General features: G+C 38.9%; 5 protein-coding genes across 7 annotated transcripts in view; 4 read left to right on the top strand and 1 right to left on the bottom strand.

Annotated features, from left to right (window-relative positions):
* The window catches only part of rpl38 (ribosomal protein L38), a 4,105-nt gene extending 650 nt beyond the window's left edge, over nucleotides 1-3,455 (top strand). Inside the window, exons 3-5 of the mRNA XM_053640560.1 lie at nucleotides 344-404; nucleotides 736-858; nucleotides 3,383-3,455. Coding sequence (XP_053496535.1) covers nucleotides 344-404; nucleotides 736-858; nucleotides 3,383-3,408 — 210 coding nt within the window. The 3' untranslated portion in view covers nucleotides 3,409-3,455. The remainder of the gene's footprint in view (nucleotides 1-343; nucleotides 405-735; nucleotides 859-3,382) is intronic.
* A 4,705-nt stretch (nucleotides 3,456-8,160) lies between these two features.
* Nucleotides 8,161-12,399, top strand: LOC128616598 (uncharacterized). The gene is made up of 3 exons (XM_053639205.1): nucleotides 8,161-8,341; nucleotides 10,984-12,321; nucleotides 12,381-12,399. Exons 2-3 carry the CDS (start codon nucleotides 11,015-11,017, stop codon nucleotides 12,397-12,399), a joined length of 1,326 nt encoding a protein of 441 aa, XP_053495180.1. The 5' UTR covers nucleotides 8,161-8,341; nucleotides 10,984-11,014.
* A 6,670-nt stretch (nucleotides 12,400-19,069) lies between these two features.
* On the top strand, nucleotides 19,070-29,957 carry LOC128616865 (gastrula zinc finger protein XlCGF49.1-like). Its single transcript, XM_053639712.1, has 2 exons — nucleotides 19,070-19,441; nucleotides 28,621-29,957. The coding sequence occupies exon 2, from the start codon at nucleotides 28,621-28,623 to the stop codon at nucleotides 29,221-29,223; it is 603 nt and encodes a 200-aa protein (XP_053495687.1). The 5' UTR covers nucleotides 19,070-19,441; the 3' UTR covers nucleotides 29,224-29,957.
* A 9,675-nt stretch (nucleotides 29,958-39,632) lies between these two features.
* Nucleotides 39,633-55,041, bottom strand: LOC128616852 (zinc finger protein 709-like). Of its 3 annotated transcripts, none has more exons than XR_008387495.1 (4): nucleotides 54,113-55,041; nucleotides 45,865-47,224; nucleotides 40,852-41,376; nucleotides 39,633-39,841 (listed from the first exon to the last, which is right to left on the bottom strand). XR_008387495.1 is itself a non-coding variant. In XM_053639696.1 (4 exons), the coding sequence occupies exons 3-4, from the start codon at nucleotides 47,222-47,224 to the stop codon at nucleotides 41,279-41,281; spliced, it is 1,458 nt and encodes a 485-aa protein (XP_053495671.1). In that variant the 5' UTR covers nucleotides 53,952-54,022; nucleotides 54,113-54,229; the 3' UTR covers nucleotides 40,569-41,278. The 3 variants fall into 3 exon arrangements, 2 of the variants coding, with proteins under 2 accessions (XP_053495671.1, XP_053495670.1); XM_053639696.1 differs by lacking the exon at nucleotides 39,633-39,841 and adding an exon at nucleotides 53,952-54,022 and having other exon boundaries at nucleotides 40,569-41,376; nucleotides 54,113-54,229; XM_053639695.1 differs by lacking the exon at nucleotides 39,633-39,841 and having other exon boundaries at nucleotides 40,569-41,376.
* Nucleotides 55,042-61,004: 5,963 nt separating this feature from the next.
* LOC128616853 (zinc finger protein 271-like) lies at nucleotides 61,005-69,422 on the top strand. The gene is made up of 2 exons (XM_053639697.1): nucleotides 61,005-61,439; nucleotides 67,289-69,422. The coding sequence occupies exon 2, from the start codon at nucleotides 67,289-67,291 to the stop codon at nucleotides 68,729-68,731; it is 1,443 nt and encodes a 480-aa protein (XP_053495672.1). The 5' UTR covers nucleotides 61,005-61,439; the 3' UTR covers nucleotides 68,732-69,422.
* Nucleotides 69,423-72,089: the final 2,667 nt, after the last annotated feature.

Below are 72,089 nucleotides of genomic sequence, written 5' to 3'. Positions count from 1 at the left end.
ATGAGGATGATTATTTTTCTCTAACAGCATGAGCTCAAGTTTAAACCTGCACACATTTTATTAATGATTAAAATTCTTTTAGCTTATAGTTGTAGTGTTTTGTAAGTTTGTGAGTTCTGGATTGGTCAGGAGGAGTTGATTAGTTCTCTATAACAGCAGCTCTGACAGTAGTGCAGCTGCACATCACAGCTGTATTTATAATTAATGTGCTTGTTATGCTGCTGTTTCTATAGTAACAGCTCCTTCACAGGGATGTGTAGAGCACTCATAGAATTAAAAGAATAATAAAGTTGGGGAAGGTAAGAGGAACTCACATGTGTTATTTCTTGTGGTGATGTTTTAGCCTCGCAAAATTGAAGAGATTAAAGATTTCCTGCTGACGGCCAGGAGGAAGGATGCAAAATGTGAGTTGTGTGTTTAATTTGTCTTTATTTTACTCACTAGTTTATAAAGTTAAAGCTGAGTGATGTGATGACTTGCATCACAATACACCTTTAAAATTAAACAGTTGCTGCAGTTTCCTGTTTAGTTTTCAGTCCTTTAATTAAAATATCGTGTGAATTTTTTTCAATGCAGCACATCAGTGTTTCTCTTCAGTGCGAGGTTTATTCTGAAAGTGAAATAATGACGTAGTTTAGAGGAGAATAAACGGGTTATAATGTGAAATTAATTCTGTACATCACAGAACCATGATCACTTCCTGTCTGATGGAAATAAGTGTTTGTGTGTGTGTAGCTGTTAAGATCAAGAAGAACAAGGACAATGTGAAGTTTAAGGTGCGCTGCAGCAGATACCTGTACACACTCGTCATCACCGACAAGGAGAAGGCCGAGAAGCTCAAACAGTCTCTGCCCCCTGGTAAACACACACTCGCTCAGTTTCTCGCACACATTCACAAATAGTTTCTCATTTACCACCTAACATGCAAATTTTCACAAATACCTGCTCGCATATGCAAAGATCTGGTTCTACAGCAGAACTGTGTAGAAGCTTTGTAGTTGAACCACATGAGATCTCACTGCTGTGAGATATTACTCAATAACACACCAAAAGAGGTGTGTCTGTAATGTAAACTCACCTCCTGGAAGCTCCGCCCCTTCCTCTGTCCTACATCAGTAATGTTGGTGCAGGTGTTCTCGTCTCTGCTCGGTTTTCCTGCTGAAGATGTGTTGACGTGACGTCTTCACTTTCAATCACTTTAAATGGAGTCTGGAGTTTAAATCTGTTCTGTAGATTTATTAGGACTGCACCAAACATCCTTATTGTTATGGGTGAAGCTGCGTTTTACTTCAGCATGAATGCTTGTTGTTCATCCGGGTTTGTAGTTATCAGTCCTGGGGGATGAGAGTTACAGCAACAGTATTAATTACATCTTCACTTTCCTGCATTAAAACAAATGAACATGAGGGGAAAACATTCAAAACAGTGTTTAATGTCCACTCGGTTATCTTTAACAGTGAGTAAGAGGTGTTGTAGAGGTTCAGACATGGGACAGTAATATTTTAGTGTGGATATATCACGCTATCTCAGCAGATTGCTGGGTCATAGCCCAGGTCTCAGTGTTTATCAGTGGGATAGGAGTAGAGCTGCAACAACCAATCAATAATTGCTTATCAAAATTGGCAACAAATCTCATTATCAATTAGTTCTGCATACGTCACAGGGCTCACTTACTCACGACACGACTTCCAAAAACACTACCGGGGGACATGGGGAAATATGGCGAAGAATACAGATCAAAGCTGTGTCCCATGTGAAGTACTACTTGTTCCGCCACTTCCTAGTCGATGGAGCATGTGTAACGCTCCTTATGTCACTCACCTCACGAGGAACTGTGCTTCATGCATCCTGTTTCATTCTGTAACACAAGGAGAAAAATATTTCCTCTGGTGACAGTGGGCATTTAGACATGCATACGCACACATCTAAAAGAACAAAAAGAAATAAGATTCACCCGCATTCGTGTCAAAACGACTTCGCAAAGCTGGTCATATACTATCAACTAACATATTGTTACACATCACTGAACTTTCAGTTTAACATTTGTGGGGTAAACTTGTTTTATATTACAAAAATCTCATTTTGCTGGAGCACATTTTTACCTACTCCCTCTCAGCATGAGAGACTTCTCTGCCGGGAGAAGGGGTGTGGTTTCGCAGGTTAAATGTGAACGACCCATTAATTACTTAACGTTGCCACCGGAGGTCCCACAACAATTAACTGAACAAAAACAGTGATTTTTGGTGCAAGTCATAACATGTACAGTAACATCTATAACCCAGTTACAAATGACTGCATGTAATGCGACACTGCTAGCTTTAGCAGATACCCAGTCTATGGAAATGAAATTCTTCAGTTTACTGTTTGTCAGCGTGACCTCCATCACCATCAGATGGATCTGTAATTGACAGCGGGGGGAGTGTGCGACCTTCAAGTATTTCCAAGTATATCTGTATTTGTTCTTGCAGCGTAAATAGTGTAGTGCAAGTAAGATCTGTAATGTCCAATTAAAACGCTACGATCAAAGAAAGTACATGTCTAAAGGCAGTGAGGATTTATTAATTTAGGACTGTAGTTTTTCAGTGCCTTATTGCATCCATAAAAAATGTTTCAATATTGGACAAACAATTGTGCTAATGTAAAGCTTTAGGTCAGGGGTGTCCAATCGTACCCGAAAGGGCCTGTGTGGTTGCAGGTTTTCATTCCAGCCAACCAGAAGCCACACCTGAATCTATTGAAAGCCAAGATCAACTGATTAAACAGGTGGAATCAGGTGTGTAGTTCTGCTTGGCTGGAATGAAAACCTGCTCCCACACAGGCCCGTTCTGGATAAGATTGTCCACCCCTGCTTCAGACCAAGTTTATACATGCAGCACTCGGTTTGTGGATTTAATTATAAATAAATGTAAAAATGGTACTGAGAAATTGTGATTTTAAAAAAATCCAATTAATCAGTAAATAGATAATCAGCAGATTAATTGATTGAGAATAGTTGTTAGTTGCAGCCCTAAATAGGACGTGTATCAGGATCTCCGGGAGAACAGCTTCAGCACCATCACTTCATGTGGCTCTGTAAAGTCATTAACATCGAGTCTGAATGTGGTAGATTCACTCATTTCTGGTGCAAGTTGTCCAAACACTCTGGGCCTGGGTGGTGCTCACTGTGCATTTACACACTTGCTAGAACAAAAGACGAACCAAGTACTGAATTTCTGATTTCTATAGAAGCTTCAGTTCCACCGGTTCACCAACATTTACACTAATCACAAGACTGCAGTACAATCATTACTCACATGGTATACAGTGACCATGATGTAAATCTTTCATCTGTAGCCCTGAACATCATTCTCTCTCTCTCTCTCTCTCTCTCTCTCTCTCTCAGGTCTGGCGGTGAAGGAGTTGAAGTAGACGCTTCACTTGTACAAAAATGTTGTAATAAAAATTTGTAAAATCTACATGTGCTGTTTTTGCCTCTCTTCTCTCTACCACACTGTGTTTTATATAATGCCAAGTTTTGTTGGAATATAAAGTGTATTTTCAAAGTCAATACATTGTGCAGAGCAAAGAACTGCACCCAGTAATTGTACACACATGGGGTCCTGTTCAGGAATGGTGGAACTGAGTGCTTGTATGTGTCCACTTTGGCCACCAGAGGGAGACATGAGCAGTAAATTATGCTCACCTGTTCTTGGCTCATTTAAGGGAAGTTTGCCACTCACTGCTCAATCTTGAGTTCAGGTGGTGAGGATAAGACGAAGTTGGTATAGGTAATTTTGAAAACTAGTGCTTTACTCTAGCTTTTCCTCTGCACCAGATTGGCCTCAGCTTGTCAACCTAGCAACCCTCTTGAGTTTAGGAGTTTCTTCTGTTGAGGAAAATGTTTTACTTTTGAGTTATCTTTTCCTTTAGCCTCTTTGAGTAGAGATGTTCTTTTCAGTTTCCTCTGGTTTATTGTCTTCACTTTAACCAGGTGCTCTGTCCACTTTGACAGTTGTGCTTTGGTAGTGCAGTATGTAGCATGTTAGCTCTTGGGTTTGATGTCTGCTTTAGGCAGGTGGAAACAGGCAGCCAGTAAAATATTTACTGAGTGATTAAAATACAACCAACTGAGTTTCAGATTTTACGTTAGTTTCCTCTTGCATTCTAATCCTTTAAGCCATCTCTGCACCTCTGCCCATTCTCCTGTCTCCCTGTTACAGGTCAATAGTGAAGCCCCTCATCATTCCACCATGTTTAATCAGAGCTGTCTGTGGTCACCTCAGGTCTCAAGAGATCTATGGTACAGTAGACACCAGATTCTCAACAAGCCAGAGGAAGTTATCACCCAAGTCCGGTGGGGTCAAAATGGCTGTCTAAAATAAACTTTTTTTAAAAACATTTCTGACCATCACAGCCAGATAGGTTTGTTTCTGAAAGCTTCAAATAACCCAACAGTGATGACCTTGAGACTTTAATTTGGGCATTTTTACACAAGATAAGTATTGTTTTAAACCAAAAAAATAGACACAGCATTGTATTATGAATGTGGGAGAGTAGTATGTTTACATTTATTCATTTAGCAGACGATTTTATCCGAAGTGACTTACAAATGAGGAAATACTAGCAAAGTGATATATCAAGCGGAGGACAATTAGTAAAGACAAGTAGTGCTACTGTACATGATTTATAATTGAGTTCTATAGAAGTACAGTGTGCAGAGTAGAGGTGTAAGGACCAGAGTAAGTTTGTTGGGGTTTTTTTTAATTATAATTTTTTTTTTTCTTAAATAATGTGAGGGTTGGCATTTTAGGGGTTAGTTAGGTGTTCTTGGAAGAGGTGGGTCTTTAGCTGTTTTTTAGAGGATAGTGACAGATTCTGTGGTCCGGATTGAGGTTGGAAGTTCATTCCACCGCTAAGGAACAGATAGTGTGACGGTTCTGGAAAGGGATCTTGAGCCACACTGAGTAGGTACTACTAAGTGTCGGTCATTGATTGATCACAGTTCACGTGAGGGAACGTAATCCTTCAGGAGAGAGTTGAGGTACGGTGGTGCTGTTCCAGACAAGGTCTTGTAGGTGAGCATCAAGGCCTTGAATTTGATTCAGCGGCTACAGGAAGCCATCGGAGGGAGATGACAAAACACAAGTACAAAACACAAGGGACTGGTTGGTTCACTTCTACAAAACTGGTTAAGTTTCATGTCTTCCAACTAATGCTATGAAATGACATCTGGTGAACACTCCTTGAACATGAATGTACACTATGCAAGTGTGACATAACTTCTTTACAGACCAGTTGGGGGAAAAAAGTTTCAATTACACTATTCCTCATTCTGTTTACTCAGTTTTAATGCCAGTGTTGGTGAAAAGAAACCAGAATATTTTATGGTAAACAGCTGGAATTATAAACTATTTCTAGTAGAAAATGCCTCACAACAAATGAAAATGCTGGTGAAATCAAAACAGTTATTAAAGGACCATTTCACAAGCACAAATAAAGACATTTTAAATGGAACAACAAATTATAAAGAAAGTAGTCAGTATGCTCAGTACACCAGAGATCTATATGGAAATTCTGACCCCAGTAAAGAAGCTTGGTTTACTACATACATTTTGATAACCATGATTTCAGAGTCTGCAGGTAAGTTGTTTAATATCAGAATAATGGCTTTGTACCTGAGTCTCAACCAAAATCCTGAAACAACAACAAAAAAGGCCTCAAGTTTATTTTAAAGAAACTTGCAATGGTGAACGGGGGAACCTGGATAAACAGAGATAAAAGGGGATTTCATGGGGCAAGCAGTGTGGTAGAGGAGGAGGAAATCTGTATAACATGGCTTTTAGTCAGTAGTAAAACAGATGACATGATTAAACATCTCTTCGAGTTGGTATATGGTAAACTCAGACTCAGTGTAGATCCCTCAGTTCTACAAACCTTTAACACAGTATATGCTCATTTTAAAAAGTAAATAAATTCTTTAATTTCCCATGAATTACTGAGAAGGTCACATGCTCCATGAATTCTGGACAGTGAAATGTTGAGCAGTAGTGTACTACAGGCCATTTCAGTATTATTTTAAGTAATACTGAAATGGCCCTGACACAGGGCTGATTTATCTGAAGTCACATGACATAGTTAGGAATGGATATCTAATGCAGTTTTGAAAAAGCAGTCATGTGTTTTACACGTGTGGAACTTAAGAGAATGAAAAATATGAGTATATGGAAATGAACAAGAATGATTTGTTCACTTAAAAGATTCTTTCAAAACGAAACACCGTTAGCGGTCTGAACAAGTGATCACACGAACTTTCATTTCATTCATTCCTGTGTCATGTGACTTCAGGGGAAACTGGTTTATCTTTTTCTTATCTCTCTATGCAGTAATTTTCACTTACAAGATGAGTTAAGAGAAGTCCTTTGTTTTCTTTATAAACTGTTACAGACACGTTAGAATGTTTGTCATGTATTCTTTATTATTTTCCCCCCAGTTTATACAGATTACTGACCTTTAAAAGTATTTATTATATTCAGGAACCTTTCATTTACTCTGTGTGTGTGTGTGTGTGAGTGAGTGAGTGTTTATCATTTATAAATCAGATATAAATTAGAAATTAATTCTTTAATTAAGTGAAAATTATTCTTTTATCTTCAGTTAGGTCTTTATGATCTCAGGATCAGGCATCACAAATCCACCTTGAATGGGACAGCAGTCCATTGCACCATACACCATAACCACACACTCACATTCACACACTAACACTCACACTCACATTCACATACTCATTCACACACTCACATTCACACAATCATTCACACACTCACATTCACACACTCACATACACACACTCATTCACACAATCATTCACACACTCATTCACACACTCACATACACACACTCACATTCACACACTCACATTCACACACTCATTCACACACTCACATTCACATACTCACATTCACACACTCATTCACACAATCATTCACACACTCACATTCACATACTCACATTCACACACTCATTCACACACTCACATTGCTCACACTCACACTGCTCCAGAGCGCTCTGGACCTCAGACTGGGGTGAAGGTTCATCTTCCAGCAGGACAACGACCCTAAGCACACAGTCAAGATAACAAAGGAGTGGCTACAGGACAACTCTGTGAATGTCCTTGAGTGGCCCAGCCAGAGCCCAGACTTGAACCCGATTGAACATCTCTGGAGAGATCTGAAAATGGCTGTGCACCGACGCTCCCCATCCAACCTGATGGAGCTTGAGAGGTCCTGCAAAGAAGAATGTGAGAAACTGCCCAAAAATAGGTGTGCCAAGCTTGTAGCATCATTCTCAAAAAGACTTGAGGCTGTAATTGGTGCCAAAGGTGCTTCAACAAAGTATTGAGCAAAGGGTGTGAATACCTATGTACATGTGCTTTTTTGTTTTTTATTTTTAATAAATTTGCCAAGATTTCAAACACGTTGTCATCATGGGGTATTGTTTGTAGAATTCTGAGGAAAACAATTAGTTTAATCCATTTTGGAATAAGACTGTAACATAACAAAATGTGGGAAAAGTGAAGCGCTGTGAATACTTTCCGGATGCACTGTATTAGTAATACCGCTATTTGGTGCAGTAGGAGATTTGGGACACTGACATGGCAAAAGCTATCAAGTCTAACCTCTGAAACGAAACCTAATTTCAGAATGTAATCTCTGCACGTTCATTAAACACACCCAGGTATGATTAATAGGACACACAGGTGGATCCCTCCTCCTTTTACAGTGCTATATATAGTCAGTGTCACCACTAAAGAGAAGAACTCCTTATTATTAGAATTCAACACATCCACAGGTAATAACTTATAGTTGATTTTTATTATTATTTTCATTTTTTACCATTTATTTTAGCTAAATATCAAAATTATGCTAAGCATTTTTTTAAATGGCATGTATCACAAACAGATTAGTCGTTTATTTTATTAAATGAAGAATATGTTTTTAGGAAGAAGGAAGTGAAATAAACAGAATAAAGTGGGGAAGGTGTAGTGCAGGACTGGAAGGCGTTATTTAATCCACTTTACTGTTTTATGCCTCCTGCTAATTTACATTTTCTAACAGACACTGAATTCGACCTGCTGTTAGTAGGACATGTTCAGAATAAAAATGAGATTTGAAACCCGTTTAATCGTCACCTTTCTCTCAGTTTTGAGATGTTAACAAGGCTAATGTAAGTGGTTCTTCTCCTGATTCATATTCCCAGTCGTGAATAGCATTACGTCCTCGCCCCAGTACACGTGGTGAAGGAGCAGCTGGACTGGACCAACAATATCAAAAGGAGTGTTTTCATCTCCATCTCATCATCAAATGTAAGCTGAATGCTTTACTTTCTTAATTCAGAACAGTTTTTCTTCTATTTTTTGGACAGGTGACTTTTTTTTCCTCAGAGAAAGTATAATCAAGACACACTACACTGAAAAAAATCTGGATTGAAATGTACTTTAAAAAATTTCCAGACATAAAATCTTAGTAAATTTAAGTAAGGTTACACTAATAAATAATAATAGAATAATAATAATATTAGAATAATGATAGTATTTTTTATTATTATTCTCAGAAAAATGTAAGCAAATTTAACTAGCAGTTTTTATATTTTTTATATATAATTATATTTAGTTTCACTCAAACTTGACTTAATCAAACTATAAAATCTCAACACTGTAAAACAGTACACATCATCTGAACATGAGTAACACTACAGTGAGTGAATGAATCCTTCATACAGATTGAACGGACAGAACCCAACATGATTCAGCAACTAGCTTACATGCTAATTCCCTACATCTGACTGAGAAACACCGAGGGGGAGAACCAAGAAAACTTTACTGAAACACTTGATCTTTAAAAACATTCCCTAATACAATAGCTTCAGGCATAAAGCTGACACAAAACAAGAAATACTGAAATCACCCTGTCCATATTTACATGAATTAATTTAATACATAACTTAAAGCATGTAAGTAATTGTTTTTGTGTAAAAATCACAGATTCGTTTTTGTCATATTTCCTGAATTACTAAATAATTATTTTCAATGAATATGATCTACTGTAGAGAGACTATAGATGAGCTAATATGACAATTCTTTAAAAAGACCCACCTGTACCTGGGTGATGCTATTCTTATTAAAAAGGCACCTAAACTTACTTTTTGTGGCGCAGTTCGATTTAATTACAACCCCAATTCCAAAAAGTTGGGACGCTGTGTAAAATGTAAATAAAAACGGAATGCAATGATTTGTAAATCTCATAAATCTGTATTTTATTCACAATAGAACATAGAAAACATCAAATGTTTAAACTGAGGAAATGGACCATTTTAATGAAAAAAATAAGGGAATTTTGACTTTTATGGCCGCAACACATCTCAAAAAAGTTGGGACAGAGCAACAAAAGGCTGGAAAAGTAAGTGTTAGTAAAAAGAAACAGCTGGAGGTTAATTGGGAACAGAGCAGTAAGATGATTGAGGATAAAAAGAGGATCTTAGGGAGTCTTTCAGAAGTAAAGATGGGCAGAGGTTCACCAATCTGCGAAAAACTGCATCTACAATTTGGGGAAAAATTTCAGAATAATGTTCCTCAACGTAACATTTTGAAGACTATGAATATCTCATCATCTACAGAACATAATATCATCAAAAGATTCTGAGAATCTGGAGGAATCTCTGTGTGTAAGGGATGAGGGTGAAAATCAGTACTGCATGGCTGTGATCTTTGGGCCCTCAGGAGCCACTGCACTAAAACAGACATGATTCTGTAATAGAAATCACTGCATGGGCTCAGAAACACCTCCAGAACTCATTGTATATGAACACAGTTCACCGTGCCATCCAAAAACGCTGGTTAAAGCTCCATCATTCAAAGAAGAAGCCATGTGTAAACCTCTTCTGTTCATGTAAGTTAGCTTATATTAACATTCTGTCTCATCAAAAAAATAATGTTCACATTTACCTTACTGTACTTGTGGCAACTTCTGTATGATGAGTATCAATGTCCTCTCACAAGCGCACGATGTATATCCAGTAACAGGTAGCGATGATGCTGCCTAATCTGTACCATGCATGTGTTAATAGTTTACGCATACTCAAAAACATCATGTTACAAAACCAAACTCTGCAATTCGATCTTTTATCATAACATAAAAGTCATAGTGTTAAACTGTCTGTGGGGATTCCCTTCAATTTCCGACCTCACTAATGCTCTTGTAGCTGAATGAACACAAATCCCCAAAGCCACTCCCCAAAATCTAGTGGAAAGCCTTCCCAGAAGAGTGGAGGAGGTTATTATAACAGCAAAGGGGAATACATCTGGAATGGGATGTTCAATAAGCACATATGGGTGTGATGGTCAGGGGTGCACATACTTTTGGCCATATAGTGTAAGGATGCCTTTACTGCTGCTTTCCTGTCAGTCTAGTCCCTGAGTTCAATTCAGAGTGAAATGAATACTTTTGGTTCATGTGTTATTTGATTTGTTTTTATTTCTCATGCGCTACACTGATGCTACACATATAAAACATATATACCATAAACAGCAATACACACAGTATATAAAAAACACTAAAATATATACAAATCTCTCATGCTGGAGGAAAAAGCAGAGGTTTTGTGAATTAAAACGGATTTATGTCATACACAATGCTCCATGCAATCATACAGTAAGTACAAATCACAAGTAGAATTAGTACGCATGTAAAAATATTCTGGTTGGTCTTTTAGTACAATATGTACTAATTTATTATAAGACCTTGCTGACTATTCTGTTTTTTATGACCTGTTGGTGGTGCTGTTGCGCTCAATTCCACAAATAATCTCATGAACCTGAAAATGAAACTTTATACTTTTTAATCTTTTGATAAACAGGTGAATAGCCCCAATAGCACATTTACACCAGTCGACCCTGTTCATAAATAATTACGTATATTGTGAAATGTGACTCATTTCTTTTCTTTTCAGACTAGTCAAAAGTAAAGACCCCCAAGGCCCAATGAGACCCGTGGACCAAAGAGACCAACGCCCAAAGAGACCAACGCCCAGAGAGACCCGTGGACCAAAGAGACCCGTGGACCACAGCACCCAGAACAGCAGAAAGAAAGATTATAAAGGTCATAAATCTGCTAACAGCAGGAAGAAACCCGTTAAACATAAAATAAACCTTCAAACACATCACTTTGAACATTCCTGGCCAGAAAAGCCTGGTAGATTTGTGTCTGAAGACTTCAGGAAAACCCACACTGATGACACTGAGGCTTCAACTTGGGCTTTATTTAACAATCTTAAAGGTAAAGAATCTCAGGAACTTAGGCATCCAGTTAGGTTAAATAATGACACATACATCATATATCATTTAAAATTAAAATGGGGGGGTAAACGCTACAATTGGTTAAAATTTAAATTGTTTACATCTGAGGATGACATTAATTGTGTTTTAGACAACTGCTATGAACTTAAGTGCAGTGAAGACATCCTGAATGTGATTGTACACTACGCAAGTGTTGGTGAAAATCATTCCAAATATTTAATGTTAAATGGCTGGATTTATAAACTGTATCCAAAGAAGCTTTATGTATTTCTAGTAGGAAAACAACTCACTAGAAATGAAAATGCAGATAAAATAAAAAAAGTTATTGAAGGACAGCATAAGAAGCATGAATATAAAGACATTCGAGAAGGAATAAGTAACTGCAAAGAAAATAATCAAGATTTATATGTTCTGTATGCTGAGTATGCTCAGTACTTCAGAGAGACTTTACTGGGCATCTATACACATGGAACTTTTGACCCCAATAAGGAAGCTTGGTTTACTACATACTTTTTAGCAACAGTGATTTCAGAGTCTGCAAGAAATTTTAGATCATTTATCATCACACTCATAGCTTTAGATCTCAGTCAAGATCCTGAAACCCAAAACAAGGGCCTCGAGTTTCTTTTAGAGAAGCTTCCAATGGCGAAAGGGGGAACCTGGATAAACTCTGATAGAAGGGGGTTTCATGGGGCAAGCACTGTGCAAAAGGAAGAAAAAGAAAGAAGAAATACAAAGAAGAAAAAGAAAGAAGAAAGAAAAATAAGCAAACTTAAAAGGCTAGTAGAGAAAGAGGAGGAAATCTTTAAGACATGGCTTTCAGTCAGTAGTAAAACAGAGATTGATACAGAAATGATTAAACGTCTTCTCAAATTGTTATATGGTAAACTCAGACTCAATAAAGATCCCTCAATTCTAGAAACTTTTATTATAAATTTGAGAGATTTTAAAAAAGAAATAAATTCTTTAATTTCTCCTGAATTACTGAGAGGGTCACATGGTGGACCGATTTCTCCACAGAATATGAATTTAAGTTGTTGTTTATCATCAGATATTCCTACCGCAACTAAACCGATATTAATCCCTCTTTACCCCCATGATTTACAACTAAAATCTTTCTGGACAACAATGATGTACGATTATTCATCAGACAACATTCAGAATCTATATCTGTACCTACATGATCATGATTTGGACTGGTGTAGGGATGAAAGCCGCTCACCTCTGACACCATCAGTCCAAACACTTGTCTGTTCAGCTTTTTCTACAGCCAACTCTAAAATATCTATCAATCCAGTTGTTCTGTCCTCACTAAACATGTGGATTCTGTTTCACCAACACTTCAGTACAGACCCTGTAGATTTAAGCATAGGTCTTTGGAAGAAGAGGGGTATACTTCACTGTACAGACCCGTTTATGGCTGACACGTTATTCTTTTTATTCTGTATGGAAATGATTTCAGTAGGTTTTGTAATAAATATTTCTACCCCTCTTCTCTCCTTTATAAAACGTGATTCAGGCTTTTACATAGGTGTACTACCAATCACACTTTTTAAGAAGAAATATACACATTACATTTAATATGCTGTATATTCTAAATACTTACAGCATAAATAATATAAATATTATTTATAAGTATTTAGAAAATATGAATACATTTATATAAAAACAGATTTTAAAAATTAAATTAATACATTTATTTAAATGTACTGATATTTGTTGACAATGATTTTAAATATTTGATTTTATATATGTGGGTTGTTGATATTATTATTATGTTGTTTTATTATTATTATTATTATTATTATTATTATTAGTAGTAGTAGTAGTAGTAGTAGTAGTAGTATAATTATATCACCACATAAATGTTTTTACCACTGTATCTGTAAATGTTTTAGCGTATCCATAAAGGATTTTCTTATAATTATCTGTGTAATGGTCTGTTTTGGAGTAAATTGCTAATAAAATGTAGAAAGCAGACTGACTGCCAGTGTCTCACTATATGTATGTATTTGTATTTGTTGATTTTGTTCCATTTTGGTAGAAACCCAATTCCGAAACAGTTGGGATGTTGTGTGAAATGTAAATAAGAACAGAACACAATGATTTTTAAAGGGGAAAATAAGGTAATTTTGAATTCGATGGCTGCAACATGTCTCAAAAAAGTTGGGTCAGGGCAACAAAAGGCTGGAAAAGTGTTAGTAAAAAGAAACAGCTGAAGGGTAATTGGGAACAGGTCAGTAACATGATTGGGTTGTTTGGCAATGATGATGGGCGGTTACTGGCAAAATTAAGGCTAAGGTTTTACTAGAAAAAAACTAAGCAACAAATCTAATTAACAGAATTTAGTACAGATATGAATATTTTTTTCTCCCTTTTTATTCTCCTCAACATTGATGCTCTACATGCACAATTTTACAACCGCCATAAAACCAAAAGAAGAAGAATCGTTTGGCGCGGGTTTCTTGTCTGTGTTTAATTTAAACCGGTTTTGTTTTCTTGTTCATCATTTCGCGCTATCGTGTTTTTATTTGTAGTATTTTCACTTTTCCTTCTGCCGAAGTTTCATTTGATTGTAGAACGCTGTAGTTCTTTATTCTAAAGACAGCAAGCGGGGTCCATCCCCATCGGATCCGCCTCCAAATAATCCAGTGCTCTTCCTCTAAGGTAGGTTCCACACTCCCCATGGCCAACATTCAGCTTGTAGAGTTCATTAGTGTTCAGTGTGGAGGAGTTCTCGCTCTGCTGGAGAAGATTGCAGTTAGAGGAATCCAGACACTACACAGGGTTAGTTTTTTTGCTCCATGCTGAAGTCCATGGGCCAGAGCCGGAGTGTCTCATCAGGAGAATCGGGGGAATTCCCGGGGGGGGCGCTCAGAAATTGGGCTCATCAAATAATCCTCTTCCATTATTGCGTGACTAAGAACTCCATTTTAACTGTAATAACTGTATTTAAAGCAGCGCATCAGTTCCATCAGAGCGTTCTGAGACAAGTGACGTGAGAAAACGCCCTTTTTACTGCATAAGGAACTGATGCGCTGCTTTAAATACAAATGTAGTGTAATTACTGACTTTAGTTATTCATCAGGTGATAATGTAGCTTTGCTTGTATTTTCTCATTTGTAAGTCGCTTTGGATAAAAGCGTCTGCTAAATGAATAAATGTAAATGTAGTAAAATTGGGCTGCAATCAATGGAATTACGTTACAAATCTAAAATAACAAAGCTGTTACAGCCGTTAAAGCTGGGTGATTGGGAGATCAAGCCGTATTACTGTATTGTAGGAGACGTTTCCAAAAACAATTCCATAAACACATGGGGACAAAATCTAAAAAAATGTAAGCATCTTGAATAAGGCTGCACAATTAATTGAATATCGATCGTGATTACGATTTTTACTGCCCACGATTACATGAACATGATCAACTGCAATATTGACGTTTAAAGTTCGTCCTCCGCTCATAGAAAACTCCACTGCAGATCAAATCAAGCGCTTCCTAAACTTACAGCCAATCACCATAGAGCGACGCGGGGATGACGTCATTTTGTAATGCCAAAACCCGGAAATGAGAGCATTTAAGCACTCAAGCTGCCAGTTTCGCTGCGAACTCCAGTGCTTGTGCGAGGGGAAATCATGACATTAACATGATGCTAAATGGCACTACAAAGATTGTCGGGGACGTTAAACCTCATCACGCCGAACGGGAAAAAACTTTGCAGATAAACTCAGGGCTCTACAGTGAGACCATTTCACTCGCATTTGTGACTGTGAATAAATATTTATTCACACCGGTGCGAGTGACCTGTTCAGAGTTGTATAATACAATAGGAATAAAAACTACAGGAAGTCCAAAATGCATCGACACCGCGCAACAGTTACTTTCACACTGCTTTTCATCTCAGTCAACCGAACAAGTGTGTAAATACTGCAGAGAAGCCATTATGATGAAGATCTGCTGCAACTTCCCGATCTCACAACCGCCATCTTTTATTGATCACACAAAATGACCTGAACCCGCTACCGTGACCTGCTCGTGTAGACACAGCGGCTTCGCGCGGAGTAAATTAATAATAATGCTAACGCTACAAGGTCGGTTTAATTCAGAATTCTTTATTAAATAATTCCTCACCAATCATAATCAATATAATAACTGTTCAGTCTGTAAATATACAGTACACGGCTGCTCCCCTTCACTAACTCTAATTCACTTAATTTAAACTCAGGGTTGCCAGATATCACTAGAAAAGTCAACTTCAGTTTCCATGGTTTGAATTAATCCCCCAAACACACTATTATCAGCAGACATTGACACTGTACTGGGGAACCGATCTAAAAGGGATAAACAAACAAAAATAAAACTACTAAAATGTAAAGACAGAAAATGTGCTTAGTTATAAATAAGTAATTTAAAAATAAAAATAGATATTATAATTACTTCATAAAATATAAATAAAATAAGAAATGAAATAATGTTTAATTATTATGGGTTGCATTTAAAATCTATTTGACATTAAGCTTAGATCATTATTTCCTTAGAAAACTATTAGCCTTTTGCCTAATATGCACCATGTTTGTGTTAGTCTACTTTTAATTAGGATTCTTTATTTAAGATATTTAAACAAGTGCTCCTAAAAGAAATTGTTACCGTAGAGCCCTGAAACTGGTTCTCACAATTCCCCCCCAAAAAAGGTGGATGAAGATTCATCCACAGAGTAAATCCATATTATGAAAAATGTTTTAAATAAAGTTTGGCGAAGTTGTGGGAAGTTTGGTGATGGTGGCGTTGAAGTGGAGCGAACGTGGTGTAGTTCGTTTATAGTGTACGGTTAACTGTGTATTTCTGGCGATTGTGTTTAGGCTTCAAACTTCATAAAAGTTGTGTTAATTTGTGAAAATGATCTTGATGTACAAAACGTGTTAGTGTTGTAAACTTTTGTTTATCACAGAGCTTATTTTTTGCAATACTTCAAAAGCCTATGGGAAAATCCTATTGGGCTTTTGTCGACGGAACCGGTGTGATGATCACTTCCGGGTTCCGGTACAAATGACATGCTGTTGGAGATTATGTAGGGAAGTTATGTAGAAATTTATCAAATATAAAGAGTAATAAAATATAAAAAATTTAACTGCTGAAATTCAGTGTTAAAGTGAACAGGTTTGTACACATAAGTACACTGTACAGGAACAGATAAGGATGGACCTCACTTACCCATGACTCAGCAAAAGAGAGATGTAGGGGTAATGCCTTCATTCTTCGTAAGTTTGGTGTAAGCTACATCTTCATGTGGCGTATATCCCTGGGATCTATTTGGGTTGTTTGTTGACTGCTAAATAAACCTGCTTCGTCTGAATCCAGTCTACATGATTTGTGCTGTGTTATTTCTCCAAATAACAAGTCAGATAGCTTAATTAAGTTCATAGTTTAAATTTGTGAGCTAGCAGGGCCAGTGTAGGTTGAAGAGGCGAAAATATCCTGCAATGCGCCACTCTATTGGGCGATTTGTCTGCGTCTCTCCTCCTGTAAACAGTTAGTGCCTTTTCTGCATTCACCTGAATTGTTTTCATTTGGCTGCATATTTGTCCATAAAATCAATCAATAATCATGATAAATAATCGTGATCTCAATATTGATCAAAATAATCTGGATTATCATTTTGGCTATAATCGTGCAGCCCTAACCTTGAATAAATTTGTGTTTTACAGATGTATTACTGCTCCCAGTGTGGGAAGAATTTTACTCATCGGAGTCATCTCCAACAACACGAGCGCATTCACACAGGACAGAAGCCTTATCACTGCGGACAATGTGGGCGGAGCTATACTCATTCAAGTTCATTAAGGGCACACAAGTGCTCTAACATAAAGCTGTCAGATCTTGATGTGTGAATTTGTCAAATTAAGATACATGTTTTTAATTGACATTTTTAAAGGGACGTCACACATATTTAACCTTATTGATTTAACTGAGGAGTAAAATAAATCATAACTGGCCGTAATAAAAGACGAAAAACATTGTTGGTGTAAATACTAGATTGGATAAATCTACTGGAAAAGGCAGTCTATGTGAATGGCAAAAGATTTTCACAAAAATGTGTCAATACGTGAAATTAGATTAAACAATATAGTTGATGGGTACATGAACAAGCAGAACTTTAATCATGCTTTTCCTTCCTGTAGCACAAATGAAAAGCCCTCTAGATGAGCAGATTTGTCAAATGAAACTTTATCATTCTTATCCACTGCTATGGTGAACTAAAGAGTAGATATTCAAATTACACTGCTCAATATGACTAGCATCACCTACGTGTAGTAGTACAACATAATCCATCAACTGTATTAGCAGGTGTAGCCTAACCTATACACGAGTCCACTACTGGTCATATCACAATTGAGAATATGCCCAAATTCATTGCTTTAGTAGAATTAATTTGTAAATGAAATGATACTCACCTTGAAATGTCCTTTGTGTAGTATTTGTTCAGTGTACAGGTCCTCTAACACAGTCTTAACTGTCTGAATCTGTACAGACATATTAAATGGGTAGGGGAGGGGACTTGACATTAGTGACGAAGTTATCAAGCCAATTTCATTAAGTTACTACAACTTAAATTTTGTTTTAAATCAATTAATGCAGAAATTTCAGTTTAAATTACACACAATATTAAGTTGATGCAATTATCAACATTATGATGTCAACATGTCAAATGATAAACTCATTAGTTGTCACTCGGTTGGATTACTGTAACGCCATTTTAGCCGGAGTTTCTAAATCCACAGTCAACAAACTACAATACGTACAAAACTCTGCCTCCAGGATCCTGACGGGAACCAGGTCATGTGATCATATTACTCATGATCTGGAGTCCTTACACTGGCTCCCGGTCAGGTTCTGTGTCCACTTTAAGATCATGATGTTGATATACAAGGCATTACATGGCTTCACTCCGCATTACTTACACATTACTCTCAGACTGCGCTCCTCACAGTGTAATCTGTTAACTGTTCCACAAACACGCCTAAAATCTATGGGTGACAGGGCTTCTGTCTCTGCTCCTTCACTGTGGAACTCTCTTCCTCCTGAACTCAGGTAAGCTCAGACCTTTGGCATTTTTAAAGCTGAACACAAGACATACTTTTTTAAACTTGCATTTGACTGCTGATGTTTACTTTTATTATTATTATTATTATTATTATTATTATTATTAATATTAACACAACTCATCAAAATAATGTTTACAACTTAAAATCTTTAATTAAATAAATAAATTATAATTTTTATCTTTAATTAAGTTGTGGTGATGGGTCCCCTGAATTACTTTTTAGAGTATACTTCACAAATTAAACATAAATCTCTCAGCTTTCAAATATGAAAAATGGACTCACATGACCTACTAAACAAATGTATAAGTTGACACCAACAAGTGAAAACTCTTTGAGTTTTATATTAAGTTTATCAAGTGTCCTCAAACCGAAATTCTTTTTATGCAAAGAAAAAAAAAGTGCAGATCACTTCTGCAATGTACGCAAAAAAAAACAAAACAATTTGTGTGTGTGTGTGTGTGTTAGATTATTCTTATCTTAATAGTTTATTATTTCATCTGGGTTTTTTTCTTCAAAGTAATGATTGTATTGCAGCAAGAGAAGTCTCTCAAAACGCAAAAAGACAGTTTATTTTTGGGGTGAGAATGAGACTTCTAATACTAAACATCCTCTCAAGCGGCGCTGGAAGATGTTGCTGTGTTCTCTTAATATGACAAAATACATCTAGCTGTTAACTAAATCACTGACGACTGGATCCTTCCCACTCCTGTCCAGTAGGTGGCGGAATGCACAATATAAGTTTGTTCGCCCACCGCCAAAACATTCTAGAAGAAGAAGAAGACGAATCAGAATCGTTTGGCGCGGGTTTCTTGGCTGTGTTTAATTTAAACCGGTTTTGTTTTCTTTTTCATCATTTCGCGCTATCGTGTTTTTATTTGTAGTATTTTCACTTTTCCTTCTGCCGAAGTTTCATTTGATTGTAGAACGCTGTAGTTCTTTATTCTAAAGACAGCAAGCGGGGTCCATCCCCATCGGATCCGCCTCCAAATAATCCAGTGCTCTTCCTCTAAGGTAGGTTCCACACTCCCCATGGCCAACACTCAGCTTGTAGAGTTCATTAGTGTTCAGTGTGGAGGAGTTCTCGCTCTGCTGGAGAAGATTGCAGTTAGAGGAATCCAGACACTACACAGGGTTAGTTTTTTTGCTCCATGCTGAAGTCCATGGGCCAGAGCCGGAGTGTCTCATCAGGAGAATCGGGGGAATTCCCGGGGGGACGCTCAGAAATTGGGCTCATCAAATAATCCTCTTCCATTATTGCGTGACTAAGAACTCCATTTTAACTGTAATAACTGTATTTAAAGCAGCGCATCAGTTCCATCAGAGCGCTCTGAGACAAGTGACGTGAGAAAACGCCCTTTTTACTGCATAAGGAACTGATGCGCTGCTTTAAATACAAATGTGGTGTAATTACTGACTTTAGTTATTCATCAGGTGATAGTCATGTACAGTTTTCACCCGATTCTCACTCACTACACTTCTGTAAGTGTGAGGGGAAGGCGGGGCTTCCTGCTTCTTGTAGCCAATCAGATGAGCTTCTCCTTGACTCTCCATGTACTCTTATCTGATTGGTTCAATAATCACGCCAATGGCCAGAAGACCTCTTTGGCTGCATCCGAAAACTTGTACTGTGACAGTAGCTACTGCTGTACTAATCTCTCTCTCTCTGTGTGTGTGTGTGTGTGTGTGTGTGTGTGTGTGTGTGTATATATGTGTGTGTGTGTGTGTGTGTGTGTGTGTGTGTGTGTGTGTATATATAAATACAATCCCGGATATACTACATCCGCCATGTTGGCATTGTCCTGCGACCTTCGTCATCATAAACACTAAAATCTTAAAGCCACCAGCAGATTAAATCCCCCGCACTGACGGAATAATATACATCAGGAAAGTGAAGTGAAGCGAATTAGTGATGTAATGTGGGCGGGGTTAACAGGTTGAGGTAAACTCGTTACCGTTAGCTTGGCCGGCTAAAGGCATGATGGAGATCACAAAAAAGGTTTCAAATGCTGTGAGAACTGTTTTCTTGTTTAAACCTTCAACATGTTAACAATTTATTCGGGTATTGTTCAACAAGTCCTGTTTAACCGAGGTTTAATACTTAAAACGATCCGAGGAGCTATCTTACGCCATTTTTGTTCTGAGCTTGTCCGCACCAGTCCTGTTGCATTATGGGATGTTTGACTCGTGTAGTGTCCATCAGTTCCATACTGCAACATTTTGCCGGAAGCAGTACACCATCCAGGTATTTCTCACCTGCTGTTTCTCACCTACTGAGAATTCGGACATACTACCCCTCTGGAGTACTGCTTTTCTCCTACAGTGTAGTCGGGTAGTACGCCATTTCAGATGCAGTCTTTATATTCATAGACATTTTTCACGCTTCAGGGTTTCCGAATGTGTGAGACTTAGAGCTCGTTCCGGACTTGACGCTTGTCTCGGATTCACTATTGAGAAGATCCTGGCAGAATGTAGGGCTGCATGATTATGGCCAAAATAACAACATATTTATTTCACTTTCACGTTTAAATAAACAGACCGCTGCTTTCACCTCCATGTTGTACTACATTCCTACTAATGTACAAATCTTTACATCAAATTAGACTGGTCCTTAAAGTGCATCATCTCATACAAGCAAAATATAAATAAAATTGTATCCAAAATATAGGATAAGTAAAAATAAAAATGCCATCAACCAAATGAAAATATGCATCAAATATAACAATATGCAGCCAAATGAAAAGAATTCAGGCGAATGCAGAAAAGGCAATAACTGTTTACAGGAGGAGAGACGCAGACAAATCGCCCAATAGAGTGGCGCATATCATTTTGTACCAGAACCCGGAAGTGATCATCACACTGGTTCCCTCAACAAAAACCCAATAGGCTCATTTTCCAATAGCCTTTTGGATTATTGTAAAAAAAAAAAAAAAAGCTCTGTGATCAACAAAAGTTGCACACCTGAACCAGTTTATCTGCAAAGTTTTTTCGTGTTCGGCGTGATGACGTTTAATGTCCGCGACAGCCTCTGTAGTGCCATTTAGCAACATGTTACTGTTGTGATTTCCCCTCGCACAAAGCACTTGAGCTTGCAGCTCGCTCTGAAACCCCATAGCGAAGCTCGCAGCGCGAGTTCCAGGTTTTGGCATTACAAAATGACGTCATCCCTGCGCCGCTCTATGGTGATTGGCTGTAAGTTTAGGAAGCGCTTGATTTGATCTGCAGTGGAGTTTTCTATGAGCGGAGGACGAACTTTAAACATCAGTATCGCAGTCAATCATGTTCATGTAATCGTGGGCAGTCAAAATCTTAATCATGATCGATTATTCGATTAACTGTGCAGCCCTAGCCAAACGGGGGACCAAACTCATCATTCATCTTTTAAAACAGCAGCTCAGTTCAGCAAAGAAAATGCAGAGAGAACACAAGCCATACCTCGTCTTTGAATTCTTGCTGAGAGAGCCATCAAAAGATCAGATGAAAGAGTTTCACATCTCACTTCACACAGGGTGGCTGTGGCTCAAGTGGTAGAGCGGGTTGTCCACTAATCGTAGGGTTGGCGGTTTGATTCCCGACCCACATGACTCCACATACTGGAGTGTCCTTGGGCAAGACAGTGAACCCCAAGTTGCTCCCGATGGCAAGTTAGTGTCTTACATGGCAGCTCTGTTACCATTAATGTGTGTGTGTGTGTGTGTGTGTGTGTGTGTGTGTGTGTGAATGAGAGACCATGTAATGCACTTTGGATAAATGTGATATATAAGCGCAGACCATTTACATCTGGGACACCACTGTACCTTTAACTTTGTCTGGAACGGTTAACCAGCTGTGGACTGACTGATGTTGAGATCCGTCTTTTCACACTGAGGACAACTGAGGGACTCGTACACAACTATTACATACAGGTGCAAATGTTCACTGATGCTCAAGATGGTAACACTATACATTATGAGCCAGGGGGTGTAAACTTGTGAACAGGATGATCAGTGTAAATTATTAGTATTTTGTCTTCTGGGAGACATGTAACTATTTTATTTAGTGTCTGAAGGGCTGTACTAAATGGGAAGAAAAGGAACTTTAAACAAAATAACAATTCACACCAATCATCCTGTTCAAAAGTTTACATCCACAGAAGAAGCACAAAAAACTCTGCAGGTTGTATTCAAATTTTGAAAAAAGCCTCAGCAAAATCGAGTATTTTTGGTTGCCACAATTTCAAGAAACTCCCTGAAATCCCATACAGACTGATTATATCACACAAGCCTAGCGACCACCATACAAGTCTCCAGGGAAGTGGCGTTACTGGAATTTTAAGAAGCATGCATGTGACATGAGCTATAACTTCACACCTGAATGACAATCAGATTATTTTTTTATTACAATAATGCTGTAATCCATTGTGTTTGGAAACACACAAAGTTCCATGTAGATTTTGCAGAGTCTAAACCAGGAGTTTCCAACCTTTTTTCATTTGAGAGCTATTTTAAAAAAAATGAAATTGGCTGAGAGCTACACATGTCCTACAATACTTACAATCTTTAACAGTTAACAAATTGATATACACCTGAAGGAGTCAGAGAAGAAAACAGAATTGGAGAATAAAGTTCTTTATGGAAAACGGCACACTTTGTTATAGTTGTCTATATATAACTATATGGTTGTTTACGTATATACATTAAAGTCCAAACTAAACTAACTGGAATATAAACAGCAGTAGCATTTCAAATGTTGGCCTGCATTCTGAAGTAAAATGTGTACCACATGAATGAGAGTGCATGGTACATGAGAAAAGTGCATGATGGGCCACAAGTATGACATGAAGTGCATTCACAATTATTTACATTTAATGAGCGGACTGACAGTGCATCGATTCCACAAGGGAGGTATATGCTGGTGTGTATGTATTTAGGTTCACTCTTATGCAATCATTTAAATGTTCATCTGTCAGTCTTGTTCTGAATTTAGATTTGATCACATTCATATCAGAAAATGCTGCTTCACAAAGGTATGTAGATCCAAATAAAGCAGATGCTTTGAGGGCAGCTTGGTGAATGTTCTTGTAGTTTTCTGGGTCTACCAGACTCCAGAAATGTTGTGAATGTTGCTGAGATTTATCTCCATCTCTACAGCATTGACATGGAACAGTTCAGCCATCTGCTTTGAAATGATCAATGTCTATCTCCATGAAAGGGTTGGCAGTAAATGCCACACATGTCTCAAGATTTTCAAAATCACTGAACCTTTCCTCAAATTCCTGCCCAAGCCTGGACAGGAGGTCACAATACTTAAGATAATACTTTATTAATCCCAGATGGAGAAACTGGGTACATCCAGGTACAACTTGAGTACATCCAAAACTTTGGTTGCATTTGCATGGCTTTCTTACATCTTTATCAATGAGGGGAAGTGTTTGTTTGTTTGTTTGCTTTTCAATTGATGAAGGTAAAATGACAGTTTTGCTTTAAATGCCTCCACAGCACTGACCATATCACATATGGTTTTGTCTTTACCTTGTAACTGAAGCTTAAGCTGATTCAGTTTCTGTCACATCAGCCAAGAATACAAGTTCAAGCAGCCATCAGGCAACAGGTTAGTGTCCTCCCCTTGGTTCCGTAAAAGCCTTAATTTCACTCAGCAAGAAAATAAATCGGTGAAGGACCTTACTCCTACTCAACCATCTGACTACTATGTGAAGGAGGAGATTGCCGTACTCTGCAGAAATTTTATCAAGAAACAGTTTGAAACATCTGTGTTTGAGCTTTGCTCGAATCAAGTTAATAATCCGATCAACCGGTGTCATGACATGATCAAAACCCATAACCTTAGTGCAGATCTCCTGCTGATGAATGACGCAGTGATGGTTCAGAAATTTAGGAAAGTCTGGGTCGGCCTTGCAATGTACAATAAATCCAGAGTGGCGCCCTATCACGGCTGGAGTTCCGTTTATTGTAATAGACACCAGCTTTTCAAGGGGCACTTTTTTTTTTCCATGCAGTAGTTCTTCAAAATGTTGTAGATGTCGACTCCTCTGGTCGTGGTTTTCAGAGGAAGTAATGTAAAAAACTCCCCTTTTGGTGGAAAAATCATCAAAAACCATCTGTACGAAAATAGCCAACTGGGCTGTATCACTGAAGTCCACCGATACATCACATTGAAATGAAAACCATTTACACCTTTGCCTGTCCTGTTCTAACCGTCCCATTGCATCTGAAGAAAGCAAGGAAACTCTCCTTGCCACTGAGCTGGACATCAGCGATAGTGGACATCATTTCTGTCTTGCTTTTGTGGTCCCTGAACAGTTTCGGCCACCACAGTCATTGCTTCCTTCACCATGGTGCCATCGGTGAACTGCTTCTTGTGTTTTGTCAAGACACGCGCCACTTTAAATGATGCCTCTGTTACAGCATTTCCTCTCTTTATTGGTTTGGTGAATAAAAATTGTTGTTTTTGTAATGTTGCTTTCAGCTGCTTCACCTTTTCAGTTCGTAGCCCGCTACACACAGGAAAGTCCCATGCAAAGTTACCTCGAACTTGAGTGAAATGGCGCTCAACATTGCATCTTTTACCGACAGCAATGCTAGCACCGCAAATTAGGCACACACATCTTTGGCTTACATTGGTGAAGAAAAATTCACTCTCTTATTACTCATGGAAATAGTATGTTTTCTTCTTTTTGTTTGGTGGAACTAGGGCTGCACGATTATAGCTAAAATGATAATCCTGATTATTTTGATAAATAATCGAGATCTCAATATTGATCACGATTATTTTAGGGACAACATTTTTATTGCACTTTCACGTTTAAATAAACAGACTGCTACTTTCACCTCCATGTTGTGCTACACTCCTGCTAATGTACAAATCTTTGCATTAAATTAGACTGATCCTTAAAGTGCATCATCTCGTACGAGCAAAATATAAATAAAATTGTACCCAAAATATAGGATGAGTAAAAATGCCATCAACCAAATGAAAATATGCATCAAATATAACAATATGCAACCAAATGAAAACAATTCAGGTGAATGCAGGAAAGTCAATAACTGTTTGCAGGAAGAGAGACGCAGACAAGTCACCCAATAGAGCGGTGACACCAGGACGACGTCATTTTGTACCGGAACCTGGAAGTGATCACCACACCGGTTCCCTCGACAAAAACCCAATAGGATTTTCCCGTAGGCTTTTGGATTATTGCAAAAAATAAGCTCTGTGATCAACAAAAATTTACAACACTAACACGTTTTGTCCATCAAGATAATTTTCACAAATCAACATAACGTTTATGAAGTTTGAAGCCTAAATACAATCGCCAGAAATAAAAGCCTAACTGTATGCTATAAATGAACTACACCACGGTCGCTCGACTTCAACGTCACCATCACCAAACTTCCCACAACTTCTCCAAACTTGATTTAAAACATTTTCCATAATACAGATTTCTCTGTGGATGAATCTTCATCCACATTTTTTTTGGGGGGGGAGTTGTGAGAACCAGTTTCAGGGTTCTACAGTAACAATTTCTTTACAAGTACAAAAATTTAGGAGCACGGTCAAAAATTTTGTAGCACTGTTGAAGTTTAGGTATTTATTTATTTTTTCGAGATGGTAATGTTAATGTTTGAGTCCCATTGTGGCCCTGTGTGTGCGGAGTTTGCATGTTCTCCCTGTGTTGTGGGGGTTTCCTCCGGGTACTCCGGTTTCATCCCCCAGTCCAAAGACATGCATGATAGGCTGATTGGCGTGTCTAAAGTGTCCGTAGTGTATGAATGGGTGTGTGAGTGTGTATGTGATTGTGCCCTGCGATGGACTGGCACCCTGTCCAGGGTGTACCCCGCCTTGTGCCCGATGCTCTCTGGGATAGGCTCCAGGTTCCCCGTGACCCTGAAAAGGAGTAAGCGGTAGAAGATGGATGGATGGTAATGTTAATGTGCCACAATATAACACAAGTAGGCATGAGAAAACTTGAGCTGGTCAATTATGACAGAATTTAGGAATATAGTGTGAGCCATAAATTAATTTTTATCAGTTAACTTTATAGGTTGTATGCAAAAAACAACCGTTAACCTGTTCCACCTTGTAAACAAATAATATATTTAAAGCTACACTATTAGATATTTTCCACTGTCATGGTTCTGGGCTGGAGTCAGTTCTCGAACCGCTCAGTGTATATTGTGTGTGTGTGTATATATCTGAATAATCACATATAGGATGTGATTGGGTGAGTTCTTTTACCCGTCATATGCGAAGCGCTTTAGTTTAATGGTGTTCGTTAGGGATGCACGATCAGGATTTTTACGACCGAAACTGATCCAGATACCAATCTTTTTTTGTTTAAACTTTAATCAGGAGGTCATAAACAGTTAAATGTAAGCTCTCTGCTCATGGTCACTGTTAATTGAATTAAAATAATAGCAATGAGGATACTGTTGGTTAATTGATAGATAAACAAGCATAAAATATTTATTTTTAAATATCTTGAACAATAAATAGTCTTAATTAAAAGTAGATTAACACAAAAATGATCCGTATTAGGAAAAAGGCTAATAGCCTTCTAATGAAATAGCGAACTAAGCTTAATGTCAAATTGATATTAAATGCAACCCATAGTAATTAAACATTATTTCATTTCTAATTTTTTTTTATATTTTATGAAGTTATTATAATATCTACTTTTATATATTAAATGATTTATTTATAACTAAGCACATTTTCTGTCTTTACATTTTAGTAGTTTTATTTATTTATTTTTTCCCAGTTATTCCTTTTCGATCGGTTCCCCAGTACAATGTTGGGGGGATTAAATCAGAACATGGAAACTGGAGTTGACATTTCCAGTGATATCTGGCAACCCTGAGTTTAAATTAAGTCAATGCTCTAGTAGAGTTGGTGTAGAAGGAGAGCGGCAGTGTACTGTGTGTTTACAGACTGTATAGTTGCTACTCTTGATTATGATTGGTGAGGAATTTTTTAATATAGAGGTTTGAATTAAACCCACCTTGTAGCATTATCATTATTATTAATTTACTCCGCCCGATGCCGCTGTGTCAACACGAACCGGTCACAGTTTGTGAGACAGGGAATTTGAAGCAGATGATGTACAGAGTTACTCTCATCATCATAATGGCTTCTCTGCAGTATTTACACACTGTTCGGTTGACTGAGGAGATGAAAAGCAGTGTGAAAGTAACTGTTGCGTGGTGTAGATGCATTTTGGACTCCCTGTAGTTTTTATTCCGATTGTATTATACAACTCCGAACAGGTCACTCGCACTGGTAAGAATAAATATTTATTCACAGTTGCACAAAGTACTTTTCAAGCTTAAATGCAATTGAAATGGTCGCACTGTAGAGCCCCGGGTTTATCTGCGAGGTTTTTCCTGTTCGGCCTGATAACGTTTAATGTCCCTGACAACCTCTGTAGTGTCATTTAGCAATGTGTTAGTGTCATAATTTCCGAAGCGAAGCTAGCAGCTCGAGCGCTAAAATGCTACTGCCGTTTCCCGGTTTTGGCATTACAAAGTGACTGCATCCCTGTACCGCTCTATGCTGATTGGCTGTAAGTGTAGGAAGCGCTTGATTTGATCTGCAGCAGAGTTTTCTATGCGCAGAGGACGAACTTTAAATGTCAATATTGCAGTCGATCATTTTCATGTAATCGTGGGCAGTCAAAATTGTATGAATTGGGAAATATTGAATGAAATGGGAAAGAGTTTCTAGATTGTCTTCGCGAGCTACCTACAATCAGGCCACGAGCTACTGGTAGCTTGCGAGCGACGTGTTGGAGACCCCCGGTCTAAACACATTCAGTGCTTCAGCTTGAAAAAACATTGATGTCCAGAGCGAGGTCATCTTTGTATGGCTAGTCACTGAATTTTATAAACATATGAAGATCTACATGAACTATTTCTGTGTGATTAGTGATGAGAAATGATGTGTAAGTTAGGTCTTGTTCATCTCGGCTCTTATAAAATGATCAGTCACAGTGGTTGTGGTATTAGTAAAATTAGGCTGCAATCAATGGAATTACGTTGCAAATCTAAAATTACAAAGCTGTTACAGCCATTAAAGCTGCGTGATGGGGAGGTCAAACTGCATTACAGTATTATAGGAGATGTTTCCAACACAATTCCATAAACACATGGGGACAAAATCTAAAATAACTTCAGCATCTTGAATAATTTTGTGTTTTCCAGATGTACCACTGCTCCCAGTGTGGGAAGAGTTTTACTCGTCAGTGGCATCTCCACCGACACAAGCTCATCCACACAGGTGAGAAGCCGTATCACTGTTCGCTGTGTGAGAAGAGTTTTACTCGTCAGAGTGGTCTCCGACATCATGCGTACATTCACACAGGAGAGAAGCCGTATCATTGTGGACAGTGTGGGAAAAGTTTTACTCGTCAGAGTCATCTCAAAATACACAAGCGTATCCACACAGGAGAGAAGCCATATTGCTGTGGACAATGTGGGAAAAGTTTTACTTGTCAGGGTCATCTCAAAATACATGAGCGCATTCACACAGGAGAGAAGCCGTATCATTGTGGACAGTGTGGGAAGAGTTTTACTTGTCCGAGTACTCTCAAAATACACGAGCGTATCCACACAGGACAGAAGCCATATTGCTGTGGACAATGTGGGAAAAGTTTTACTTGTCAGAGTAATCTCAAACAACACGAGCACATTCACACGGGACAGAAGCCGTACTTCTGTGGACAATGTGGGCGGAGCTATACTACTTCAACTTCATTAAGGATGCACAAGTGCTCTAACATAAAGCCGTCAGACTTTGTATCTTAATTTGACGAATTCACACGTTTTTAATTTTCATTTTTTAAAGAGAGGTAAAGAGATTCAGGCATAAAACTGTAGTATATTATTTGTCATGGACTGTAGTATTCTGGTGCTTGGGACATTACTTACTCTCTGGGTTTTAGCAGAATTCATGATTTTATGTTATTTTCCCCCCAAACGCTACAATATCAAGCATGGAATACACATTTAACCAGTGGGAATGCCCACTTTAATCAACCAATCCAGACCTCTGAGTAAGACACGTGACTCGGACATCTCCCTCTAACGTAAGACTTTTCATTTTAAATGATTTGTAAATGCGAGCTCGAATTTGCTTTATAAAATGTCATGTTGTATGTACTATCGAACTGGACACCTTTCCAAGCCAACAGACGATGGTTTTGTTTATGGGCAATTTGAAGAGATAATTCTTGTCCAAGTTGCTCCATCTTTGCAGCGTCCATTTAACTGTAGCTAACTCCACTGTATGGCCAGGAGTATGGGGATGCCTGACCACCACACCCAGATATGCCTTTTGAACATCCTCTGATGGAACGGTATCCAGTCCATGGTCCCCTGAGCCCAGTGTTTGATATAGTTTTCAGATTTACTGCAACCCTGACCAGGATACACACTTACACAATAAGATCAATGAATGGATTTTTGTTGTATATATGTTTTTTTTAAGAAATAAGAAAATGTTTGTATGACCTGCAAGTCTTCGAATTTTTACTGCAGGATCACTGTCACAACCGTGCATATACAGTGAATGGAGCATTGTGAGAGTCCATTACCAGGGGTCTGGGTTTGATGACTCCTTCACTTTAGTAAATCACTTGTTTAATAAATCAGCAAGTTTATACTTTCCTTATTAATCAACAAAAAATCTTCTTAATGCAAATCATAAATGGGTTTTCTCATAGTTGTGTAATTTCCTTTTTAAAATGTGAAAAATTATATTTATAAATCTTTAGATGCTTTGCTTGGACACTCGCAGATAAACATATGCATATTAATCATCATTCATGTTTCTCCAACTTGAATAAAGCTTACCTGTGTGATATTTTGTGCTCTTTTTCATAGAAGATCAGGTTGCCTTTCATCATCTGCTGAAAAGCCAGTTGGCCCAAGTTTGAGGAGCAGTTCTTTATCACGCGCCATCTTCTTTGAGTACTATTCTCTTATGATGTTTGTCTAAATGATCAGGAAGTGTGTGTACATTTGAGTCAGAGTCTTGGGGATCTCTCCACTCTCTGCTTCAACCAACATTCTCTCTAGAACAGTGGCTGAAATCCAGCAGAAGACTGGGATGTGGCACATGATGTAGAGGCTTCTTAATGACTTCAGGTGTGTGATGATGTTATTGTCCAGAATCTGATCACTGATCCACTTCCTGAAGTACTCCTCCTTCTCTGGGTCATTGAACCCTTGTACGTCTGTGACTCGATCGACACACTCAGAGGGGATTTGATCAAGTGCTGTTGGTTGGGAGGTGATCCAGATGAGAGCAGAGGGAAGCAGATTACCTAAGCAGAACGACGTCCTCACGAATCTTGGTGTAGTGGCTTCCACAGCAGTGTGGGGAAGCATAACGGAGCTTTCGGCTGCAACAGGAGGTGGCTGAGTGGCATCCTCAGTCACACATTGAGTGTGAGCGTCGTTCTCCATCAACTTTGCAACCTGAACTTGGTTGGCTGAGTCGTTGGCCTCAGACATGAGGAGAACTTGGTCGTACGTGTCAGCAGACTCAGGCATGAGCATAACTTGGTTGGTCGTGGCGTCAGTTTCAAATGTGAGCAAAGCCTGGTTGGACGTGGCATCCGTTTCAAATGTGAGCAGAGCCTGGTTGGTCGTGATGTCGGCTTCAGTCTGATTTCAGACTGAAACTTGGCGTGTAAGGTCACATTGTTGATCTCAGACTGGGACTTGGCATGGGAGGTCACATCGTCGACCTCGGACAGGAACATGGCTTGGGAGGTCACCTCGTTGCCCTTTAGCAGGAACTTGACTTTCTGCTGGAGCTCTGGGGACGAGACCGCCTCATGGGTCTCATGTTGGGGCTCTGGAGGTGAGGTTGCCATGTTGACCTCTGTCTGGAGCTCAGCAGGTGAGACCACCTCGTAGATCTCGAGCTGGAGCTCTGAGGTCACCACGTTGACCTCCAGCTGGAGCTCAGCAGGTGAGACCACTCCGTGAGTCTCATGTTGGAGCTCTGAGTAGAAGGTCACCCAGTTACCCTGCTCATAATATGTAGTAATTACTGAACATCCTCATGACCAGTCCCAAAAACATATCCCACAAACCAGTCCTCTTGATCCCATGGCTACTAAACGCTGGGCCACAAAACCAGGATAATAGGAACTCTAGCCATTGCTTCTCACCAGGCTTGGAGTCCGTTAATCTAGAAAAGTATATCTGGCAGTCCCCAAGAAAAAATTGACATGACACTCTGAATCCACCATTGTGAACAAAAGCTTGAATTAAAAATGTAATAATAAATGCAATCATTTTGATACTGGTGGATTCATCTGTGATTGTCGCGGAATCATCTTCTGCAAAAAAATAATACATTTCTGAGTCTCGAGGTTTTTGACGGCAAAAGGAGATTAGACTTTTATTACCATAGTAACAAGAGCCGAGTCAGTTTGCAAAGCAACTGCCGGACTCCATCTTTATACATTTTTTTCATACCCCTTCAAATCAAAGATTCTCTACAGCTCATACATCTGTTTTGATGAGTATAAAGGAGGACATTTTGCAAACTAACACACACATGTCCTTGAACTTTACTGCATCTTCTCTAACACAGCTACCCTTATCTTTAACTGTGGTTTGAGCATAGTCAACTTATTATTATTATTATTATTATTATTATTATTATTATTTTTAGACTGTATCTTCATACGGATTAGCATTACTCTCCTAATCATCAGTTTTAACAATACATTCTTAGAAAGTACAGACACTAAGCTGGTGAGGAAAATTGCCCAGTCCTACGATTACAGGTGCAAGCTACAGAAACGCTGAGCAATGGCAGATAACGAGTTCTGTGAAGAAAAGATACCATTACGAGTGAGAGCTGTGTGCTCAGTGACTTCCCACAAGCTAGAGCCACATCAGCTTGTCATTGTCACGATTTCCTCTAGAGCAGCGCTGCAGTATTGCAGCATGCTCGGAAACCCAAAGCGTGAGCTCATTGTGCAAGCTCTTGGCGAACGCACGCTTTTGGATCTTCAGTGACACTGACTTTGTTTACTTGGGGCACATGCTTTTGTTGTGGTTTATGTCCTGTCTCCGCCCCTGTACTGTCATTGATTGTTTCCCATATGTGTCATCATTGTTTTCAGCTGTCCTTTCTTTCACCCCTGATTACATTTGTCATTTAAACCCCTAGTGTCTCTTTGCACATTGCATACTATTAAGTGTTATTCATGGTTCCCTCAATGAACTGTAGCTCCCCAGTGCCGGCAGCACTCACGCAGCCCCGGTCCATGACACTCCCACCACCATGCTTGACTGTAAGCAAAACGCACTTGTCTTTGTACTCCTCACCTGGTTGCAGCCAAACACGCTTGACACCATCTGAACCAAATAAGTTTATCTTGGTTCCAGTAATCCATGTCCTTTGCTTGTCTTCAACAAACTGTTTGCGGGCTTTCTTGTGCATCATCTTTAGAAGAGACTTTCTTCTGGGATGACAGCCATGCAGACCAATTTGATGCAGTGTGCGGCATATGATCTGAGCACTGACAGGCTGACCCCCCACCCCTTCAACCTCTGCAGCAATGCTGGCAGCACTCATACATCTATTTATTGAGGGAACCATGAATGCCAACATGTACTGTGACGTACTGAAGCAGAGCATGATCAGTATGCAGTATTCCAGCATGATAACGACCCCAAACACACCTCCAAGACGACCACTGCTTTGCTAAAGAAGCTGAGGATGAAGATGATGGACTGGCCAAGCATGTCTCCAGACCTAAACCCTATTGAGCATCTGTGGGGCATCCTCAAACGGAAGGTGGAGGAGCACAAGGTCTCTAACAGCCACCAGCTCCGTGATGTCGTCATGGAGGAGTGGAAGAGGACTCCAGTGGCAACCTCTGAAGCTCTGGTGAACTCCATACCCAATAAGGTTAAGGCAGTGCTGGAAAATAATGGTGGCCACACAAAATATTGACACTTTGGGCCCAATTTGGACATTTTCACTTAGGGGTGTACTCACTTAATGCCAGCGGTTTAGACATTAATGGCTGTGTGTTGAGTGAGTTATTTTGATAGGACAGCAAATTTACACTGTTACACAAGCTGTACACTCACTACTTTACATTGTAGCAAATGACTCCACATACCGAAGTGTCCTTGGGCAAGACACTGACCCCTAAGTTGCTCCTGATGGCAAGTTACTGTCTTACATGGCATCTCTGCTACCATTGGTGTGTGTGTGTGAATGAGACACAGTGTAAAGCGCTTTGGATAAAAGCACTATATAAGTGCAGTGCAGATCATTTAACAGGTTTTGCAATAGTTACGATAACTCCATGTTTCCATGAGGATGGCAGCTTCCCTTCTTCCCATACCCTGTTAAAAAGACCCAAAATCAAACCCAATGATGAATCTGAAAGATGTTTAACTATTTCATAGCAAATTTCATCCTTCCCTGGGGATGTATGCTTCACACTCACTAGAGCCTGTTTTAGTTCATACGTTGAATATTGAACATTAATTGTTCCTCCATTGATGTCATTTTTTTCTAAAATGTTTGGGTTCTCTCTTAGATTCTGTTCTCTACATCTCTTTATTTCATTAGATATGTTTTCATTACTATGTACTTTAACAAAAGATTCTACTAGAACTTCTGCTTTTCCACCAGTGTCAGATCAATTGCTGAATATCTCCCTTTTGCTGCATCCTCTGGAGGTGACGTTGACACATAATGCAGCAGCCAATGTGGCATCTAGTTATATGTCTATGATACTCTGATGATGAGGATGAAAATACTCTACTACAAGGCCATTACTATCTGTGTTTATGCTGCCCCATAATGTGCTATGTGCAATAAATTCTGCACACCACACCACCCTATTTCTTATCTCATCCCCAATCTTTCCTAATATCTCATTGCTTAATCTCTCACATGGGTTGTAAAAATTAATGTGCTTACATCCACAATTCTAAACCCTATTCAAAGTTTAATGAAAGTTATCACCCCACCCCCATTTCCAACTTTCCTATCCTTGCAACACATATTTCAAATATGATTTAAGCCATGACTCCTGAGCACAAATTATTTGAGGTTTATTATCCAAATCATCTATAAATTTCTTCCACATAAATTCAAACACATTTGCTATTAAACTTCTAGGATTCCATTGAAATATTGTAAACACCATTATGAGCCACCACATGAATGCTTGTGAATTTGCTGTCTGTACCATTAGTACAGAACAGCAGCTTAAAACATCAACCTGCTGTCTCGACTCACTCCCTACATTGTTACGGCCCAGTCTAGGTTAGGCCGCACAGAGTAACCAGCTCGGGATTCAATGGAATTTGACATTTAAAAATGAGGGAGCCAGGAATAACAACACAACAAGGTTGTTCAAAAAAAGAGTTGTGGTATATTGTAAAACACAGAATTATATACATATAACTCTACAAAGAACCAAACCAGGCATAACTTCAGGGTGGGCCAAAGCCAAAATAATAAACAAGAGGATTCTATTGTTGGGTAGCTAGCTTACCTAAGAAGAAAATAACAAAGAAAATACAAATACTTCCCTAACTCCCTTAGCCAAAAACGGAGACAAAAGGACCCTCTCCCAAAAGAAATGGCAGCCACACCCCTACCGCCAGTGAACCAAGTGAACGTGTATACACTGGTGAAGAGTATACACAACCAGATACAGGAACAACCAAAATCACAGTCAACCCCAAGGCAAGAGTCAAAACCCAGAACAGTAGTCCGAATATAGAATTGTTATATAGCCACAAGGGCAAACAACACAAACCAAATAATCTCCTAGCAACAAATCACACGTAACCACCTCTAACATCCCACACCATTCTCACACTTCTTCCTCTTCAGATATGGCCGCCGCTCAGTGATGTCATCCTGGGAGGCAGGAGCAAGGCAGGCTAGGGCAGGCTGGAAACTCTGGGCGGGAAATCAGACCTGCACACAAAATATGGCACAGCACACAAAAAAAACTTCCCATCCCAAAGCTAGCAGGTTGTAACAACATCCTTTTTCAAAAATGTTTTGTGTTTAGAAAAAGATCTCTTAGACATATTAAAAGGCCTCACACCTCTCATGCCTGAGAATCCCTGAAAACCACAATTGTTAAGCCCTTTCTGAAAAAGAGCAATCTGGATAATATGGTTTTAAACAACTACAGACCAATATCAAATGTCCCTTTCATAGGCAAGATCATTGAAAAGATTGTTTTCAACGTTTCAGATGAAACGTGTTCTATCCTCAAATAGCTATTTGGATAATTTCCAATCTGTTTTCTGGCAGCATCACAGCACAGAGATGGCACTCAAAGATAATGAATGATATTCATTTAAATACTGACTCAGGCAAAATAACCATGCTGACATTATTGGATATCAGTGATGATTTTGACACGGTCAACCACAATATACTCCTAGACAGCCTGGAAAACTAGATAGGGCTCTCTGGAATTGTCCTTGGCTGGTTCAGGTTATAAATAGGAGGGAGGGGTTTCTATGTGAACATAGGCAGCTATGAATCTGAGTGCACATTAATGACGTATGGAGTCCCACAAGGCTCAATCCTTGGATCGCTGCTGTTCAAGATTTATATGCTCCCACTAGGCCAAATTATAAAGAGAAACCAAATTGCATACCATAGCTATGCAGATGACACCCAGATCTACCTAGCCCTGTCCCCTAATGATGATTACCAGCCCATAGATCTCTGTGCCAGTGCCTTGATGAAATTAACAGTTGGATGTGCCAAAACTTCCTTCAGTTAAAGACAAAACAGAAGTCATTGTATTTGGAAATAAAAATGAAAGTCTCAAGTTGAACACATACCTTGATTCCAGGGGTCTAAAGACAAAAAATAAATCAAATCAGGAATCTTGGTGTCATTTTGTAGTCTGATCTAAGTTTCAGTAGTCAAGTGAAAGCAATAACCAAATCAGCCTACTATCACCTGAAAAATATAGTGAGAAGTAGGTGTTTAAATTCCAGTCAAGACTTAGAGAAACTTGTTTATGCATTCATTACCAGCAGGGTGGATTACTGAAATGGACTTCTCACCCATCTTCACAAAAAGATTACAGAGTTGCAGCTCATTCAGAATGCAACTCATTTAGTTGCATTAGACAGTTGCAGCTCATTCAGAATGCTGCTGCCAGGATTCTCACCTGAGCCAAAAAAATCTGAGTATATTACTCCAGTCCTCAGATCTTTACACTGGTTTCCAGTTACACTCAGAATTGATTTTAAAGTATTATTACTAGCTTATAAATCACTATATGGCCTAGGACCTAAATACATTACAGATATGTTTAATGAATATAAACTGAACCGGCCTCTCAGATCATTAGGATCAGGTCAGTTAGAAATACCAATCGTGCACTCAAAACAAGGTGAGACAGCCTTTAGCTATTATGCCACCCGTGGCTGGAACCAGCTTACACAAGAAGTAAGATGTTCTCAAATGCTAGCCACATTTAAAACCAGACTGAAAACACATCTACTTAGCCTCACATTTACTGACTAAACAGTATGCTGCACTCTACTCATTGATCTACATCATTGTAACGAGGACGAGTTCCCTTCTGAGTCTGGTTCCTCTCAAGGTTTCTTCCTCATATCATCTTAGGGAGTTTTTCCTCACCACTGGCTTACTCGAAATGGATAAATTCACACACTTAAAATCTGTATCCTGTGTTTATATATTTCTGTAAAGCTGCTTTGAGACCATGTCTGTTGTTAAAAGCACTATACAAATAAAATTGAATTGAATTTAGTTCTGTAACTGACTTTTTTATTTTTTATCTCCTGCTCATTTTACTGCATTTTTCTAATTCTTATTTCTTACTTTCATTTCTTGTTTTTATATTGTATTATATTTTCTTTATCATTTTATGTAAAGCACTTTGAATTACCATTGTGTATGAAATGTGCTATATGAATAAACTTGCCTTGCCTCAGTTAGAAGAATGTAAAAATATAAAGAGTAAAATAAGATTTTCTCTCGTTTATATAGTAGTTGTCTCACAGAAAAACCCAGATACTTTGTGTATCGTAGAGGTTCTCCCTTGGTGAGCGGTTAGGCTAGCACTTACACCCAGGGTATCGCTTATCACTCTTCTTCTTAATCCTCAATTGAAGAACTAGAACTTGAATCCCCTCCTAAGGTCATCGTAGAGCATGGGGGTGCCTTCATGTCTGTATAATTAGAATCCACATCATCCTGCAGTTGTTCCGGAATCCATTCTGGCTTAGGAGGCCAGCCTGGATATGGATCAGAGGATGATTTTACCAGTTCATTGTCTTTACTCATATTATTGTCCATAGTTATCCCTTTCACAAAAGACATCTGTTTGATAGTGGCATTATTCACAAAAGACTTTTAAACAGGCAGAACACAGCAAAAAAATAGTCCTCTAGTAATGATTACTGCAACCAATATTATTCCCATTTTTGACAGCCGGGCTCCGCATTTTCCAAAGCTGGTCTCAAGAGTGCATGTCTCTTCCTTTCCATTCCAGTAGTCTCTTATTGTAGCTTTTTCAGTTTGTTCAGGGCCTTAGTAAATGTTCCATTACTGACAATGCTGACAAGACATCATCTGTGTAGTTGATAAAACTCTGCTGATTGTAGTAAATGTAGTTAATCCATTTTGTGTTCTTGTTAGGCATTATCCAGACCAATATAGACTCAAAATCTGACTTCACTTCATCCCTAGCTTTAAATTAATTGAATATATATCTTTTGTTGCTCTCAAACGCTTACCACCGCAAAGCCAGAAGAAATCTACTACTGCTGCTGTCTGTACTTTGTACGGGAATGCTAATGTCTGATGCATGCAGTTTGGCATGGTTATTACTGTCAAATTCCCCATTATTGTTTCAGCTGCATGGTATACGCTTTTGCTCAAATAGCCAGTCTTATTAAAAGTGTCCTTGTTTAAGGGGCAAGTCACTACACAATTACCTTGGAATTTTCCCATATCATGTTGACCACACGATTTGTTAAAGCATTCATACTCAAGCATGCAATCAATGTCATACACTGAAAGGGTCTCACTTTTTCTAGGGTCAATACAAATATCTAGACACTGGCATTCTCGTTCCCATTTCGTTGAGTTATAGTATTTGTGAAATTCTGGTCACCCTAAGAAAGATAAGCATTCAGTGGGACGATAGGGTCCTTCCCATTTTTTTTCTGCTACAATTTTGTGCAAAAAAGACTCAGCGCTTTGTCTATAGTCATATCGGTTGGGCACTAAAATGAGTCGCTTTAAACATGACTGGGAGAATAACAAACAATTGTTCATTCTTGATTTCTTTGATGTGTACATTACCTACTTATACCAGCCATTGTCCTGTATTATTTTCAATAGTTTCTCGTTTTTATTAGGTGCTAGCGTTACCACACACTGGGACTTAAGGTTGATGCCTCCTCTAGTGTTGTCCAAACCACACTTCCCTCCCCATGAGTTTACCTGTTGGCTTCTTGCTAGCCTGTGTGATAGTATGTGAACCAGTCAAGGTCTGTGGACCACTCAAGGACTGAGAAATCAAGTGTAGGGAATCCTGGTTGGTGGGCAATAGAAGGGCCTGAGTCTGCAGGAGATGTTGCTAGAAGCTGAGCAATATCAGACACAGTAAGAATACCTGACTTACCCTCTTGTTCAGCAGGGACAGGGGACTGTTCATCTCCTTCCCCTTCAGCAGGCTCAGAACCAGACGGTGCATCAACTGAATCAGTGTCTCTCTTAGGTTCTGCTGAGGCAGATTGTGGGACTTCTCCTTCAGGTTCTGCTAGATCATGTTCTGGTTCTTCTCCTTCAGGTTCTGCTGGGGGACGTTCTGGTTCCTGACCCCTTTCTTCATAACTTGGGCCTGCCCCTGGCTCTCTTTTTCCATTATCCAAGTTTTCTTTTAACTCTTCTTGACCTTCCTCTGAAGTATCCGCTGCTGGGCCTTCCTCTCCTCCTGCAACCTGCTCTTCTCGTGACCTAGGTCTTAGTCTAGGTACTGTAGTACAATTATTCAAATGATACCAAGCAGTCCAACCTTCCACTTGTACAACTGTTGGGGAGGCTGCTGTCACTTTGTCAGAACCTGCAAAGAGCTACAAATTGACAAGCAAGGTTACCAAAACGCAAAAATCCAAGCTTACCTATCGGATAACCAATGTTGCTGGCAGTTCAGTCCTCCACATGCTTCACATGTGGCAGTGTCCTGGAGCACATGATTGGAGTTGCCTAGCATGTCATTGATGCAATGCTCCATCAACACAGCCCTGCAAGGCTCACACATGAAGTTTTGGTAACATTCATGGCAGAAGTGAGTGCAATTGTGGAAGCTGGATGTGGGGGAGGGAGAAACACACACCTTGTGCGCTGAGATGCATCCTGCAGCATTTAGAGGGAGATGGTGTTGTTTCACTAAAAGATGAAGGTTTATATATACACTATTAGATGTGAGAGATAAAATGATGAATTGAAAAATGATGAAGATGAAAATGACAGTGCATCCAGTACAGAACGAGAAATGAGCGACGAGGGGCGGCGAAAAACAGACCTGGACTGCCACCCTGTGGACTTAAGTAATTACAACAAAAAAAGCATGAAAAAACACAAAATCCACTCATGCCAGGCGAAAACATGCAAAATCATACATCCAGCGTATAAAAAAAGAGAATTGAAAATAATTGGACAAATTGGTGAGCCGGGTTAAGAACAGGAGCATGCACAGGCCAAACAAAATGAAAATGCTCACATGAAGAAGGAGAAAGTCTCAAAGTCTAATACTTTGATGGAGAAACTGGAAGGGAGGAACAAAATGTTCAGTGAAGCTATTCAAAGCCAAACCTCTTAGGTGGCCAGCCTTGCTCAGGTGTCTAGACATCAAACAGTCAAAAGCAGTAACCCATGGTCCGACCACAACCAGCTTCAGCATACTAGAGTATATATCAAACGCTGTACACAATGTGAACACTCCAATCTAGAAGAAGGATGTGACCACCATCACAATTGTGGCAGCAGCGAGCGCTGGGCGGCAGGATGTCGGAAACAGGTCGTGACAAGAGTGACCTTGAATAAAATTGAGGTCAGTTCGGAGAATATGGAAGGCATACCAAGAATTCTTGCACAGCAAGTGCCCTGGTCTACTAAACAAGAAAAATGGCCAGTCTGTTGGGACGCAGGTGCATGGTGCGGTGCTGTTGCGGTGGTACAAGAGCATATCTGACAACTACGGAATGAGAATTGTGAGGTATTCACCAAGGATGACTGGGATACAGGGTGCATCCAGGATTTGAAGATGGAAATTTATTTAAGGGATAACATCCCTGTCTGAAAGACATACAATGCCATCCCCCAACCCCTGTACCAAGAGGTCAAGAACCATATACAAGACCTACTGAGTTATGGCTGGATCCAAAAGTCGACTTCGTCTTACTCCTCCCCCGTAATACATGTAAGGAAGAAGGATGGCAGCTTACGCCTGTGTGTGGTCTATCGACTGCTGAACGAAAAGACACCATGACCGAAATCCAATCCCACAGATCCAAGAAATCCTGGAGAACTTGGGGGAAACTCATGGTTCACCATGTTGGACCATGGTATACCTCATCATCAAGGCTTTGTAAGCGAAAACCAGGTTTGCCGTAATGGGGTGGGGGTAGATTAGGACGATACTAAGGGCCCTGGTCAGCAAACAGAGGGCCCAGCAGAACCCCATGTTTTCCTGCTTGATTTTGGTATTTAAGTGGCCTCTTAACACAATTATTTATTAAGTACACTATAATGAACGCCCTCGGACTGTGCCAAGTGCATGCGTGCATCTCCTTAAGACGTTCGCGGATTATTCAGAAACACTTCACAGTTGTGAGTCTTTACATGGATCAGGTAGGTGGCAAGAGATGTTGCAGACCAAATCAGGATACCTAAAGAGGAAAGAAAAACATGAAAAAGAGGTGAGAGCAAGACGGGGAAGACCGCTAGTCACCCAGTTTTTCAAAAAAAGTTGATTTATGTTCCCTGTTTTGTGCTATAATTCTGAAGCTAGCCTGTATGAAGCTGTTATCAGTTACTCACCCAGATGTTTATCCTTGGAAGTTGGAACACAATCAGTGCATTTACATGGACAACAATAATCCACTTTTAACCTGATTAAGACGATACTTTGATTAAGAAACTACCATGTAAACAGCAATTTTTAATAAACTCAATCTGATTAAGGTCATATTGGAAGTAAGCACTAATCGAATTAAGACATGTGGAGTACTCCCTGTTTTGGTCGCATTATGGACGTGTATTACAGACATGTAAACACCTTAATCGCATTATGAACGTCGTGTGAGAGTCAACATTTTATGGCGAACAAGAGAGTACGGCTGCGTTCCAAACCACATACTTTCCTACTATAGGCCTGTAGTGGGGAAAAATACATCTATCTCGGCTACTATATAGACGATAAGTACGCAGTTTGGGACGCAGAACATGGCTTCAAGCACTTGTTTATTAGCACGTATAGCATGACACATAATTAACTGCACTTAAAGCGTTCGTAAAAAATTAAATACAAACACCCAAAACTGTATACGGTCCCATAATGAAGACCAACTGTAGGTTATGTGAAATTCTGGAGGGACGTCGGGCGGCGCGGCGACGTAATGACGTGTGCCGTTAATCTAATTATGTTCTAGAACATGTAAAACGGGTACATTAAAGGAGTATTCTAAAAGCAACTCATGTAAACACCTTAATCACATTATTATCTTACTCAGAGTAAGGTCAATAATTGGATTACTGCTGTCCATGTAAACGTAGTCAATATTTTGTGTTTTTCCACACAATCAAGCAATAGTAATGGAACATTTGAGCTTCAAAAAGGATGGAAAAGCACCAAGTGACAATAAAACAGTAAAATAGTCCAGTGTTGTAAATATTCAAGCATTCTGAAGCCATGTAACAGCTTTCTGTGAGGAATCGATCAAAATTTAATGTTATCATATAAATCTGCTTTGACCCGAGTGAGTTTATGAGAAAAGAGTTCTAACGATGTCCGATTCATGAGTGAATCGCTTGTTTGAGTCGGTTCATTTCAGTGAATTGGAGAATCCCGTTGATAAAAGCAGTCAGAACGATTAATTCACTAATTGAACCGATTTGATTCTCAAGTTAAACTCACTGACTCAATCACTGTCACTGTTTTAGCTAATTTCCACATTTCTTTCTGGAGCTGCTGGTGTGTGAAACTTATTATTCACTCAATGAATAATAATAATTATTATTATTATTATTATTATTATGTTTATTGTACTTGGGGAATAAGAAATTACAAGTCAGCAGCTTATAAAGACATCCAGACAGAGTTTCTATAGTGTCTGTGTATGAGAGAGAGAACAAATGGTGTTCAATACTTGTACAGTATATATAGTTATTTGTATATAGTTATAAATGCATGATTTCTCTTAATTTAATTATTTGAATTTTAACTAACCTGTTCAAATTTGGTTCTTTATAGTCCCTTATTGAATATGTAATAATTGATATGGTTATTGATAATGATTGCTTTTACACGTGGCAATAATAAAAAACAATTGGGGGGTGTGGGCTTGGGGCCTCAAGTACAAATTAGCCAGGGGGCACAGAAAACCTAGCGGCACCCCTGGCAAAAGCAACCAAGCATGCACTGCATTTATAACTGTCACGACCCGGTCTATGTCAGGCCGCAACATACAATTAAATAAAAAAAGAGAAGGGTTGGCGAGATCAAGATTGCGTTTGTTTTGTTTATTCTCCAAACGGAGCACCTTCTATACACACAGTGGTTTCAATCTTCAGAAGCCGGCCAGGCCAAAATAATAAACAAAAATATTCTCTAACTTTACCAAAGAAAACTAACTAACCTACAAGAAAAAAAATACACCGTCTTCCCTCACTCCCTAGCTAACCCAAAAACAGGAGAAAAGAATAATCAACACAAATGGCGTCAACTTCCTACAAACCACTCTTAACCGTGCACTATTTACAAAGGTGACTATTAGTGTCTTAATTAACAAAATAATATATACATATATACACAAGGGTATCACGTGAATTGTAACGGGGCAGAGCATAAACAAAGTCAGAACAGGCACAGGGTCATACACAGGCAAAATAGTCATCCACAGGCGAAAAGCACTTCTCTCTATACACAACGCGATGGCAATGATCTGGCCTGGGATGGAGACCGACAAGGCTTAAGTACACTTCCAGAAACATGCAGGCAACCAATCCTGTCGCATAAGACGTGGACAAGACGTGATTATCCACTAGCAAGCCGGAACCTGACGCATGCAGTAGGTGGGGCCTAGAGAAGGGGGGAGGAGACAAAAGACAAAACCCATCCCACCACCGACAGACACACAAATGGCACACAGCAATAATGTAACAATAACAACATGGGGGCTCCACGAGTGGGTGACCCTTCAGTCCCACAAATGTACCTGCTACTTTTCAGAGGTACATGGAGGAATGTTTGAGAGAATTGAGGGCCATTTGCATCCCTTACCTTGATGTTGTTCTGGTCTTTAGCAAAGATTCTGATACAAACCTGGGTGAATTGAGAAGGGTATTGCAAGAAACGACATGACAGGAGGTCTGCTACATGGGCCCTGTCATTTCTGACAAGGGATACAGCATTAACCCAAAGAAAATGAAGGCGATATAGCCTCTCAAGGAGGAGACACAGAGTACTGTCAGAGATAAGGAAACTCATGGGCTTCCTTGGATACTACAGGTCATACATCACTGACTTTTGCCGAAAAGATTTACAAGCTGCACTCTGGGAAGTTTGAGTTCTGTGCCCATTTTAGTGCCAAGAACACTTCCATGACTACCTATGAATTCTATAATCCGTTGACATGCATAATGAAACCGCCAAAGCTCAACGCGGCAGGTCAGTGATGGGTATCTTAACAGCCAGATTACTGTTTACCCTGAAGTATAGGCCTGGAACAGCAAACAGAGTCGCAGGCTTCCTGTCACGACGCCCAATCCCCATTGAAGTCACAGAGAGGGAGTATGCCCAGGAATGTCAACCGGAAGTTCAGAAGTCCTGAAAGCGCAGCAACAAGGGGAAATTGACTAGATATCCATGATAACCTGCAACACAGATGTCTTACCTGAGGAGCTGGAGAATGGACCCTAACCCCAAGTCCAGTCAGCTACTCATGTCTCAGGACATCAGAAATGCACAGATGTGTGACCCAATCATCAGCAGAGTACTTGAACTGAAAAAGAAGCAACTCCACTTCAGACACAAGGCCAAACTAAAAGAACCAGAAGCAGTCAGGCAGCTCCTGGGAGGATGACACCACTTGCACATGGATGAGAAGGGAATCCTGTGATGAAGATTGAGAAATAGAATCCAACTCGTCATCCCAGAAAGTCTCCAGAATGTGATAAAGCATTTACATGAAGATATGTCTCTTTTAGGTGCTGATCGTATGGTGAAAGGACAGATGCATTATATCACAAGGGTGGGTTGATGCATGAAACAAAATTAGCCAAACAGAATCACCAGAACCCCAGTCCAAAGTATTGAAATAACAGCCACACTGGAAATGATCTTACTTGGTTCTCTGCACCTAGGAAAGATTAAAGGCAGAGCAGAATACATCCTTGTGGTCGTAGATCAATTCTCAAATTCTGCGCAAGCATATTCTACCAGGAGCAAGTCAGGGAAGATGGCAGTATGAAAAATCTTCAACGATTTTATCACCATTCAAACTATTTCAATTGCTTGTGTTTGATTTGTTCATTGCAAACAGCTGAAAGTCTGTAAATTTGGACAAATACCTGATTTGCAATGGTGGTTGAATAATTTTGAATGCAACTGTATAGTTAAATGGACGCTGCAAAGACGAAGCAACTTGGGCAAGAATTCTCTCTTCAAATTGTCTGTAAACACAACCATCTTCTGTTGGCTTGGGAAGGTGTCCAGTTCGATAGCACACATGACATTTTATAAAACAAATTCTAGCTCGCATTTACAAATCATTTCAAATGAAAAGTCTTATGTTAGAGGGAGATGTCAGTCATGTGTCTCACTCAGTGGTCTGGTATGGTTGATTAAAGTGGGCATTCCCACTGGTTAAATGTGTATTCCATACTTGATATTGTAGCGTTTGGGGGAAAACAACATAAAATCATGAATTCTGCTAAAACCCAGAGAGTAAGAAATAAATGTCCTACGCAACAGAATACTACAGTCCATAACAAATAATATCATAGTTTTATACCTGAATCTCTTTACCTCCCTTTAAAAAAAATCAAATGAACAAAATGCATCTTAATTTGACAAATTCACACGTCAAGATCTGACGGCTTTATGTTAGAGCACTTGTGTGTCCTTAATGAACTTGAATTAGTATAGCTCCGCTCACATTGTCCACAGATGTACAGCTTCTGTCCTATATGAGCCTGCTGGTGGCTGTGGAGGGCCCTCTGTCCACGAAAACTTTTACCACACTGTCCACAGTGATACGGCTTCTCTCCTGTGTGAATGCGCTCATGCTCTTGGAGATGACTCAGACGAGCAAAACTCTTCCCACACTGGGAGCAGTGATACGGCTTCTCTCCTGTGTGCACGCGGTCATGTTGTCTGAGATAACTCAGACGAGCAAAACTCTTCCCACACTGTCCACAGTGATACGGCTTCTCTCCTGTGTGAATTCGCTCATGTACTTGGAGACCACTTGGACAATTAAAACTCTTCCCACACTGGGAGCAGTGATATGGCATCTCTCCTGTGTGAATACGCTGGTGTCGTTGGAGAGCACTCTGACAATTAAAACTCTTCCCACACTGGGAGCAGTGATACAGCTTCTCTGGTGTGTGGATACGCTGGTGTCGTTGGAGAGAACTTTGACAATTAAAACTCTTCCCACACTGGGAGCAGAGATACGGCTTCTCTCCTGTGTGAATGCGCTCATGTACTTGGAGATTACGCTTGCAAATAAAACTCTTCCCACACTGGGAGCAGTGATACGGCTTCTCTCCTGTGTGGATACGCTGGTGTAGTTGGAGAGCACTCTGACAATTAAAACTCTTCCCACACTGGGAGCAGCGATACGGCTTCTCTCGTGTGTGGATACGCTGGTGTTGTTGGAGAATATACCGGCAAGTGAAACTCTTCCCACACTGGGAGCAGAGATACGGCTTCTCTCCTGTGTGAATTTGCTCATGTACTCTGAGATTACGCCAGCAAGTAAAACTCTTCCCACACTGTCCACAGTGATACGGCTTCTCTCCCGAGTGGATGCGCTCATGACGTTGACGATCACTCTGAAAAGTAAAACTCTTCTCACACTGTCCACAATGATACGGCTTCTCTCCTGTATGAATGCGCTCATGTTGCTGGAGAGCACTATGAGAAGTAAATCTCTTTTCACACTGACCACAGTGATACGGTTTCTCTCCTGTGTGAATGCGCAGGTGTCTTTTGAGATCACTCTGAAACGTAAAGCTCTTCTCACACTGCGAGCAGTGATGCGGCTTCTCTCCTGTGTGAATGAGCTTGTGTCGTTGGAGATCACTATGACAAGTAAAACTTTTCCCACACTGCGAGCAGTCATGCAGCTTCTCTCCTGTGTGGATCCGCTCGTGTCGTTGGAGATTACTCCGACGAGTAAAACTCTTTCCACACTGGGAGCAGTCATGCAGCTTCTCTCCTGTGTGGATGTGCTTGTGATCTTTGAGATGACGTTTTCTAAAACTCTCCCCACATTCTGAGCAGTGGTACATCTGGAAAACACAAAATTATTCAAGATGCTTAAGTTATTTTAGATTTTGTCCCCATGTGTTTATGGAATTGTGTTTGGAAACGTCTCCTACAATACTGTAATATGGCTTGACCTCCCAATCACGCAGCTTTAATGGCTGTAACAGCTTTGTAATTTTAGATTTGTAACGTAATTCCATTGTTTGCAGCCCAATTTTACTAATACCACAACCACTGTGACTGATCATTTTATAAGAGCTGAGATGAACAAGACCTAACTTACACATCGTTTCTCATCACTAATCACACAGAAATAGTTCATGTAGATCTTCATATGTTTATAAAATTCAGAGACTAGCCATACAAAGATGACCTCGCTCTGGACATCAGTGTTTTTTCAGGCTGAAGCACTGAATGTGTTTAGCCTCTGCAAAATCTACATGGAACTTTGTGTGTTTCCAAACACAATGGATTATAGCATTATTGTAATAAAAAATAATCTGACTATCATTCAGGTGTGAAGTTATAGCTCATGTCACATGCATGCTTCTTAAAATTCCAGTAACGCCACTTCCCTGGAGACTTGTATGGTGGTCGCTAAGCTTGTGTGATAAGATTTCGCGGACTTTTTTTTTTCTTCAAAATTTGCATTTTATCCTGAGTTTTTTGTGCTTCTTTTGCGTATAACAGGAAAACTGGTTAAATTGTTTTGCACGGACTTTCGCAAGGATGTTTGTTGGTAAATGAGACCTTTTAGCTTTACGTATGTTCAATGCACGTGAATCAAAGAGGGCTTTGACTTAACGCACGTTGTGATGACATCACATGATGGATTTTAGCCCAAACCTGCTGTAATTTTTAAAAAATTGCTAGCTCCACCAAATATTGCAGAGTTTGCTTGATTTTGTGTTAATTTGCATTAATTGGAGGAACTGTATAATGATGTTATCATCCATACATGATAGTATAATTTTGGTGGGGGTTAGGGCTGTGCGTATGGGGCAGCGGAGGGCACAGGGAATTGGATTTTTTTATATGCTGGCTCACACATTCTTTTTGTTTTTGTCTGTGGAAGTAAGATGGACTGGAATAAATGGCACCCATTAAGCAGCACTCTTTTCTGACTCATCTTTATGAAGAAAAAAGACCTGAAAATATGGATATTACCCAAAAGTGGCAGAAAGTTTACAGCACTCTGGCTCTGGAGCTCTCAGAGAACAGATTACAAACTTCTGCTCAACAGAGTGAAAATGTTGTCGTAACATCCCACACTGTCATGGATTATACGGAAACCTGAGTATATAATCCTAGAGTTGTATTACATTCGTCTTATAGATGTATCTGAAACACTGATGCCAAACATTTTAATGATAGTGTACATTTGTGTGAATTGCTATGAAACTATAAGCATTACTTTTGAATGTGCAAAAATCTGTTTCACCCGAAGAAAGTCTTATGAATAAAACCCTAGTAAGACCCCATTTTCGCCCACATGTTGTATGGAATATTTTAATCAATCGAAGTGTAGTACACTCATGTATAACGAAAGTAGAAGGTGTGAAAGAGTATCAACAAGTTATAATCAATGAATTGAGTTAATCCACTAAAATGTATGCTTAAAGAGTATAACTGTCACGATTTCCCCTAGAGCTAGCGCTGTAGCATGTAGCATGCTCGGAAACCTGAAGCGCGAACTTGAGGCGCGAGCTCAAGCTTTTGGGTTTTCAGTGACACTGACTTTGTTTACTTTCGACACATGCATTTGTTATGGTTTATGTCCTGTCTCCGCCCCTGTTTCGTCACTGGTTGTTTCCCCATATGTGTGCCATCATTGCTCTCAGCTGTCTTGTGTTTCACCCCGTCATTTAAACCCCTTGTGTCTCTTTGCACCTTGCAAAGTATTACATGAGTTTTCTATATACCAAGGGTTTGTTTCTAAGTTCATGTGTTATTGGTTTGATCTTGCTCTCAATTCCTGTTTTGCCTAGTTTGCAGATCGCCTGACCCATTGCCTGTTTTTTGACCATACTACTGTTTAATGATTTGGATTTGTCTGCCTGCCTCTCTTTAATAAAAGCTCTTATCTGCACTTGAATCCGTCCTAACCTCCGTTACCCTCCATGTTAATCAGTAAACTGGCACCTGTTCATACTGGGAACGTTGTTAACTTTTTGGAATGCAAATTTTTATTTTTTTTTTAAAGAGAGATGGCTGTACCATACCACTATTAAAAACAATGCAAGGAGGGAGGCCCAAGTCTTAGAATTAATTATGGTGCATGTCCAAGCTCTGAATAATTTGCGGCCAGGTGTGGCTCAGGTGATCGTGCATGTTGTCCACTAATCGCAGGGCTGGTGGTTCGATTCCTGTGTGTGTGAATGGGTGAATGAGAACCAGTGTAAAGTGCTTTGTAGAACCACTAAGGTTAAAAAAGTGCTATATAAGTAGTATATAAGCAGACCATTTACCAATAAATAGAAAAAGAGGAAAAAACCCCACCTGATGAGATCAGTGATTTAGAATTGTATAAAAACATGTATTGAGGATAAACAAGGGAGTTGATCTACAGACCAGCACAGCTTTGTTGTTTAAATAATAAAGTCTATTTTTTGACATCAAGACATCACCCCGAGACTCTTAGGGCCTGTTCACACCGGGACGTTTTTAAATGCGGGCGGAATGAAAGTGTATATTCACTCCCTGACAGTAGATGGCGTTTATTGAAAAGCAGAAATACTCCGGTACACAAGATGACACTTCACAACTTTCTGTTTCTGAGACCCGCTTATCACTGAGAAGAAGTATTTACATCTTAAAGACGTTTGCACGTTTTTGCGAACTGGCTAAAGCACGTACACATGTTCGGGAAATGTAAGGTATTTGTTGATATGGCGACTGCAACAAATACTTCTTTAGAGCTAAATCCTTAAAGTTCTCATTTTAAACAGTATACTCTTTTTAGAGTGTTGAATATGAACTGTTTTTGTGGTTAGTGATAATACAATGTCACAGTAATTGTTTGTTGTTTGATGTTAGTTGAGGCACAGGTGTGTCTTAGTACATTTTGAAATGATGGATCGAATAGAAATTCCACAGAAAAAAAAAAAAACAATTGCATTGTTTTAATTGCTTCCTTCAAAGCCAATATAATTTCCATTAAAAACCTTTTAATTTGAAGGTATAGAATGAAAATCAGTCCTATATGGGTCTTAAAGTAAACAAATTCACTTGCTGTCCATAAAGAAATGGCTCAAGAATCGCATATCCAACCCTGACCAAAGGTGAGAGAGATATTAGAAATGAAGGTGGAGTTGAAGGTGACGAATTGTCATGGGAGACAGGTAAGCAGCCGCTCAGCTATTCTTGAGTTGTGATTGAAAGGATTAAATGATCAGATTCCCAACCATAGTCGTTGGGACGTACTCGCTGGATTCCAGCTACGTACTATAAGCTATAACCTCTTCATGAAGAATATGGGAATCACAATCAACATGTCTGAACATTTTTTAAAAAAAACAAAAACAAAAAAAACAGTCCGTTTAACGCTCCAATGGCTGTCAATGGGAGTGTTCACACCCAGGAGTAAAACGTGTGACCTCAAAACGTACATTTTTTTTTTAACATTGTGGGGATCGTTTTGGCCGTCCTATGAGATTCTCACTTTTTTCTACACGCCCGGAGCTGCTGAAGTTACATAAAACTATGACTTGATGGCGCTCAAGTACAAAACTGTCTTACAGATAAAGAACATGCCAGCACCCACCATTTTAGTGATATATATACATCTGTATAAGTGACCTGAAGTAAAATGCTCCCTACACACACACACACACACACAAACAAGCTGTCCTTTCACCAGATTCAGAATACAGAATACACACTAAATACTATATAAGTGTATTTATTATGTTGTGGCTATTTTTTGACGACACTGAAATGTAGGCATATATACTAAATGATCCATTTAATTATTTCAGTGTTGTTTTCTACACTAAATAGCATTGTTTGTTTCTTTGTCTCTTCCCTGTAAATGATAATCCGCTGATTGATAGTCCATTGTATGTATTTTATCCTGGCATATATAAGTATTCTTCACCTCTTATTCATATATCTAAGTGCCCCATTATTGCATTGTTGTATTATCAAATTGACCACAAAAACACGATTCATACCCAACACTTCATCAATTTACAGGAACATTAACTTTTTTTGGGCACAACAATAGTACCCCCCTCCCCCCAAAAAAACAAACATTTTCAGAAAAAAAAGAACTTAAATAATCTGGCTCTTCCCATAGGCATATGAATGCTATTGTTGTAACTTTGACATAAATCAAATCATTACTTATTTAACAAGAGTATACTGTTTATAATGAGAACTTTATGGATTTAGCTTTAAAGAAGAATTTGGTGCAATGTAAATCACCAAATACCTTACATTTCCCAAAAGTTTGTAAAAAATGTTCGGTGATAAGCGGGTGTCAGAAACGGGAAGTTGTGCAGCGCCACCTTGTGTAAAGGGGTATTTCTGCATTTCAATAAACACCATCTACTGTCAGGGAGTGAATCTGAACGTTGATCCAGCACTGTTTAATGCACTGTGAAAAACGTCCCGGTATGAACAGACCCTAAGGTGGGAAGAAATCTGTAAGACGATTCGAAATGCTCGATTATGTGGATATAGATAATACTTTCAAGATCACATGCATCAAAAAGTGTATTGGTGATCCTGATTCGATTTGGTTTTTCATTCCTCAAAATATCTTTAAGGAAGTGGGTGGGTCTTGATTTTCTTTTAACCTGTAATATTTCGTCTGCTAAATTACCCATAAAATTGTCTAATTTTCATGAGCAAGCACTCTTAGCCTGGAAACTGCTTTGTGCACAATTTCTTTCATCCTGCGAGGAGAAGTTGGAATAATGAATTGATTACAATTAAAGGCAAGAGCATTTTTCTGGAGAAATGGTTGGATTACAGTTTAAAATTACTTGAGCTATTTGTTTGATTCATCATTAAAAATTTATTCTGACAATTCAAAGTTAAATTTTCCCATAAAAATATAAATTACTGTAAAAAGTTATCAATCAAAGCTATTCCATATGGACTTATTAATTTGATGCAAAGCCATCTGTCCTATTATAAAGTAGATAATAAAGACTAATTTCCCTATAAATGGAAAAAAAAAATATTTGATTTTTTTTTAAAAATGCACCATTAAAGATATTAGACAAGTCTTTCATGAAAAAAAAAAAATTATTCCAAGAGGGAAATGTTACTGGAATTCCTTCCTAAGGCATGTTAATTGGAGAAAGGCATGGCTGTTTACAAATTTTGTATTTCAAATAAGGTAAGTGAAATTCATTTAAATATTTTACTCTCCAGGCTGATAGACATTCAGAAAAAAATGCTCTCTGTAATACTTTTGAGGAATGTCCATGCCATTTGTTTGTTGAATGTTAAAGTGTTCAGACATTTTGGAAAGATTGTTAAAAATATATATATATAAAAAATACACACCACTTTTTCTGCCATAATTAGATTAATGATAACTTTGCATGTGAAAGCAATTATTTGTTATTATGAGCATGAAGATAAAAAGTATTGACAATTTTGTAAACTTCTTTATTCACAGAAGTCAATTATCTAACTCTCCTCCTTTATACAAGGCTTCCTGTAAAGAACTTACTGTTTTAATGAAGTCTCTTAAAGTTCAGAAAAATGTCAAAGGTACCTCTATAGTAATATTCTACGAGTCTGTATTTGGCATCTTGTGAAAGTGTGTAATAGATATTCATATAATTTATATATATATATATATATATATATATATATATATATATATAAAATATTTATATAAAATATATATATATATATATTTATATAAAATATATTATATATATATTATATATATATATTTTTATATAAAAAAATTATATATATAAATATATAAAAATATATATATTTTTTTATATAAATATATATTTATATAAAAAAAATTATATATATATAAAAAATATATATATATAAAAATATATATATATTTTTATATATATATTTATATAAAAATATATATATATATATATTTTTATATAAAAATATATATATTTTTATATATATATATATTTTTATATAAAAATATATATATATATTTTTATATAAAAATATATATATAAAATATATATATATTTTTATATAAAAATATATATATATAAAATATATATATATATATATATATATTTATATAAAAATATATATATATATTTTTTATATAAAAATAAAATAAATATATTTATATTATTATATATATTATATATAAAAATAAAAATATTTATATAAAAGCCTGTTTTTGTAATGTCGTTTACAAGTTCTATAATAAAAATAGGGAAAAAAGAAAAACACCCCACCGCAGAAAATAAGGAATAAAAAAACCCCGGAATGTCGTCTTTAAACGAAATTCATCTGTACACGTAATATCTAAAGACATATTTGTCCTTATATACTGGACCGTTAGCAAAGATTATATATTATATATATAAAAAAAAGGAACTTTACCGACATGTGGTAACAACATTTTCATAAAGTAATATCAGGCTGACAAAGAGACCAACTGGTGACGTCATCAGAACGCGCTGTGTTTGCTGGGACGTTTTCTGCGTGTTGTATATTTAGGTTGTAATGGTTACTTAATTATAAATAAGTTCTCAGAGTTTAAAAATTAAAAGAGAAATCAGACACATTTCTAAACTTTACCTTTGAGTCAGTAGCAGCAGGAGTCTGTGGAGATTTTCCTAAAGAGCGCCGACACTCAAAGAATCAGGACACTGGAATAACAATGCAGAGATTCATGACTCCAGAATCTCCACTAACCTGTTAACCGAGCAGCTCAGGAAGGAAGTTTCAGGTGAACTCACCTTTAGTGATGTTACAGAGAGTCTCAGAGCTTCGAAGCTCGTGTGGAGAAGGAAGCTCTGGGACCAAGCGCATATATTCTCCTCCTTCTCCTCCTTCTTCTCCTTCTTCTTCTTCTTCATCGTCTTCTTCTTGTACTGTTTATGAGCAAACCAGCTTTTGGTGCATTTCCGCCACCTACTGCACTGGAGTGTGGTGCGTCAAGGCTAAGGGAAAAAATCTAATAATAATAATGACGAAATTAAACATAATTAAATATCTTGTATAATTCCCTGTTTCTTTTAGATATCTTATCAAAGCTATTCTAATATTTTATCCCCTTGCTGTTTACTCAGTAGATGTTGTAAAGTCATATTATGTTCACCTTTTGTTTCCAGTATTTGTTGTTCTCTGTTGTATGCATACTGTACACTGCAATAAAACATCAATCCGTCCATTTTGTATACAGCTTATCCTATCCTTATCTATACTAGTCTATACCAGAGAGCATGGGGCACAAGGTGGGGTACACCCTGGACGAGGTGCCAATCCATCACCAGGCACAATCACATACACACCCACACACCCATTCATAAACATACCATGCATTTCCTTTTAATTCTGTATGGCCTATTCTTGTTATTCTTGTGTTCTTGTTATTCTGAGTCTTGTTATTATTGCTTCTTCTCCTCTTCTAAATCCAGTATCATTATTTTGTATTCCTACTTCCCTTTGAATTTTATACAGATGTTGGCCTCACTCCTCCATATCCCACTGGTTTTGCCATGCTTCTATTAGTGTTTTTCTAATAATTGTCTTTGTTTCCGTTTTACTGATTTTTATGTCAATTCCTATATTATTCAACTTCACTGCACTCTTAGCATTCTTATCTGCCATCTCGTTTCCTCCTACTCCAGCATGAGCTGGGATCCAGGTAAATGAAACAGCGGTGCCCTGATTTTTAAATCTAAATACACTCTGTCTGCAGCATTAAAGAGCAATCAGTACGGCCAATAACACTGTAGACATGATCTTATTCTTGAAATAAGGCACAGCATATTTAGATTTAAAAATCAGGGCACTGCGGTTTCATTTCTCTGTCACTGCTTGTTTAGAGCTGAAGTTTAAGGGGCTGTTTACAAGACAATGTTTACAAGTAAAAACAGAAAACTTTTTAGGTGGTTTGGCTGTTCGTTTACACGAGCACGGCGTTTCAGGGCCTGAAAATGCAAACTATTGAAAACGACGCAGTTATCGTGACGATGACGTCACGCACGCGTATTACGTGTGCAGGCTATAGACATGCACACGAGTACTTCAAAACGCGCGAGCCGTTTAAAACTACAGGACTGTGTTTGTGCATCTCCAGTAAAGTGTAGATTTACTGCATCACTACTGCGGCCAGGAGAGACGTGTTTATTACATACTCCACATTATTAACCTGATGAAGTGTATTCAAAATCTTATAATTATCTTTAGAATTGTCTGTTCTGTATCCTTTTATTGCTAATAAATATATAAAGCAGACTGACTGCCAGCGTCTCAGTATTTTATTGCACTTGCCGATTTTGGTCCATTATGGTACAGTAATGGTCAATTATTATTACTTGAAAATGCACTATTTTGATTTTTTCAATATTTAAAAACGAACGAGCTTTGTTAACAGAATTCTGACTTGAAGCGCAAGAAAAGCTAAAAGATGGAGCTGAATACAGCAAAATCCATTTCCACAATGAAAAAAAACTTTATGCACATTTCATGTACAATAAATTATATTACATTAGGGACATCTCAGCATTTATAAACACAGAAAAATGCCGAATATATGCTTGACATGCGGGAGTTTCCACATGGCCCTTTTCCACCGGGGCTGGAGCCCAATCTCGAACCGGGCTGCGCTTTTCCACACAAAGAAACCCTGGGCCGGTGCCCAATTGCTGGAGCTGAACCGGCCGGTCTCGAACAAGGGCCGTCAGTAGGCGGACCTTTCACTACAGACCGCAGTTTGAAAGGTGACATTTTTAAAATCTTTTTCAGAGTTGCGGAAAACATTAAACACCAAGATTAAACACGTTGGTTCTACAGTGATTGGCAGAAGACACCAACGCTCTCTTACATTTGTAACGTAATTCCATTGATTGCAGCCCAATTTTACTAATACCACAACCACTGTGACTGATCATTTTATAAGAGCCGAGATGAACAAGACCTAACTTACACATCATTTCTCATCACTAATCACACAGAAATAGTTCATGTAGATCTTCATATGTTTATAAAATTCAGAGACTAGCCATACAAAGATGACCTTGCTCTGGACGTCAGTGTTTTTTCAGGCTGAAACACTGAATGTGTTTAGACTCTGCAAAATCTACATGGAACTTTGTGTGTTTCCAAACACAATGGATTACAGCATTATTGTAATAAAAAATAATCTGACTATCATTCAGGTGTGAAGTTATAGCTCATGTCACATGCATGCTTCTTAAAATTCCAGTAACGCCACTTCCCTGGAGACTTGTATGGTGGTCGCTAGGCTTGTGTGATATAATCAGTCTGTACGGGATTTCAGGGAGTTTCTTGAAATTGTGGCAACCAAAAATACTCGACTTTGCTGAGGCTTTTTTCAAAATTTGAATACAACCTGCAGAGTTTTTTGTGCTTCTTCTGTGGATGTAAACTTTTGAACAGGATGATTGGTGTGAATTGTTATTTTGTTTAAAGTTCCTTTTCTTCCCATTTAGTACAGCCCTTCAGACACTAAATAAAATAGTTACATGTCTCCCAGAAGACAAAATACTAATAATTTACACTGATCATCCTGTTCACAAGTTTACACCCCCTGGCTCTTAATGTATGGTTACCATCGTGAGCGTCAGTGAATGTTTGCACCTGTATGTAATAGTTGTGTACGAGTCCCTCAGTTGTCCTCAGTGTGAAAAGACGGATCTCAACATCATATAGTCGCTACTGGAAAGGGCTCAAATATGCAGAAGATGCTGGGCGGCCACTGAAAATGGCTCATCACGCAGCAGTTAGTCCACAGCTGGTTAACCATTCCAGACAAGGTTAAAGGTACATGGTGTCCCAGATATGAAACTCTTTCACTCGTTTGATTCAAAGATGAGGTATGGCTTGTGTTCTCTCTGCATTTTCTTTGCTGAACTGAGCTGCTGTTTTAAAAGGTGGTATGATGAGTTTGGTCCGCCGTTCTTCCAAGATCTTCTCAATAGTGAATCCGGGACAAGCTTCAAGTCCAGAACGAGCTCTAACTCATTCCTAGACCGACTCTCTTGAAGTTTCTCCCCAGTTGTTCTTAATAATTTGGGACAAGACGGGCCTCTTTCTGAGACGCTTTTGATCTGTAGCAGCAGTGTAATCATCGTCGGTGAAGTGCCGGCTACAAACAAATATGCTACCTCTGAGGACCGTAAACGTCAGACCTTATACAAGTCAAATAGCATGCATCCACTTCTTTCTCTCATAGTCGTCGCCGGCAAATGCATGAAAACTCAAATATGGTTGTCGCTGCTAATTATTTGAGCAATGAGGGACACTACAGTGACACCACGATGTTGCTTCAGCCATTGTTCTTTTGACTGGAAATCATCTTACGCATTCGGAAACCCTGAAGCGTGAAAAAGGCCTAAGAAGATAAAGGCTGCATCTGAAATGGCGTACTAGGCGACTACACTGTAGGAGAAAAGCAGTACTCCAGAGGGGTAGTATGTCCGAATTCTCAGTAGGTGAGAAACAGCAGGTGAGAAATACCTGGATGGTGTACTGCTTCCGGCAAAATGTTGCAGTATGGAACTGATGGACACTACACGAGTCAAACATCCCATAATGCATCAGGACTGGTGCGGACAAGCTCAGAACAAAAATGGCGTAAGATAGCTCCTCGGATCGTTTTAAGTATTAAACCTCGGTTAAACGGGACTTGTTGAACAATACCCGAATAAATTATACTGAAAATATACTGATGGACATGGACTCAAGTCACTTATTTGTAATTTATTAAATTCCAATTTAATAGCATTTATGTAAACTATTCCAAATAAAGATTTTGTAAAATAAAGAGTGTAAAGTAAATTACAGGAAAATGACTGTAATATTATTATACTGTAAAAATAAGTTTCAGTAAGGATATTGAAAGGAAATTCTCTTATATCATGTACCCTTTTATATTATGAACTGCTATCAAATAAATATGATTAATGTAGTCATTTAATTACCTCTGTATTCATTTAATTACCTCTTTAAATAAGCTGATCAACTGCTATCCTTGATTATATTATTATGTATTTTCGTGTCACCCTGACACAGGACTTATTTTGTATTATGACTATGTGCTGTGTGTTTTGTCTCAATCTGTCTGACACCTGGACCAGTAGAAACCGTCCACGCACTGCTGTTATCAGTATATAAATACTCTTGGTTTGCATGAATAAAGTGGGATGTCTTTATGAGCATGCAAGAAGTCAGTGTGTTCATTTTAGACCCCCCAGGCCTGAACGCTCCACGGTAAACCACACTTTCTAAAAGTTAATAGAAGTTAATGGTAAAACAGGCTGGAAGGTATGACGGACGATCTGACAGGCATAAAGCATAATCTGAGATTCCTGAGACACATGGAAATCTAACAATTTGGTGTCAGAAGTGCGATTACTCCGGGCCAGGTGAGTGTTTTTTCTTTCCTCCCCGGTGCGGTGTAATTTCGTACCCATAATTATAATTATAAGAGAAGTGAGTGATTATCGCCGATAATCTATACTCTGGTCTGTGATCCTCTGTAACGTTATGCCCGCCTAATCTAATCTAATGTAATAATTGTATTTTATATTTGTAGAATAATTTTAATTTGCAAGACTGTCTGTGTGGTTTGCCTAAGAGAGTGTTATATTTGTATTGTAGTATTGTGTGTTAAGTATTATTGTGCGTGGTGTTTTCCAAGTTAGTTATGGGAGGGTCTCCGTCCAGCCCGGTTCTTCCGTCTCCTGGCATGACACCAAGAGACTGGATAGAGTCCGTGTTAGGCGGATTCTATACGGTTCCATATCTAGATTGTTTATACGGCTGGTCAGCTGCACGTGCGCCGCAGCTGCAAATTATTTCACTCCCTGGTTCCTTTGAGCTGCGTGTATTTGCTCAGATCAAACGAATGATTTATGACGGGGAAGGTGATCCGTCTTGGGATTATGAATATATGGCAAAATGTTATATGGGATGGCTTCCCCTACTCCCCTTAGGGAATAAACATTATAATTTGAAAGACAAACTCCCTAAAACTTTCCATGTGAATGATAAGACACCTCGCGCACCACCACGTTGAACTACAGTTCCAAGGCTAAATTCCAGCGCCGCCGCTGCTCCGATTTCAAAGCAAAAACCCACTCATGCTAAACCGCCCACACACCCAGCGCGCGCGCTGTCCTGTCGTGCTCATCTCCCGTTGACCGGTCCTGATTATCGTTTAGGCACATCATGTCATCACTGTATGAATTCTGGCCCCTGGGCTCGTAACTGTTATGCGAAAAAACGAGATCAGCTGCAAAAGAGAGGTCAAGCTGGCCGTGGTCGTGGTTCTATGGTAAGAGGAGGCCTGCAGCATTTTCCTGCAGAATCTGTCCCATGTTATCAGCCTGGTCAGTATCAGCCCGCTCCTCATATGTATGGCCACCTCCCGCTGCTGCAGGGAGGGCGAGGTCCCAATCAAACCATCAATCAGATACGTTTCCACCTCCACCTCCTTCTTATTATCACAATCGATAGAGAGCCACAGAGCTCTTGTGACCCAGTGTGCCGATCAAACTTAAACGTAGCTCCAAATCATTCTTTTAATTTTAATTTGAATTCCGTGTGTTTCCCTGTTTGGAAACTGAATGAAAGTGTTTTGAAAGCCATGATGACGTTCATCTAAACACAGCGCGCGCACGAGAGAGGGAGAGAGCGCGTGCGCGCGAGAGATCTTTTTCGGTGACTCAAAATATATAAATAAATATTTAAAGGAGCATTAATGAAATAGAAATAAAAGCATACTTCTGTAAAAGTTAAAATCGATCGGAATTTTTGATTTTATCCGTCTGGAGAGGACTTTTATGGCATCAGTCTGTGTTTTGTTTCAATCTGTCTGACACCTGGACCAGTAGAAACCCTCCACGCACTGCTGTTATCAGTGTATAAATACTCTTGGTTTGCACGAATAAAGTGGGGTGTCTTTATGAGCATGCAAGAAGTCAGTGTGTGTTCATTTTAGACCCCCCAGGCCTGAACGCTCCACGGTAAACCACACTTTCTAAAAGTTAATAGAAGTTAATGGTAAAACAGGCTGGAAGGCATGACGGACGATCTGACAGGCATAAGGCATAATCTGAGATTCCTGAGATACGTGAAATCTAACACTCATAGTGTGGTATTCCTCTGTATCATGTATACATGAAATACCTGAAATCTAACAGGTATTGTACTGTAAACCACATTTACAGGTAAGCTACTGTAAAGGGGCAATTACAGTAAGTTACTGGCAATAGTGCTACCTATAAATTAACACAAAAATACAATGAAATGTCTAACCGTGAAGATATACTGCTAGAAATTTTACAAACATTATACAGAGTACATTATCAAGGAACATAAATGTTCTGTGTATGGGTAACAGCACATGAAGGGGTGGAAGGGATAGAGCCAAAAACACTTTTAAAACAATTCAGAAATAGACATACGTATACCTGATGCATACTATATCTGATAAGTATACATGATACAGTACACGTGGACTCCCAGACACAGTGGAGCATGTATTATTACAGTACACAAATTATAATAATGAAAGGGACACGCTTATAAATCGAATCAAGATATTAGGTGTAAATGGTTTCTCACTTCAAAATTTGTTAGGGAAGTCACCAGAAGTTTATAAGGTTTTACAACAATATTTAAAAGCAACAAATCTAATATACAGAAATTAGTATATATGTGATTTTTTATTATTATTATTGTTATTTTTCTCCCTTTTTATTTTCCTCAACGTTGATACTCCACACTCCATGCCACTAGGGGGCAGAAACAAGTTTGTTTGCCAACCGCCACAAAACTGAAAGAAGAAAGGTTTCTTGATTGTGTCGGTGTTTAATTTAAACCGGTTTTGTTTTTCGGTTTTTAATTTAAACCGGTTTTGTTTTCTTGTTCATCATTTCGCGCTATCGTGTTTTTATTTGTAGTATTTTCACTTTTCCTTCTGCCGAAGTTTCATTTGATTGTAGAACGCTGTAGTTCTTTATTCTAAAGACAGCAAGCGGGGTCCATCCCCATCGGATCCGCCTCCAAATAATCCAGTGCTCTTCCTCTAAGGTAGGTTCCACACTCCCCATGGCCAACACTCAGCTTGTAGAGTTCATTAGTGTTCAGTGTGGAGGAGTTCTCGCTCTGCTGGAGAAGATTGCAGTTAGAGGAATCCAGACACTACACAGGGTTAGTTTTTTTGCTCCATGCTGAAGTCCATGGGCCAGAGCCGGAGTGTCTCATCAGGAGAATCGGGGGAATTCCCCGGGGGACGCTCAGAAATTGGGCTCATCAAATAATCCTCTTCCATTATTGCGTGACTAAGAACTCCATTTTAACTGTAATAACTGTATTTAAAGCAGCGCATCAGTTCCATCAGAGCGCTCTGAGACAAGTGACGTGAGAAAACGCCCTTTTTACTGCATAAGGAACTGATGCGCTGCTTTAAATACAAATGTAGTGTAATTACTGACTTTAGTTATTCATCAGGTGATAATGTAACACCTGTGTGTGTGTGTGTGTGTGTGTGTGTGCGCGCGCGCGCGCGTCAAACTCCGATAGGTTTCCCCAAACAGCGACAGAAGTGCGCGTGCACAAACCACTCGACCCCGAGATCGTAGACAAATAACTACAGACGCCGCATTGGCCGCTGGATCGAATGTTAACGTCGCTGCCATATTGTTCCGGGCAACAGTACCTTATATTATAGTTTATATTCTAAACTAAATTTCCCATAATCGAGATTTTCATCTATACTGCGTGAAAATCTCGATTATAGTATAAATATACACTACATATTTTCTCCAAACCGACTTTTATGAGAAGCTCCTGGTTTGGGCTGAGAGACGGATATATTGTGAATCTTACTGTAGTCAGTTGGCTAGTTAAAGTGAACTTTCCTCACTGAAGGTTTCCCAAAGAGAAACAGGTGAGGAGGCAGTGGGAAGTAGCTGTAAGAAAGGAAGGAAGGTTTTCCTCAGGTGAGTCCTCTGTGCTGTGCAGTAAACACTTCAAGCTGGAGGACTTTGACAGGACCGGTCAGACTGTCAGGATTAGAGATGGAGATAAACCACCTGTCTTCAGTTTCCACACTCATCTCCAAACAGTATGCGTATCCGTAGGCTATAATCATTTAAAAAGCTTATCAAATCATGGCTTATTATTATTATTATTATTATTATTATCATCATTATTATTATCATCATCATCCTGTAAATGTTTTACTGGATCCATAAAGGTTTATATTATAATTATCTTGCAGTCTATGCAGGACAAGTGAGTTTTCACAATTCCTTATGACAATGAATAATTTTCCAAGTCTAACTATTGAGATTGCAAGTAACTTGAGACAGAAAATTTTTGTACTCCACGCAGATCATAAACCATTGAAATCGTTTGAGAAATGTAATCATTATTGTGCTTTTTATCCAGAAAGGAAACGCAGCCCCCCCGTTTACTTCTATTTGTTTATAGGGCAGTCTTGCCCAGAGCAGTATGGCGACGATATGTCTATGGCCGAGATTCTGTGCTCGTACCACTGAGGTACTATGGAAAGCCCTGAGGCTCAAAACTACCGTTTTAACAACTTTTATCTGTATAATGTTGTATTCTTAAAGTGAAAGGTATATTTCATGCCTAGTTATAATTTGAAAAATGGGAAACAGAACTTACGTATTTTTTATGTCTTTATTAACACAAACACTTACTGTTATCTCTATCAGTAAATAATGTTATATATGTGAGTTTTCATTTTGAATATTGTAGACTAACGTAAACGTGTGCTCACTCTCATAACTCTGATTTTCATGTGACGTGACATTCTTATGGGAACACCCACACGGGGCGGCTGTGGTTCAGGTGGTAGAGCGGGTTGTCCACTAATCATAGGGTTGGAGGTTCGATTCCCGACCGCATGACTCCGCATACCAAAGTGTCCTTGGGCAAGACACTGAACCCCAAATTGCTCCTGATGGCAAGTTAGTGCCTTGCAGCTCTGCTACCATTGGTGTGTGCGTGTGTGTGTGTGCGTGTGTGTGTGTGTGTGTGTGTGTGTGTGTGTGTGTATGAGAATGGGTGAATGAGAACCAGTGTAAAGCACTTTGTAGAACTGCTAAGGTTAAAAAAGCACTATATAAGTGCAGATCATTTGCCCATGTGGAGGGCAAAACACTGCTTTCTTCCGATTCCCGCCAGTTATTTTTACCAGATTTGTTAGCCAAAATGCCAGATAGTTGTTCAGTTGGATGCACTAACAGTTTAAACTGTAGGAATGGTTTAGCTCATATTGGAAAAAAGTTTTGATTGTATTTGTCATTAGATATTGTGTTAACCAAAATATCACTGCCCTAGAACACCGACTACAGTGAACCTGAAACTAACGCTAGCTAATTAGCACCCACCATTGCTCTGACGATGAAGAATTTCTTGTCCATCACGTCCCAAATGGCAGCATTATTGACCCATCCAGATCGAAATTAGAGATAACTGCCTGTACTTTTGTACTCTTTTGTCCTGACTGCAGTGTAAGGGGATGGATTCTCCGCAAAATATATGAAACATCGCCAAAGTGGAGCTCTGGCAGGGACTTCACTGTTTTCAGTGATTGAAATACTGCGGCGGTGCTGTATATGGATCGCAAGTGCCCAAAACAGTTTGTTCAAATTGTCCTTTTTGTTTTTCTTCTTTAAATAGGTGATCAAAATATTCATAGATTGAAACAGATGGAAAATAGACAGGCCTGTGCTGCAGTTCCATAGAGTGTACAGTGTTGGCTGCCATTTTGGGACGATGTTTTGCCCTCCGGGTCTCTGTGCCAGTCACGTGACTGAAAACTATGAATACGTGGACATATTGATCATATTTCTGTTTTTCCCCTTAGTACAGTTTTGTTTTAGTTTTTTTTTGTTGTCTACTTTAGTGATATAAACTAAATCGGATAGTTTTCTGTCCCAACAAGTACACTTTCACTGCAATTTACTGTGAAAAGTTAAAAAGAAATTGAAGATTTAAAAAAATCATACAACTTTTAGCTTTTATCTTTGTCTTAACACCACCTCCATCATAGCAGGGGGAGCACATCCTGACAGCTGAGACTGGTCCTGTCAGCTACTGTTCCCCTGTGTTCACAAACCTCACAAAAGTATTATATAGAAAATTATTTAACATTGAAAAAAAATTGTGCATACTTACCTTTTAGAATATACAATTCACTTTAGTTGAAATTTTAGTAAATGCAAAACTAAGTGGCTAATATTTTGCACATTAACAGAACTTAGGGGTGTACTCACTTTTGTTGCCAGCGGTTTAGACATTAATGGTTGAGTGTTGAGTTATTTTGAGGGGACAGCAAATTTACACTGTTACACAAGCTGTACACTCACTACTTTACATTGTAGCAAAGTGTCATTTCTTCAGTGTTGTCACATGAAAAGATATCATCAAATATTTACAAAAATGTGAGGGGTGTACTCACTTTTGTGAGATACTGTATATGAAATATAATTTTCCCATGATTAAGGAAAAATAAAGAGCAATGTGGGCAAGATCCTCTCTCAATGAAAGCCAGCTCAAAAATGACATAGAAAAGCAGAAGTTAGTTTTTAAAAAATGAAAACCAAGCTAGGACAACCATAAGGGGATTGGAAACGACCTGAAACTCGGTTATAAGGGTCACTGAAAAGTATAGAAGCATTGAAATAAGCGAAGTGAAGAGATGCACATTAGCTGACATAAGGGGTTTGGAAATCATCCGAAAAAAAGTGTGCATTAGTTATAGGGCTGCACGATTATGGCCAAAATGATAATCCTGATTATTTTGATCCAATATTGAGATCTCGATTATTGATCACGATTATTAATTGATTTTAGGGACAAAATATTTTTTATTGCACTTTCACATTTAAATAAACAGGCTGCTGCCTTCACCTCCATGTTCAGTGTTTGAAGTCTGCTCCTCTTAAATATATTTAAAGCTACACGATTAGACATTTCCACTGTCATGGTTCTGGGCTGGAGTCAGTTCTCGAACCGCTCTGTGTATATTGTGTATATATCTGAATAATCTCATATAGGATGTGATTGGGGGAGTTCATTTACCCGTCAGATGCAAAGCGCTTTAGTTTAATGGTGTTCATTAGGGATGCACCGATCAGGATTTTTACACCCGATACCGATCCAGATACCAACATTTTTTTATTTAAACTTTAATCAGGAAGTCATAAACAGTTAAATGTAAGCTCTCTGCTCATGGTCACTGTTAATTGAATTAAAATAATAGCAATGAGAAATACTGTTGGTTAATTGATAGATAAACAAGCATAAAATAATTATTTTTAAATATCTTAAACAATAGAGTCCTAATTAAAAGTAGACTAACACAAAAATGATCCATATTAGGAAAAAGGCTAATAGCCTTCTATGGAAATAGTGAACCAAGCTTAATGTCAAATTGATATTAAATGCAACCCATAGTAATTAAACATCATGTAATTTCTCATTTTATTTATATTTTATGACGTTATTTTATATATATATATATATATATATATATATATATATATATATATATATATATATATATATATATATTAAATGATTTATTTATAACTGAGCACATTTTCTGTCTTTTCATTTTAGTAGTTTTATTTTTGTTTGTTTATCAGTTTTAGATCGGTTCCCCAGTACAGTGTCCATGTCTGCTGATAATATTGTGTTTGGGGGATTAAATCAAACCATGGAAACTGAAGTTGACTTTTCTAGTGATATCTTAACCGTGAGTTTAAATGAAGTGAATTAGAGTTAGTGAAGGGGAGCAGCAGTGTACTGTATATTTACAGACTGAACAGTTATTATATTGATTATGATTGGTGAGGAATTATTTAATAAAGAATTTTGAATTAAACCCACCTTGTTGCGTTAGCATTATCATTAATTACTCCGCCCGACACCGATGTTGCTACACGAGCAGGTCACAGTTACAGGTGTGGGTTATTTTGTGTGATGGCGGTTGTGAGATCGGGAAGTTGAAGCAGATGATGTACAGTGTTACTTGTCATCATAATGGCTTCTCTGCAGTATTTCCACACTTGTTCGGTTGACTGAGATGAAAAGCAGTGTGAAAGTAACTGTTGCGCGGTGTAGATGCATTTTGGACTTCCTGTAGTTTTTATTCCGATGGTATTATACAACTCTGAACCGGGCACTCGCACCGGTGTGAATAAATATTTATTCACAGTCGCACAAAGTATTTTTCAGTCACAAATGCGAGTGAAATGGTCTCACTGTAGAGCCCTGAGTTTATCTGCAAAGTGTTTTCCCGTTCGGCGTGATGAGGTTTAATGTCCCCGACAATCTTTGTAGTGCCATTTAGCAACATGTTAATGTCATGATTTCCCCTCGCACAAGTGCTTGAGCTCGCAGCGAAACTGGCAGCTTGAGTGCTTAAATGCTCTCATTTCCGGGTTTTGGCATTACAAAATGACGTCATCCCTGCGCCGCTCTATGGTGATTGGCTGTAAGTTTAGGAAGCGCTTGAATTGATCTGCAGTGGAGTTTTCTATGAGCGGAGGACGAACTTTAAACATCAATAACGCAGTCGATCATGTTCATTTTTATTTGTACTTATCCTATATTTTGGGTAGAATTTTATTTATATTTTGCTTCTAGGAGATGATGCACTTTAAGGACCGGTCTAATTTGATGTAAAGATTTTTACATTATCAGGAATGTAGCACAACATGGAGGTGAAGGCAGCGGTCTGTTTATTTAAATGTGAAAGTGCAGTAAAAATATGTTGTCCATAAAATCAATCAATAATCGTGATGAATAATCGAGATCTCAATATTGATCAAAATAATCTGGATTATCATTTTGGCTATAATCGTGCAGCCCTAATCTTGAATAAATTTTGTGTTTTACAGATGTATTACTGCTCCCAGTGTGGAAAGAGTTTTACTCATCGGAGTCCTCTCCAACGACACGAGCGCATTCACACAGGAGAAAAGCCGCATCACTGCACCCAGTGTGGGAAGAGTTTTACTCGTCGGAGTCATCTCCAACGACACGAGCGCATTCACACAGGAGAGAAGCCGTATCACTGCACCCAGTGTGGGAAGAGTTTTAGTGATCAGAGTCATCTCCAAATACACAAACGCATTCACACAGGAGAGAAGCCGTATCACTGCACCCAGTGTGGGAAGAGTTTTACTCGTCGGAGTCATCTCCAAATACACGAACGCATTCACACAGGAGAGAAGCCGTATCACTGCACCCAGTGTGGGAAGAGTTTTAGTGGTCAGAGTCATCTCCAAATACACAAGCGCATTCACACAGGAGAGAAGCCATATCACTGCACCCATTGTGAAAAGCGTTTTACTCGTCAGAGTGATCTCCAAATACACAAGCGCATTCACACAGGAGAGAAGCCGTATTACTGCTCGCAGTGTGAGAAGACTTTTACTCGTCAGAGTCATCTCCAAATACACGAACGCATTCACACAGGAGAGAAGCCGTATCATTGTGAACAGTGTGAGAAGAGTTTTACTTGTAAGAGTTATCTCCAAATACACAAGCGCATTCACGCAGGAGAGAAGCCGTATTACTGCTCGCAGTGTGAGAAGACTTTTACTCGTCAGAGTCATCTCCAAACACACGAACGCATTCACACAGGAGAGAAGCCGTATCATTGTGAACAGTGTGAGAAGAGTTTTACTTGTCAGACTCATCTCCAACAACACGAGAGCATCCACACAGGAGAGAAGCCATATCGCTGTGGACAGTGTGGGAAGAGTTTTACTAGTCAGGGTGCTCTCCGACAGCATGAGAGCATTCACACAGGAGAGAAACCATATCATTGTGGACAGTGTAGGAAGAGTTTTACTAGTCAGGGTGGTCTCCGACGGCATGAGAGCATTCACACAGGAGAGAAACCGTATCATTGTGGACAGTGTGGGAGTAGTTTTTCTCGTCAGAGTACTCTCAAAATACATGAGCACACTCACACAGGAGAGAAGCCGTATCACTGTGGACAGTGTGAGAAGAGTTTTACTAGTCAGAGTACTCTCAATATACACGAGCGTATTCACACAGGACAGAAGCCGTATTGCTGTGGACAGTGTGAGAAGAGTTTTACTAGTCAGGGTGCTCTCCGACAGCATGAGAGCATTCACACAGGAGAGAAACCGTATCATTGTGGACAGTGTGGGAAAAGTTTCACCCGTCAGAGTGGTCTCCGACAACACGAGCGCATCCACACAGGACAGAAGCCGTATCACTGTGGACAGTGTGGGCGGAGCTATGCTCATTCAAGTTCATTAAGGAAACACAAGTGCTCGAACATAAAGCTGTCAGATCTTGATGTGTGAATTTGTCAAATTAAGATACATGGTTTATAATTTTCATTTTTTAAAGAGAGGTAAAGAGATTCAGGCATAAAACTATAGTATATTATTTGTCATGGACTGTAGTATTCTGTTGCTTGGGACATTACTTACTCTCTGGGTTTTAGCAGAATTCATGATTTTATGTTGTTTTCCCCGAAACGCTACAATATCAAGCATGGAATACACATTTAACCAGTGGGAATGCCCACTTTAATCAACCAATCCAGACCTCTGAGTGAGACACATGACTGACATCTCCCTCTAACGTAAGACTTTTCATTTGAACTGATTTGTAAATGCGAGCTCGAATTTGTTTTATAAAATGTCATGTGTGTACTATCGAACTGGACATCTTCCCAAGCCAACAGAAGATGGTTGTGTTTACAGGCAATTTGAAGAGATAATTCTTGTCCAAGTTGCTCCATCTTTGCAGCATCCATTTAACTATAGCTAACTCCACTGTATGGGGATGCCTGACCACCACACTGATATATGCCTTTTGAACATCCTAGAATAGAACGGTATCCAGTCCATGGTCCCTTGAGCCCAGTGTTTGATATAGTTTTCAGATTTACTGCAACCCTGACCAGGATACACACTTACACAATAAGATCAATGAATGGATTTTTGTTGTATATATGTTTCTTTAAGAAATAAGAAAATGTTTGTATGACCTGCAAGTCTTCGAATTTTTACTGCAGGATCACTGTCACAACCGTGCATATACAGTGAATGGAGCATTGTGAGAGTCCATTACCAGGGGTCTGGGTTTGATGACTCCTTCACCTTAGTAAATCACTTGTTTAATAAATCAGCAAGTTTATACTTTCCTTATTAATCAACAAAAATTCTTCTTGATGCAAATCATAAATGGGTTTTCTCATAGTTGTGTAATTTCTTTTCAAAATTTAAAATATTATATTTATAAATCTTTAGATGCTTTGCTTGGACACTCGCAGATAAACATATGCATATTAATCATCCTTCATGTTTCTCCAACTTGAATAAAGCTTACCTGTGTGATATTTTGTGCTCTTTTTCATAGAAGATCAGGTTGCCTTTCATCAGCTGCTGAAAAGCCAGTTGGCCCAAGTTTGAGGAGCAGTTCTTTATCACGCGCCATCTTCTTTGAGTACTATTCTCTTATGATGTTTGTCTAAATGATCAGGAAGTGTGTGTACATTTGAGTCAGAGTCTTGGGGATCTCTCCACTCTCTGCTTCAACCAACATTCTCTATAGAACAGTGGCTGAAATCCAGCAGAAGACTGGGATGTGGTACATGATGTAGAGGCTTCTTAATGACTTCAGGTGTGTGATGATGTTATTGTCCAGACTCTGATCACTGATCCACTTCCTGAAGTACTCCTCCTTATCTGGGTCATTGAACCCTTGTACGTCTGTGACTCGATCGACACACTCAGAGGGGATTTGATCAGGTGCTGTTGTTTGGGAGGTGATCCAGATGAGAGCAGGGGGAAGCAGATTACCTAAGCAGAACGACGTCCTCAGTGAATCTTGGCGTAGTGGCTTCCACAGCAGTGTGGGGAAGCAAAACAGAGCTTTTAATGGTAATGGTAAATGGCGCACTTATATAGCGCTTATATAGTCTCATTCACCCATTCACACACACACTCACACACCAATGGTAGCAGCCGTAGTGACAACGGTCATACTCGTCGTCAAATGGGTCTCTAACTGTAACCACTTCTACACGGCACTGATTCGGGCAGGAGCTAAGAAGGGTTTGTAGAACTGGTGGGAGACGGTCTAGCGCCGTGCGCCCAGGGGCCTCAAAATCGATTGGCAGCTGGAGGACCGGAGGCCGGCTGGAGGCCGCAGAACCCCTCTATGTCTGCTCTGAGCCGGACCCATGTAGATGTATCTAGCCATCGATCCCCTTAGCCTCTTGTTCTTTTCTCTGTGCCGTTGTACTCACTATGCTTATTTTGTTTCAGAACTCAACTACTTTGATTATATGCCTTAACTTTGCATCAATTACCCCTAAATACTGATTGGTAGTGCTAATTGCGTTAGTACAAGTGAACATTATGAGTAACTACTTGCTTAGATCTACTGTCCCTATCTTTTTCAACTGGACCTGTTAGCCCTCAGTTTTGTATTTGTCAGGACCACACAGTGTGTTGCTTTTTCCCAAAAGTCAAACTTCGCACTCAGGGGTGGGCGAAAAAACCTCTCTTGGAGGAAAAATTCCCACCCTGCCAGCACCATGTGCTCGACTACGGAGCCCCCCTAGTGCCAGGTTTATAAAAAAAAAAAAAAAAAAAAAAAAAAAAACCATGTGCAATCCGTTCCCTCGGTTTTGGAAACCGCGCGCACCGTGTTAAAGTTGGGTTTATATTGGACATTCGCTGTACATTCCAGCTTCTCTCTTCTATTTCTCAAGAAATAAACACACAAAAAAGACATAATGTGTATTGAGTGGACATAGAACCAATACAACTGAATATATTTTTACATTTTTTCCCATTAAAGCGGAAACAGGCTTTGAGAAGCGCAGGTCACCAGTGCAGTCAGTAAGGGACCGTCTAAAAAGTGCATGACCTGGGCAACTGTATAAGATTCTACTAAGTTTATAGTCGTCTACTTAACAGGATATCTAACTTATTGCAGTGTTAGCATAAAGTATGGATAAATAATGTTTTATAGCATATATATATTATTAATGATATACCTTTATATTACACATATAAACTTATTGTGCCATATAAAAATCTTATACACTTGCCCAAGTCATGCACTTTTTAGATGCACTTTTTCAAATAAGGTAAGTGAAATTCATTTAAAGATTTTACATGAAACACATTCAACTAATATTTTACTCTCCAGGTTGATGGACATGGGGAAAGAATGCTGTTTCTGTAATAGTATTGAAGAATGTCCATGCCATTTGTTTTTTGAATGTCAAAGTGTACAGACATTTTGGAAAGACTGTAAAAATAAATAAATAAATATAAAAAAAATATTATCATTATCTTTAGAATTGTCTGTTCTGTTCTGAGAGGACAGAAAAGAGAAGGGAGGGGAAATAGATAAGATGCAAGTCTGGGAAGTGGAATGTTATCATCTCTGACCTTGAAATCTGCCTTGTTGACAGCAGATTGGCAGTTCCAATGTCCGATTGAGAATGAGAGGGAACCTGCAGAGGCCACATTCAGAGAGCGTAGATTGTCCAAGTTGCGTCCGTTTCTGGGAGTATGCCGCAGTCTGCGCCTGTGGCAAATAATAGGGATAAACTGATGACACATGTTAGTGTGTGTAAACAGGTAACGGCAAGAGGAATAAAGGGAGAAAAAAGTATACTTAGCAGCACGTGCGGTG

This window comes from Ictalurus furcatus, chromosome 13 (assembly GCF_023375685.1).
Source record: "Ictalurus furcatus strain D&B chromosome 13, Billie_1.0, whole genome shotgun sequence".
NCBI lineage: Eukaryota > Metazoa > Chordata > Actinopteri > Siluriformes > Ictaluridae > Ictalurus > Ictalurus furcatus.
This window is presented reverse-complemented; position numbering and strand designations above follow the sequence as displayed.

Bases quoted from the DNA above. Each gene is read 5' to 3' on its own strand.
- LOC128616852 (XM_053639695.1), bottom strand. From the start codon at position 54,232: ATGAAGAAGAAGAAGAAGGAGAAGAAGGAGGAGAAGGAGGAGAATATA. The intron at 47,225-54,112 runs GTGAGTTCACCT...TGTGTTTTCCAG, and splicing joins TCTCTGTAACATCACTAAAG to ATGTACCACTGCTCAGAATG. The intron at 41,377-45,864 runs GTGAGCGGAGCT...TTTCCTCTTTAG, and splicing joins GCTGTACATCTGTGGACAAT to GTATCCTGATTTGGTCTGCA.
- LOC128616865 (XM_053639712.1), top strand. From the start codon at position 28,621: ATGTACCACTGCTCCCAGTGTGGGAAGAGTTTTACTCGTCAGTGGCAT.
- LOC128616598 (XM_053639205.1), top strand. From the start codon at position 11,015: ATGAGACCCGTGGACCAAAGAGACCAACGCCCAAAGAGACCAACGCCC.
- LOC128616853 (XM_053639697.1), top strand. From the start codon at position 67,289: ATGTATTACTGCTCCCAGTGTGGAAAGAGTTTTACTCATCGGAGTCCT.